This window comes from Brachycentrus maculatus, unplaced genomic scaffold, assembly GCF_059751285.1.
Source record: "Brachycentrus maculatus isolate JH-2025_06_01 unplaced genomic scaffold, ASM5975128v1 h1tg000597l, whole genome shotgun sequence".
NCBI classification, from domain to species: Eukaryota; Metazoa; Arthropoda; class Insecta; order Trichoptera; family Brachycentridae; genus Brachycentrus; species Brachycentrus maculatus.
Window position 1 is genome coordinate 596501 of NW_028281337.1, and position 72089 is coordinate 668589.

The 72089-nt window shown below is 32.0% G+C and overlaps 2 protein-coding genes across 2 annotated transcripts; one reads left to right on the top strand and one right to left on the bottom strand.

The window, feature by feature from the left end:
- Window positions 1-23237: 23237 nt before the first annotated feature.
- Window positions 23238-29278, bottom strand: LOC148301178 (uncharacterized). Its single transcript, XM_088273694.1, has 3 exons — window positions 29090-29278; window positions 27792-27893; window positions 23238-26459 (listed from the first exon to the last, which is right to left on the bottom strand). The coding sequence occupies exons 1-3, from the start codon at window positions 29225-29227 to the stop codon at window positions 26139-26141; spliced, it is 561 nt and encodes a 186-aa protein (XP_088129820.1). The 5' UTR covers window positions 29228-29278; the 3' UTR covers window positions 23238-26138.
- Window positions 29279-30161: 883 nt separating this feature from the next.
- LOC148301179 (bleomycin hydrolase-like) lies at window positions 30162-46633 on the top strand. The gene is made up of 11 exons (XM_088273695.1): window positions 30162-30485; window positions 32816-32973; window positions 34019-34149; window positions 38356-38470; window positions 39351-39488; window positions 39566-39686; window positions 40920-41047; window positions 41959-42185; window positions 43292-43412; window positions 44351-44461; window positions 45105-46633. Exons 1-11 carry the CDS (start codon window positions 30476-30478, stop codon window positions 45207-45209), a joined length of 1365 nt encoding a protein of 454 aa, XP_088129821.1. The 5' UTR covers window positions 30162-30475; the 3' UTR covers window positions 45210-46633.
- Window positions 46634-72089: the final 25456 nt, after the last annotated feature.

The window sequence follows — 72089 nt, forward strand, 5'->3', positions numbered from 1 at the left end:
TAGAAGCAGATGAAGATCGAGGAAAACTTAACATGATCAAGTTCTTCAAATATTTTAGGGTAATATATATATATATATATACTCAAAATTAAACAAGGTTATTGGATTGAATTCTACTTTTATTTACATTTATATGATAACATGTGACGCGTTTCGTTTTATTAAGATATAATCAAACACTGACTAAAAATATATATAAACTGTCCTAATATACTAACAATAATAATAATTGCTACTATTAAATATTATTAGGTCTAGGGGTACATACAATGGTGGGTATTTCAGTGGGAAACGTGAATTTCTATGAAAGTTAAGATTAGTAATGTAGTTAACTATCAATTATGGCATAATGAATACAATTTGTTGTGGTTTGGCTTTGAAATAAATACAATATTCAAACAATTATGTACCTATGTACAATAATTTATTTAAATTATATATATATATATATATATAATATATATATATATATATATATATATATATATATATATATATATATATATATATATATATATATAAATATATGTATATATTTAAATTTATATATATATATATATATATATATATATATATATATATATATATATATATATATATATATATTGAGAATACAAGATATTCTTCAAATGATTTAAACTGGGCAGGTCAGGCTAAACGTAGAATGTGGAAGAGACAATGACAGCGTTCTATTCTCTCTGCCTACCCCTGCGATGAACTCCCTCCTCAGAAGCGGCGTTATAGTAGGCTAGCTAGATATTAGAGCTGATATTGAACTGTGTAAATAATGCTCTTAGATTCTTGTATTCTCAACATTTGTATCACAAGATTCTCTAAAACTCTTGTATTCTCTACATTTGTACAACAAGATGCACTAAGACATTTGTTTTCTCAACATTTGTACCATAAGATGCCCTAAGTTTTTTTGTATTCTCAACATTTGTGCCACAATATGCTCTAAGACAGTATTTCTCCAAGTGGCCGTTCTAGAAGACTTTTACAGGACATAAGAAGCCCAAAGAGACGGATAGAAGTGGTAAAAAGTAAAATATATATACTTTCATTCCTTCCCTCTTTCTATGATGGGACATTCTGGCGATTTTATTTTTCCCTTTGAAATGTTTAAAATATTTTTAATAGAAATTTGACAGGGGAGCGCCAGACTAAAAAAGTTTGGGAACCTGTGCTCTAAGACTTTGGTATTCTCAACATTTGTACCATAAGATGGTCTAAGAGTATTCTAACATAAGTGTATAAACTAGATTCAGAAATATCAGGTATGATAAATCGTCAGCCGGTGCAACATTAGCATTGAATATCTCTGCTCCAGTTGACAAATCGGTCGCAGTCCGAACGCGAGTCATGAGAAAATACAGTATCGAACAGATTAATTGAAACGAAGTTTTTTTTTCGTATTTTCAACGACCTCTAAAAAAATGTTTTGGTGGTGTTCCTCGTATTATGGACCAGGGCTGCTTCTTTCAGTGATTGAGATGATGAATAGCAAGAAGTATCACCCAATTCTACTGGAAAACATACTACCAGAGATACAAATACGAAGGTGAGATGGTAATGGAATATTTCAGCAGGATTTAACCCCCTGCCACAAATCCAAAAAAAAATATGAAAATTTTCACACAAAAACAATGAACTGTGTTTGACTGGTCAAAAATTTTGTCAGACGTAAACCTTATTGAAAATCTATCGGCAATCTGTAAGAATCGGCTCTCCAAAATTGATTGCACTACGGTGAAAAAGCTCATTTTATCCATAACTCAGGTATGGTTTCGAGATGAAAAAATGGCATCCACGTGCCAAAACCTTAAATAGATGCCAAGACGAGTAAAAGCTTTGATTGAGCCCAAATGAGATCGTATTTAATATTAATTTGTGATATAACTAATAAACAAAAGATTTTACACTTTTCAACTTTTTACGAAAATACAACAAAAAGTTTTGTTTCAATTAATCTGTTCGATACTGTATCTATGGATTGTTGATATGACGTACGCACTAGTTGATGGCCACACTATTAGTACTTACCGGAGTGATTCACTTGCCACAAAGAACATTAATGCGGACACTTAACTCCGACTACGGAAGGTGCTGAGTACGCTCTTGGTCAGCGAATGGCAACACATCCATATGCAGTGTGGAAATTTCTTGAATACAAGTGTCGGTTTTTAGTCCCGTGGTTAGTGTGGCGGACTTTTGAGTCAGGGTTTCTGGGTTCGAGCCCACTCTACCAAAATTAGATACCTATCTTTCCAAATTTTTTAAAATTTGATATCTATAAGCCGCTCAGGCTCACAGAAATATTATGGAATTGAAGTATTTTTGTAAATAATAATAACACAAATATTTCTTATTTCATTTATTTAAAAAAATTAATAAAAGAACACTTTAAAGTAAATTTTTCACTACTATTTTATTTGACGTTACCGACGTTATCAAACTGCTGGGAGGCTAGACAAAATTATGTAATATACACAACAAGGTAGGTGTTGAAAACCATGATTTTATATACATTGTCTGATGACTGACCATTTTCTATAAATGTCTTTGCACTGTTCTTATATGTCTGCTGTGATGGTCGGGGTTGTGAAGTCGTCTGTGTACCGGCTAACGTCGGGTCGGAATCGGATCTAGCTGACTAACTGAACTGAACTGAACTAAGTAATTACTTATCCCTTTCACTGCCTACACCGGGGTACTTCTGGAAAATTTGGTGGTGGATTTACAAACTTGCATTTATTTAGATTGGCATTGACAGGGATATTGAAAGCTTCTAAACGTAAATTCACAGTAAAATCGGGATACAATTTTATTTCAGATTTTTAATAAATCTCGCTATTTAGTTAAAAAAAATGCTTTGCAAGAGAAGATCAGGAAGCCTATTTTCTTCTGTATCATATCTGGAAATGAGGTGGGACAGCTTTCAATATATATTTCTGATTAAATTAATTTAAGTGTGTTATGATAATAACCACATTTTTGATATGGTTAGACTTTAAAGCAGAATTTATGTTAATCAAATAATGGAAATAGTGATTTGCAGTTATAATTAAATAATATACGGACGAATCTGGAACCGTTGGTTGACAACTTCTTATACCGCATACTCGTATGGGAGAATTCGGTATTCTCTGTTCATTTTGTCAGAAAAATTATACAAAACCATGGTTTTCAACCCCTAAATTGTTGTTATGTTCCATCACGCCGCTTCTCCACAGGGGTAGGCAGAGAGAATAGAACGCCACACCACTCTGTCTTTGCAAACATTCTTCGTTTCTTCCACGTTCATGCATCTCCTCATACATACCCGCCGATTGTTTCGACTCCTGCCCCTAACCTGACCGTTTTCAAGTATTTGGCATATCTGATCGTGCCAAGTTTTTCTCGGTCTTCCACTGCTCTTTTTTCCAATTACATTCGCCTCATAAATTTCTTTTACCATTCTTTCCTCACTCATTCATTCTACATGTCCAAACCATCTCAACACACACCTTATATTTGTCCAAAATATTCTATTTGTCCGAAACTATTCGTAACAATATAATAAATACTCAAGTCGTAAAGTATTTTGTTTGTAATTTAATCATATCTCGCCACAGAGTGAATGCCGAAACAATAAATAACATATCCATACGCTATTTCGATGCGTTGACAGATTTTTTTTCATACTACGATTGCATTATCTCAAACCTTTCCAAATATTTCTCCTTGTGTGTAAAAATGTCACAAACAAACGGGTCCGTGTGTAAACACGCGTTGCCAAATCCGAGTGACCTTTTGTCGAGTATCCTTGACACTCCATAACTTTCACTGGCACCCACGTTTTGTGATCTCTGCCGTCTGAAATTGAGGACAGATTAAGGTTTTTCCTCGCCGATTCAATTAAACCGAGATCTTGTTTAGGCAGAGACGCCAAATCTGGTTTGATGGGAAAAATGCCTTAGAAGAATAGCCATTTTAGGATGAAATCGAGAACATGACACCGATTCACTCACAAGATCGGATGGCTGCATCAATACAACAGTAAACAGTAGTAGGTACAAAATTTTTTTTCTTGAATGTTTTTCGCGGATACTTTGTGACACATTTCATAAACGTTATAAAATAAAACAACTTTGTTTTAACCACTTTTTATTGGTACATTTTTTCCAACCAGTTTCAACAAGAAGCTTGTCATCATCAGGGTTTATGTACTAATTCTAAAACATTGAAATACTCATAGTTAGGTAATAGATAATTACCCTTCCCTTACGATACCAAAAACTTACACGCACTCCTTACACTATATGAAAATGTGATTTGAAAAACGGGAAAAAAACTATCAGTACATATGAGTTCAAAAAATTGATTTAAGTTGGATTAAGGAAAGTTTTATTTAGCAGATACCCTTTTATTTGTATACAAGATCCAAACTCTCGGATTATATATTCTTCTTCACCTATGTTGATATGTTAAAAAACTATCGGATTGGTGTTTTTACGTCTGCGAACTGCTGGCAACGGGATTCAATAATTATGTACATATATTTAAGAGCATAACAAAGGGATTGGTACATAAAATTCATATAAAAACATTAAATACGACCTTCTTCTCTGACTTTGAAATGAGGCCGGTGCAGAAGGTAAAAATACCCTTCCCGTCCTTAAGCATCAATCGACCGAACGTGTAGAAATACCTTTCCCGTCCTTAGTGTGTTAAAATATAAAGATATCTATCTCCCAAGTGGAGAAAATCCAGATTTGCGAACAAGTATTTAGACACACTTAAAAAGTAAAGAATTACATAGGTCAAATTATTGTAAAATTTAAATCGTAAATATGTATATTATTTTTTGACATCTCATCAAAGATGAAGAAGAATATGGAAGTCTGTGCATTTACGGGGCTTACGACCGTCATAGGCTGGTTTAAGTGATCACTTTACACACGTGTAACATTCACCAATTCTACCCATTATTGACAACCACACTACTCAAATTCTTGGAAGTTCTATATATATGAACCAATTTAGAAACCTTGTTGATGAATCACTAGAACTTCACTAGAGACATCTATTGGTGAGATGTAAAGAAGCTTTTTATTAAGCAGAAACTCTTATATTAGTATGTGAGATCCAAATCCTGGATTATAATCACACACATGAGAAACGCCAGAAAATACCATTTTCATTTTTATTATTAAGGACACACTCAAAATGTTGTACGTAAATATGTATATGATGAAATAAATCAATATATTAATCTTGACTTGTAAATTAGATAGTTTATAAGATGATTACGCATAAGAAACGCATATCAAGAATGAAAAAATCATGCATGGTAAGAAAACGTGTTTTTCATTACGAAAACAGACAAGACGACATAAATCAATGGTGATTTACCGTAAAATTAACGTTAGATCAATTTATAACGGTCTATTTTTTGTAGATCATAAATCCGACAGCCGCTGGAGCCCTGGATGTGACCTAGAACTAAATAAATATTATATTCGATGGCATTACTCTCATCTCGATGTGATTCATTCCGCAACTTAAATTTAACGGTCGGCCATATTTTTATTTCCCACCCTGACCTATTATAATACGTTTGTCGTGTTTTTTATTGCGAACTTGCGTTGATAAACTTGGGAATATTTTTAAAACTAGCCTAGTCCGTTTACGTTTCATTCGTGCAAACCCTCATTCGCACCCGATGGTGCATAGGGCACTGCATCGTATAAACGCAGTGTTATCTTGATCGTTAACACGTGAAGGAAAGGTGGTAAGCCCAGGGTAATATTTGAGCTTAGAGAGTTTTTTTTTTCATTCTAATATTTGTTTATAATTTGATCAGATTTCAAAGAATTTGAGTAGTGTGGCTGTCAATAATGGGTAGAATTGGTGAATGTTACACGTGTGTAAAGTGATCACTTAAACCAGCCTATGACGGTCGTCAGCCCCGTATGCCCAGACTTTCATATTCTTCTTCATCTTTGATGAGATGTCAAAAAAAAATTAATAACTAGCTAAATACTTTTATGTTTGATTCGTTTATTCTTTCAACCCCTCATTTGCACCCGATGGTGCATTGGGCACTGCATCGTATAAACGCAATGTTTTCTTGATCGTTTACACATGAAGGAAAGATGGTAAGCGCTGGGTGATATTTCGAGTTCAGGGAGTTCGATTCCCAGGGGGGTTTCCAATAAATATAAGTGTTTTTTTTTACTTTAATATTTGTGTTTAGATAAGAGTATCAATTCAATTCAAACCCTTATCCGCACCCCAATGGTGCATAGGGCACTGCATTATATAAACACCGTGTTATCTTGATCGTTAACACGAAGGAAATGTGATCAGCCCTCCGCTCAGGTACCAGTCCAGGGTAATATTGAATAAATATAAATCAATCAAATAAAATAAGTAAAAACTAACTAAACATCAAGCTACTTTCTACATAGGTAAGCAGAGAGAATAGGGTGCCACACCAATATGCATTTAGAAACAATCTTCGCCTATTCCACATTCATGCAACTCCTCATAATTCCAACTCCTGACCTAACCACGCCTAAGTATTAGAAATACTTGATCATACCAAGTTTTCCTCAATCTTCCTCTGCTTCTATTACTAACCACATTCGCCTGATAATTTTGTTTTTGCTGTTCTGTCTTCGCTCATTCGATTCATATTCGCAAACCATCTCAACACACCTTTCTTTATTTTTTAGATAATGCTTATCTCAGCCTTGCATTCTTTCCTGATACCACCATTCGAACATCTATCATAATAGATATGTTTTTTTTTAAATATGCAAGGAAAAATATTTTAATTTTTTAACTTTTCTTTTCAAAACCATATAATTATTACGAAGAAAATCTCATTTTTTTCAATACAAAAGCAGTGTTCTAACAAAAAATTCATTACGTAAAATGTCTGGATTTCGAGAAAATTAAGTTACGACTTAACGAATACCGGGTCTTTCATTTTAACACTTTTATTTTAATTTTACTTCTTATAATATGTATTGTATTCTTGCCCTTTCCTATGACCAATAATAAACATTACATTACATTAACAAAAATAGTTACATTAATAAAAATAAAGCCAAATAAACAATTCCACATTTATATTATAATAACTATTAAAAACATTCAGAGATACAAAAAGGGTATGGTATGAAAAAATAGATTTTGAAGGAGGGAGAAGGAAAGTAGAGGAATTAATGAGGGTGTTTTTTTTTCTAGGTAAGAAGATTAAAAATAATAATATATTTATAAATATACATACATACATATACATACACATACATACATATACATTATATAAACAGAAAAAAAATGTAAATATATTGTATAACCACACACAGGCCATGCCCTCGTGGCTCTTTTTTTGTATTTATATACAATTCTACCCATTATATATATATATATATATATATATATATATATATATATATATATATATATATATATATATATTTATATATATATATATATATATATATATATATATATATATATATATATATATATATATATATATATATATATATATATATATATATATATATATATATATGTATATATATATATATATATATATAAAATATATATATATATATATATATATATATATATATATATATATATATATATATATATATATATATATATATATATATATATAAATATATATATATATATATATATATATATATATATATATATAAAATATATATATATATATATATATATATATATATATATATATATATATATATATATATATATATATATTGTATTTGTGTATATATTATGTTGTTAAATGCAAAAGAAATAAAAAAAAATAAAAAAAGTAAAATGATAGAAACAAGTCTCACTGTATAAAATACATATTTTGTTGCTGTTGTTGAAAAATTGCATATAAACGTTATTTATCCTATTCTTAGGGGTATGTAACACGCTCACCTAGTCGCTAACATCTTGACTTACTCGACTAAATGCATTATTCAAAACAGGTTAGGTGAAGAAACTGATAAACGAAATTAATTTTCGTTCTTGCTTACGTCACCATTGTATGTAACTTGTGACGTAAGGTGAGGTGAACTCATAAACTACATAATATTTCAGCTAAGATGAAGATGAATCGTAAGTATAGTGGCTTATTATATATAATAATAGTGGCTTATTATCTTTTTGCCCGCATAAATAAATATATTTTTTTAATGAGGGCATAAAATGTGCCAATATTTCAAGCGGATGTTTGACCTTATTCGATTCTCACAGTCCTTATATTTTACTTTTTACAACATTTTGAGTGTGTCCAAATACTTGTTCACAAATCTGGATTCTCTCCAATTAGGAGTTATTTTATATTATTTTTAACATCTCAAAATTAATGAAGAATAATATTTTAGTATTATTTTTTGACATCTCATCAAAGATGAAGAAAAATATGGAAGGCTGGGCATTTACGGGGCTGACGACCATCATAGGCTGGTTTATGTGATCACTTTACACACGTGTATCATTCACCAATTCTACCCATTATTGACAACCACACTACTCAAATTCTTGGAAGTTCTATATGTATGAACCAATTTTGAATCATTGTTCTCGAATCACTAGAACTTCACTAGAGACGGTGAGATAAAAATAAGCTTTTTGTTGAGCAGAAACTCTTATATAAGCATGTTTTTTTTTATTATTTATAATAATATTAATAATATTTTTAGAATGGAAGTCTGGGCATTAGTCAATAGTATTAATCAGTCTTGAAAAAGAAGCGGTTAGCTTCCAAACTGGTTGACATTATAACTAAGTTATAATAAAATATTTACAGTGATTTTAAAACAAAGATATATTTGAATGATAAATGTTTCATTTCAAGTTAGGTCACCACTTATTTTATTTTATTTAAATTTAGAACAATTTAAATTTAGATTATAAAGAATAGAGAAAGATAAAAGATGGATTTAAAAACAATGTGGACAGTATGCGCTCTCATTACCGCGTCGGGGCGGGCGCCGACGCGACGTCCGGCGTCGAGTGTTCTGGTGCCAAAACCAAACATATTAGAGATCCTTATCGGATTTATTTGCAGCCGAATAGCATTTACACGTGTGTTATGTGTTATGTGTTCGTACTGTTTGGCATCGTATAAATAATAGGTACGAAATATCTTACTGCAGGTGTCTCGATTTGAGATGAAACATCTATCTTTATATAACTAACTAGCCATCACGCTGCTTCCCCGCAGGGGTAGGCAGAGAGAATCGAACGCCACACCACTCTGTCTTTGCAAACATTCTTTGCCTCTTCTACATTCATGCATCTCCTCATACATACCCGACGATTATTACAACTCCTGACCCGGCCGCTTTCAAGTATTTGACATACCTGAATGTGCCAAGTTTTCCTCGGTCGTCCTCTGCTTCTTTTTCCAACTGTATTCCCCAATTCGACGTAGAAAACCAAAATGGACGCCTTACAAATTCGACGTTAAATAAATCAAATTGGACGTGTTACAAAACAAATTGGACGCTATAATGTAACTGACTAACTTACCATCACGAAGATTGTCCTGACGAAGAGACGGGTACGTTTCGAAACCGGTAGACATAAAAATCTCGGTAAGTGGTTATATACTAATATTATTAACATTTTTTAAAAATAAATAAGTTAATATTATTAGATTACATTTAGTTTACATTTAGACCTGAAGATGGAAGCTTAGCATCCGAAACTAGTCGTCATAAAATAAACTTAAGTGGTAAAAAAAACAAGTGTCTTCTTTAATAATAACATATGATTACATATTTATTTATACGAGTTTATAATAGATTTGAATACAGGACGCGCGTAGGTATAGAAATTCTCGTGAATTTGCGTCATTTTCGGCACTATTTGGTTGTAATGGTCGCCTGTTTTACAAGAGACAATGAATATTATAATTATTCTTTTGACTATCACGAACCTAGAGATTCTAAGAAGATGCCGATGATTGGATCAGTGGTCCTCAACCTTTTTATCGCCGCAAACCGGTCAAGAATTGATTATTTTACCGTGTATTGTTCATATTTTAAATTGTTTCGATTTCGTTATTATAATTCATTAGTCCGCCGCCGTAGTGTAATGGTCTGCGTCCGTATTGGAGGTCCCAGGTTCGATTCCCAGTGTATCTTGAAGATTTTTTTCACTCTAATATTTATTTAATATTACCCTGGACTGGTACCTGAAGCGTAAAATAAATAAATAAAAATAATTATTTTAAAAGAATATAGTCATTGTATCAAACCGTCGATTGACTGCAAGAAGGCACTAAGTGGAAATACAGTCGTAGTTGAATTATTTGAAGGAGTCTAATAAATATGCCTCCGTAGTGTAATGGTTAGCACGTAGGCTACCGTTCAGAAGGTCCCGGATTTGATTCCCAGGAGGGTCAAATAAATATAAGTGATTTTTCAGTCTAATATTTCACTCAATATTACCATAGACATAACAATAATTACCCTGGACTGGTACCTGAAGCAGAGGGCTGATCACCTTTCTTTCATGTGTTAACGATCAAGATAACACATATGTGTTTATATGATGCGGTGCCGTATGCATCACTGGGGGCGGATGAGGGCTTAAAGAATTTTTAAAAGAATTTTAATTCAATTGGGATTCCACTTATGGGTTAGAGACCAGAGCAGACACAGAGAGAACCAAATCTCTTCTAAGAACTTCAGAAATGAGGACATTGAGGTGCATAACCGGAAACACGTTAAGAGACCGAATGAGGAACACGGAAATTGGGAAAATGTGAAATACGGAGGATATAGTCAGATGGGGAAGACAGCGAAGACGATTCTGTTTTTCATTTTTTATATTATACTTCCAAGATTAAAATCCTTCGGGATTTTTTTCAGGGCAATATTAAGCTAGTAAGATATCAAAAAGTCAATGATCACGTTTTTGGAAAAAAAATGCACTTGGTCACTTTCTCCTGTATGACTACAATATATATATATTGTATTTAAAAATAAATGATTGTCAGTTGGTATGCAGGACTAATGGTAAAGCAACAATGATTATCGCTGTTCTCTTGTTGGAAAATCAAATAAGACACTCGCATTTTCTTTTATTGATGTCTCGAAGGAAGTTTTTATGGCTTAATACCTGTCCACGACTCGCGCGTTGGGAATCGCTGATTTAGATATTAGAACCGGACGAAGGAAGACCTGTTACTCACCTGAAGACGTCATACTGTTGAATATTTTGAAGCGGTACCTACCTCCTTCAAAACGATAAATAATAAATTGTAAATTATTCACCACCTGTAACGGACATTGGTAGACTTAATTATATAATTCTACATAGTTTAAGTCTATCGTGTAAATTTTCTATTTTATTTTTATAAACTATAATAATCTTAATCTTAACACAAGTTCCTTAGATATATTAATTTTAAACTAAATATACCCATTGTTGAGTTAGATTATAATTGCATAATGAAGCGGCTTAAATTGATAAATCTAAGTGATAGAATGGAAATCACTGATCTGGTTCTGTTATATAAAATTATTAACAATTTTTTGGACAGCCCTGATCTCCTAAACCAAATAAAGCTTGGCGTGCGCCAAAGAGGTACTAGGCAAAAATCTGTATTCGCAGTATTTGTACATAATGCAAACTATCCATGTTCTCTCCGATTCCGCGGCTTCACATGTTAGCCAATGCTTTTGGAAGTATAGATTTATTTAATATATTGTTATCCTCCTTGAAATCTGTACTTTCTAAGCATTTCTTCTCCATGTTATAATGGATAAATTTAAACGTTGTGTTTCACTCTCTCTTACTGCTCGCCGATAGTGTTTGAAGGAGACGTGTATTTACTAGTGCTTACTACTTGTTATTTTACTTTTTTAATTATGATTTTATGTTATAAGACTATTTGTTACAAGACTTTTTGTTTCTCTATTAGTGTATTTTTTTGTATTAGATACTCTATATATGTATTATATGTATTACTTTAAAGGCTTCAGCCGTTCAATAAATAACTAAATAAATCTACATTTTCAATGAACTCCCAAAATGTCAATAGTGCGGTCATAAAGCACTTATACAAAAAGTATAGCTAAAACTTTTAATTAACTTGTAGTAATCATTATTATGTATCATTATTATGTAATGAAAGGTGGCATGTATCACTCAATTTTGGGTGCTTTGCCAATTAAAAAAAATAAATCTACAGTATGGAATTCGTGTATGTAATTAGACACGGAAACAAAATATTTTTTATAGCTATTTTTTTAGAATTTTAGAAAGGCTTCATAAGAGACTTATTTGTATTTGAGAGAGCATAATATAGGATTGAAATATTTTTATTATAATGTAACATGGCAATATTGATGTCAAGGAGTGGGGAACGATGTCAGCCAATTAATGCCCGCCAGGTTGCCTGGAGCACGTGTACTAGAAAACAACCGTTGGCAACCCGCACTTCTTCCCTGGATCGAGACCAATGAAGATCATGCATAAATTGTATTGCGCTGGTGTTGTGAAATAAACCTTGTGATACAAATCTTAAGTATTTTTACTAACAAACAGCGACGGCTGTTACAATAAAATATAAATTTTTTAAATGATAATAAATTACATGTACAGGTAAAATAAGATGTTTATCTTTGTTACAATGTAACGAAATATTGCAATAAAAAAAAAATTATAATCATATTAGAAATAAATATATTTTACATTCGTGAACGGAAATCTGGGTATAATGGTTATTCTTTACATCGTTTGCAAACGTAACAAAACATTTTTCTCCTACAACCGCTATGGTAGCATTTTGATCAAGAAAGTCTTGAAGTAATTTACTGTTAACAAATTTGTAAGATAAGTAGGTACTTTTTTTGATAATTTGGCAACACTTAACTTAGCTTTTTTTAAGACCTCATATTGCTCACTCGTTTCAACAACGTCAAATATCAAAAAACTTGATTTTTTAGCAGATCGTTTTTAAAGTTTAAAAATAAAATAAAATGTATTAAAAACAAATATCAAGCCACTTATTGAACTTTTTACTGTGCAACTGATCTTTTTAGGTAAAACTTGAATGTTTTTTCTCCATTTGAAAAATATTCAGTATATTTTAAAAAATACTTATTACAATTTTCTTCAAAATGCAAAAATAACACTTTCTGCCCAGTGGCGGGTAAATATTAAGTTTAAAATATGCCGCTTTTTCTGGGATATAGTACATTTTCTGGGCATTTCGAAAACATGCACAACTGAAAATGACGTTGTTGAAAGGAGTGAGCGATATGACGGCTTTATAAAAGAGGATTAACAATATCACTGCCACAACATCAATGGGATATTGAAAGCTTTGAAATGTAAATTCACAGTAAAATCGGGATACAATTTTGTTTCACATTTTCTCTAAATTTCGTTACTTAGTTCATAAAACGAAAACAAACAAAAAAAGGTTTGTTTTGCAAGAGAAGGTCTGTCGGGAAGCCTAGATGCTTCTGTACCAGATCTGGGAATGCGGTGGGACAGCTTTCAATGCCACAACATCAAGTTTGTGTCAAATAAAAATGGCAACTTGTGAAAGGGATCTGTAATAAAATGTCGATGAATAGTGATTGAGTGAGATATCTGAACATTTCTGCAAATGCCTTGGCACTATTCCGTGTCTATCTGTTGTGCTGGTCGGGGTAATGGAGGCGTCTGTGTACCGGCCAACGTCGGGTTGAAATCGGATCTAGCTGACTGACTAACTACTATTTCTTTCACCAGGGGCACTTCTAGAAACTTGGTGGTGGTTTTACAAACTTGTATTTATTTAGATTAGCAGTGACAGGGACATTGAAAGCTATTAATAGTAAATACACAGTAAAACGGGATACAATTTTGTTTCTTTCACAAATTCTCTATTATTTTCAACTAGTTCATAAAATAAAATTGCTTAGCAAGAGAGGTCTGTCAGGAAGTCAAGATGCTTCTAAATGTGAGAGCTTTCAATGCCACAACATCACTTCACGACGACACACTGTACATTGCTCTAAGCCAGACCTGACCAACTATTGCACCCCGGGCCGCATCGTGACCTAAAATTTTCCAAAGAACCGCATACAGACAGTAATAATTAAAAAAAAAATATCGCTCACTCCTTTCAACAACGACAAAAATAAAATAAAATGATTTTTCAGGAGAACGTTTTTAAAGTTTAAAAATATAATACAATGTATTAAAAATAAATATCAAGCCACTTTTTGAACTTTTTACTGTGCAACAGATCTTTTAAGGTAAAACCTGAATGTTTTTTCTCCATTTGAAAAATATTTAGTATTTTTGAAAAAATAATTAAACACTACCTTTTCTTCAAAATGCAATAACAACACTTTCTGCCCTGTAGCGGGTAAATATTAATTAAAAAATATGCCTCTTTTGCTGGGATACAGTACATTTTCTGGGCATTCCGAAAACATGCACAGCTGAAAATTGACGATTTTTTATTTATGACGTTCTTGAAAGGAGTGAGCGTTATATACTTTGATTTTTTTTAAAGTATTATGAATAATTTGAATGCAGAGGTAATCAGAAAGTACAATCAGGGTAATTGTGAAAAAGAAACATTATTACGACCAGATGTGCGAACAAAATACACATTGAACCAACAAAAAATGTATCTGTATAGTAATTAACTGATGGCACTTCGTAAGTAATAAAAACATTATAAGTAATAATAAAAAATAATGTATTTAATAAATAAGTAACATTTGTAATCAAAGCAAAAGAAAACATTTGTACAACATTTTGAGTGTTGGACACACCATGGCCATGTCGTCGGACCATATTTTCGGGGTATTTTATTATATTCTTAATATTTACAATATTTTGAGTGTGTCCAAATACTTGTTCACAAAATCTGGATTATCTCCAATTACAGGAGTTATTATCATAGGATTTTATTGACATCCATATTCTTCATCATCTTTGATGAGATGTCAAAAAAAAGTAATAAACAATGTTATCTTATTTATTGTTTCGGCATTAACTTTGTGGTAAGACATGTAACAATGATTAAAGAAAACACTTCGTTTTTTACCACTTGAGTTTTATTATAGACTACATGTTTCAGAAGTTTAACTTCCATCATTCAGGTCTGTATAAAACTATAGTTATTATACAGACCTGAATGATGGAAGTTTAACTTCTGAAACATGTAGTCTATAATTTTGATTATCACTCAAGTGGTAAAAAACGAAGTGTTTTCTTTAATCATTGTAACATTGTTATCAATTATCACAATCATATTATCAATAAGAACACATAAATCAAACAATATTACCAATTTTATTTTCAATATAACCAATTTATCAATGGCCACTCAGTGCGAGATTTGAGTACATTTTCATCAGAATATATGCATTTCATTTTACAGAGACTCCATTTGTTTTAAAAACTTAAATGTGATTTATAATTAATTCTGAAGGACTTGATATTTTTTTTTAATATTTGTCATACATGACCGTGGGCCGTACGTTAGGGAGCCGCGGGCCGCAGGTTGGCCACCCTTGCTATAAGTATAAATAATGTAACAACTCGTAAATAATGCATACAAAATGGCTTTATCAGAAAATGCAAAATCCTAATAAATCTCAATGGCTGACCTGAATGTCTGGGTATATCTAGAGCAGTCATTTAAATTCCATTCGGTATCACTTCAAACATTCCATAGATAAATTATTATTCCAACTGACATTTAGTCCTGGTGCATACCTACACACACAATTAAGCCATTTCCCACGTTTTTTTCAATTACAATTATGTATGTTTTATCTATGGATCTTTGTCAGGCGCGAGGAATATCTAATTTAACATACTCAACCTATAAAGGATTGTATTAGACTCGTTTTGTGTTTATAACAGCCGATATAATAAATATTTTCATTCATCATTTTCTTTTGGAAAATTCGCCTTAAAAAAAGGTAATTTCGTAAGTTGGCAATGAAAGACGTCACAGAAACGATGGAGTTATTTTAATGTTGGTGTCATTGCTAAATTATTGGCGGCTCTATTTGTTGATGTCTATGGTTTGGTTTGGCTATTAGTTTGGTATGGCCGTACATGTACGGCCCTACCAAACTTTCCTCAATGGAGTATGGCGGACATGTACGGCCGCGCTTGTAACTAAAGCCCGGTGAATTTTTTTAAATCCAAAATGGCACATGTACTGCCATCTGTGATTGAATTTAAACAACATAATCACTAATCAAATCATGTTCACTGCTATAAATATTTTTATTTTATTCAAGAAAACATGTTGCTTGTAGCACGGATTACGATATAAAATTATAAAAGTTTTTGAAAAATACCAAAGAAAACTCACTCCCAAAATACTGTTTTTTTCCGCAGAAAATCACTCCCGGACCGCTTAAGTGTGTCCAAATATATATTGCTGTAAACATTTTACATTGTGTATGTATTTATCCAGTCAGCCAATTACTACTGACGTGATATATTTGTATGTAGAGCAGTGGTTCTGAACCTTTTTGAAGTCAGGGAGCACTTTTCATCATAAGGGAAATTTGCAGAATGATTAAAAAAACCAAAACTTAAGATTCTAAAAACATACTAAGATAACTTTTATTAAAAATAAAACGATTATTTTACTACACAAGTTAAAAATTACATTCTCCAATGAAAGTACTCGAATGAAAGTTTTTGCAACAAAAATTATTTAATGTGACACCTGAGATTGTCAGCTTTTACAAATTTCAGCGATAGATCTAATATTTGATATTGCAACTCTCATTTCTTCAACTAAATTGCTAAGCCTTTCGCGTTTCTTCATTTTAATATTGGTTAATGACGAGAAACCTAGCTCACACATATTTAAGTTTGAAAACTGTAGTAAAATTATCAGTGCCCATGTGTAGAGAGCTGGGTATTAGAGAGTGTGTAATTCATCTAGAGTTATTTCTGAGAACTTTATTTTAAGAGTCTTCTTTTCCGTCTTATTCCTCATTGCTGAGGGTTGTGACTTTTGTGGAAGCAATGACTCTTCTCCAGTTATCCCTTGACTGCACTGCACGTAGCGCTTCAACCACTGAGGTGCCTGCTGCTGTAGTAATTTGATTGGTCCATCATGTGTGGGATCTTCCTCTCCCTCTCTTCTCTTCCAGGCTACCGATCACAACTAGTCATTCCAGGTTATCCTCGTTACCACGCGCAACGTGTCCAAAGAACTGGAGAATCCGTCGGGTATAAACATTGGCCAGAGTCAAGCCATCCAAGCGTAGTTCCTGGTGATTGGTGCCTCTAGCTGTCCATTTTTAGAGTAGAATCCGTTTATAGAGAATCCGTTTATATAGAATTGTTCTTCTTCTTGATATTTGCATCTCAAATTATAAATATTTGCACTTGCAACAAGCACCAGTGCTCCGTGGAGCGCCAGTTAAGAACCACTGATGTAGAGGGATCAATTGCAACTGTCTACTACAATCCTGTTAGTAGCGGATACAATAAAGCCACAACTTGATTACTTAATTGGGCCACTGAAGTTTGAACAGGGGACACAATTATTCTTCCTTTTGACGATGTCACTCAAAACAATTCAATTTGGTCCTGTAATTATTCTTGTTTAAGGCCTTACTCGCAAACATAGAACTCAGTAATCAGTCTGTTCATGCCCAATTATCTCCTTACATTTCAATAACTCTTTTCTTCTCAAAACCATATGTTTATTTCAAAGAATTTTTTATTTTTTATTACAAAAACGGTGTTTTAAGAATACATCAATTACGTAAAATGTTACCTGGATTTAGAGAAAATTATGTTCCGACTTAATGAATACCAGGCCTTAATCTAAACATTAATTGAACTATGCATTGTTTGCCTCCGTAGCGTAATGGTCAGCATGCTCGGCTACCGTTCTGGAGGTCCCGGGTTCGATTCCCAGAGGGGTCAAATAAATATAAGTGATTTTTTCACTCTAATATTTATTCAATATTACCCTGGACTGGTACCTGAAGCGGAGGGCTTTTCAACTTTCCTTCTTGTGTTAACGATCAAGATAACACTGCGTTTATATAATGCAGTGCCCTATGCACCATTGGGGTGCGGATAAGGGTTTGAATGAATGCATTGACTAAAAATTTTACGGGTCATGGAGCATTTGAAGAATACCTATTCCATTTAATCATTTCATTTCTAACTCCATACTTTTTAATAACTGTTTTCTCTTGAAAACCATATGTTTATTTTGAAGAATAACTTATTTTTTCAATACAAAAACGGTATCTAAACTAAAAAATTCAATTACCTACTTCAAATGTTACCTGGGTTTAAAGAAAATTAAGTTGCGATTTATCGTACGTCAGGCCTTAATATTTTACTATTGTTGGCATATAGCAGCAGTCGGTAAACGGATCTACTGATTAAACGATGCATATAAAAGGAAGGGGGTCGGGTTAGGAGTCAAAATAATCGGCGGGTATGTATGAGGAGATGCAAGACCGTTTGCAAAAATAGAGTAGTGTGGTGGTCTATTCTCTCTGTCTACCACTGAGGGTAAACGGCATGATGGTAAGTTGGTTAGTTAGTTATATAGGAAGAAGAAGAATCTTGAGATCGGATTTGTACTTGGTGAAGACCAAATACCACATATATAAGTGCCTGCATCTCTCTTATTGTCTTATACGGCTGTGAGACATGGCACCTCACAAGGGCCCAGAGTAGCCGTATATACTAAGCTTAGAGAATACACGTCTTGCATTTTAGACGTGCGGTGGTTTAACTTCAATGAGGAATGTGGAAATACGGCTTAGGATGCAGCAACCCATGGTCACAACTGTCGCCAAGAAAAGGCAATTCAGTTGGCTGGGCCATGTACAGTCTGTTCACAGTTATTTTACCTCTTCTGCCAAATAAATAATTAAAAAAAAAAGACTAGAGGTAAAATTACTGTGAACAGACTGTATCTACTTGCCTCCCGAGAGCAGCCATCAAGCTTGCTTCTCCTCAACAAGGCATCAAGATCCAGTCGCTAAAGAAATGAAACACTTTCTTACTTACTTCAGCCTTGTATCAAAAGAAAAACCAATATTGAAGAAAAACCACGCTCTTGGACTTCCACAGTTCTCTGTTGAACGCGACTCTCTTCCAGTGTAGGCCCGTCACTTTCCTAATGTCATCGGACCATCTTGTCTGGGGCCTACCCACGCTTCTGAGTCCTGTTCTAGGCCTCCAGTCAAGAACCTTCTTCGTCCATCTATTATCAAACACATTTCTTTGTGGTTGTTTTCATGACCTGCTCAGTTTCACTTTTGTTCCGTGGTTCTTTGAGCAACATCTTTTGCCTTGGTCTTTTCCCTTATCCAAACATTTATTTCTCAGTCCCTAAGTGATATGTTTAAAATCCTTCTCTCCATCGCTCTTTGTGTTACCCGGAGTTTATACAAATATGTTCTATGATATATATAACATATATTTATTTTTTGACATCTCATGAAAGATGAAGAAGAATATGGAGGAGAATATGGCTGACGACCGTCATGCTGGTTTAAGTGATCACTTTACACACATGTAACATTCACCAATTCTACCCATTATTGACAACCACACTACTCAAATTCTTGGAAGTTCTATATATATGAACCAATTTAGAAACATTGTTCTTAATTCACTAGAACTCCAATATTCTTCTTCATCTTTGATGAGATGTCAAAAAATAATATGAAAATTAACTCCTATAGTTGGAGATAATCCAAATTTGTGAACAAGTATTTGGATACACTCAAAATGTTGTTTATTTATGTCAATGAAACACACTTTATGGATAATTTAACACTTTATTGCTTTCATACATTTACTAACATTTTATAAAGAGGCAGATAAAATTGCAAGGAAGTATCACATACAATTTGTAAATATAAATATACTTATCAAATCTATACAGGGGAAACAAACAAAACCTTAAAATACCAATTAATTATTATTGCTTCTCGAATTTAAAAATATACTTATGTACTAATAAATAAATACATTATAATAAAAATAAATTAATGTATGTATTCGTTTCTTCAAAACCTAAAGTAATCCACCAATTACTTACAAATTTTGACATACCATTGCATTCGAATACTCGCATGTTTTTAACATACACTTGTGACTGCTAAAAAAGGCTTTTTTCAACGCAATGGCAGCGCCATTAGTTGAACGTAACAGCAACACATGCAAAACTAAACATTCCTCTTGGTAGACAGTGTGCCTCTTGACAGTTTCTGTCATTATCATATTCAATATTAAGTGACAAGAGAGAATTTCACAAAAGAGAACTTTGCAAGAACTCACAAGGGAGAACTTTGCAAGAACTCATAAGGGAAAACTTTGCAAACACTTACAAGAGAAAACTTTGCAAGAACTCACAAAAGAGATCTTTGCAAGAATTCACAAAAGAGAACTCACTTGTCAAGTCGGAAGGTTAAAAACATAAAAATCATATCAAACTTATTGGATAAAATAAAGATATTGAATCACATCACATATATATTTAGATACATATAAATTATTAAAAAGATTGTTTCACATGTAAATACATATTTAAAAGCTGAGAGAGATATATGTATTTGGGAAATACAATTATTGTCAATATAATCAAGCACCCACAACTACTTCTAATACAGGGATATAAAAAGCTAGACTAAATATCATTATTAATATTATAAAGTCTCTAATTATAACACGGAACAATAAAATATAAATAAATGCTTATGCTCAAATTACATAGTATATTATTAAATATTTTAATTTATGTTTGATTTTTTTAAATACATATATTTTTTAAAAATAAGAGCTTTGATTTGTCTTTGGCGTTATAATATAAATGTTACAAAGTGCTGTTGAAATGAATAAAAAAGGAGTGTACATAGCAAATGCGTCCAGTCTAGCAGATTGGCGTTAATATGAACACTGCAGACGGGTATTTTTTACACCTGCGGACCACTGGCGACAGGAATTTGATAGTTATGTACGTATAGTTAAGACCTTAACAAAGAGATTAGTATATAATATTAATCTAAAAACATTGGAAAATTCCTTCTTTTTTTCTGCGTTTGAAATGAGGCCGGCGCAGAAGGTAAAAATACCCTTCCCGTCTTTAAGCATCAATCAACCGAACGGATAGAAATACCTTTCCTGTGTATATACTCTAAAATTTTTGGTAAATTTGGTCATTGACTGAATTCAAATTGTGAAATGTCAACTCGATTTAACAAAAAATAGTTGTGGGATATTAATTATTGGTCTCTAATGCAGTGACAATAGATTCAGACAAAATGCAACACTTTCATTTTTAGTCATTTCAAATTCTCTTTGTATACATTATATACAGTGATGTGCTGCTAAAATTTTGGCGACTGGCTGGCACTTTGGTGTATGCTACAGATGCATCAAATATTTAGTAATTATTTGTATTCGTAATAGTTTTATGTTTGGTATTCGGCATACCATTCGGTTGAAATACCAAATATCAAATTACGAGTAACATGATTCATAATCACAATAAACATATTCTACACTATTCCAGCACATGTCACTCGCATACCTATATCCATTATAGTTATGGGAACAAAATAGTACACTAAACTGCCACAAGGTTTTATTTTATCGTATTAAATCAAGTAATTATTGTGACCGTGTAAAAATACCATACTACAAATAAGATGGTAAAAAACAATCCATATTTTAACATACTAAGGACAGGAAAGGTATTTCTAACCGTTCGGTCGATTGATGCTTAAGGACGGGAAGGGTATTTTTACCTCCTGCGCCAGCCTCATTTCGACGTTTGAAAAGAAGGTATTATTTAATGTTTTCATATGAATATTATGTATATATCTCTTACAATGATTAAAGAAAACACTTGTTTTTTACCACTTGAGTTTTATTATAGACTACATGTTTCAGAAGTTAAACTTCCATCATTCAGGTCTGTATAATAACTAAAATATAAAATATAAAATTGTTCTATAAATAAGGAGGGGAAAGTAAGGGGAAGGGGTTAGTCAAGGGGCGAAGTTTGAAAACAAAGGAAAAATGGAAAGCAAAGGTGAAGAATTTTGGAACAATATATTATTTAATAAATTATTATTAGAATTTAGGTTTTTTTGGATTTCCTTATTTATAGAACAATTTTATATTTTAGTTATTATACAGACCTGAATGATGGAAGTTTAACTTCTGAAACATGTAGTCTATAATAAAACTCAAGTGGTAAAAAACAAGTGTTATCTTTAATCATTGTACCATCTTACCACAAAGTTAATGCCGAAACAATAAATAAAATATCAATCTCTTTGTTAAGGTCTTAACTATATGTACACAATTATCAAATTCAGTAGCCAGCGCTCCGCAGGCGCAAAAAATACACGTCCTTAGTGTGTTTTAACAATCACCTCTCCGAACCCAAATTATTTTAGCAACCAATAGCAGCACATCACTGATTATACATTATGAGAACCTATCACGGAAACTATTTATAATATATATCGTCAATTATTGCTTTTTTTATTGATTGTAACATTACATCCGCCTCCGTAGTGTAATGGTCAGCACGCTCGGCTACCGTTCTGGAGGTCCCGGGTTCGATTCCAAGGGGGGTAAAATAAATATTAGTGATTTTTTCACTGTAATATTTATTCTATATTACCCTGGACTGGTACCTGAAGCGGAGGGCTGATCACCTTTCCTTCATGTGTAAACGATCAAGATAACACTGCGTTAATATGACACAGTGCCCTATGCACCATTGGGGTGCGGATAAGGGCTTTATTATTATTATTAACATTACAATGATTAAAGAAAACACTTGTTTTTTACCACTTGAGTTTTATTATAGACTACATGTTTCAGAAGTTAAACTTCCATCATTCAGGTCTGTATAATAACTAAAATATAAAATTTAAAATTGTTCTATTAATAAGGAGAGGGGAAAGTAAGGGGAAGGGGTTAGTCAAGGGGCGGAGTTTGAAAACAAAGGAAAAATGGAAAGCAAAGGTGAAGAATTTTGAAAAATAGTATTTCAAAAAAATATTATTTTATTGTTTCAAAATTCTGTAAAATAGTATTTCAAAAAAATATTAATTTATTGTTTCAAAATTCTTCACCTTTGCTTTCCATTTTTCTTTTGTTTTCAAACTCCGCCCCTTGACCAACCCCTTCCCCTTACTTTCCCTTCTCCTTATTTATAGAACAATTTTATATTTTATATTTTAGTTATTATACAGACCTGAATGATGGAAGTTTAACTTCTGAAACATGTAGTCTATAATAAAACTCAAGTGGTAAAAAACAAGTGTTTTCTTTAATCATTGTAACATGTCTTACCACTAAGTTAATGCCGAAACAATAAATAAAGATTGTAACATTCATATCTATGCTTGAAAGCTTGGGATATGACCCAACACTTAGACATAAATGAGTGTAAAATTACAAGATAATTAGAATGCATCTAATACAAATCTACTGCATGAATCTGATGACTGGTGATATCCATCCAAAATGTATCAACCATTCGCATGAATTTGGACAAGCAAATATATTTTTTTAAATAACAGTGAAAAAATTTAATTTTAATTTGTAAACGTGTTATTGTAACTATATAAATTTTATATAAAAACAGCCGTCAGTAATTTGCACTTTTAAATAAATAAAAGACTATGTTATCCTCGTAAATGTGAGAACTGGACAATTATTGGTGCATTTAATTACTACTTTTTGTTTAAAGTCAGGTTTCCATGTAACTTCTCATCCTCATTCTCTCTTGGATTCTAAATTCCTCCCTGTTATGTTAGTGATAAGGTCGCCATATTGCAGGATATGTCCTTAAATCTTCCCTCTACTATTTTTGTTTTCTTTTATTCTACCACTCCATGCTAAAGATTAGGAATTACTTGTTCTTAAGCCAGGATTCTTCTAATTTTTCTTCTTTAGCTAGGACTGTGTCCTGTTGTTCTCAGAGTCCGTTCCCGGGAGGTGGATGACCAGCTGTTTTTCCACCATTTACGTGGTCTTCCTGGGGGTCTGGCTCTTATGTATTCATTTGCTTTTCTCTGACATATTTGTCCGCCTCCGTAGTGTAATGGTCAGCACGCTCGGCTACCGTACTGGAGGTCCCGAGTTTGATTCCCAAGGAGGGTCAAATAAATATAAGTGATTTTTTCACTCTAATATTTATTCAATATTACCCTGGACTGGTATCTGAAGCGGAGGGCTTTGAACCTTTCCTTCATGTTAATGATCAAGATAACACTGCGTTTATATGATGCAGTGCCCTATGCACCATTGAGGTGCGGATAAGGGTTTGAATGAAAAATGAAATGACATATAGCTGGAAACAACTCCTCAATCATTCTCCTGTCCACTCGTGTATATTATGCCAGGAGATTCGATTTCTTCCGACACCACTTCTTGCAATGGAGGCATCACTCTATTACTACATTGCATTTCTCTCCCATCATAAAATATCAAAGTATATTTTCCAGTCTCCAATAAAACTAAACACCATAGATTCATTTTCTCAAACACAGACTATGCACATATCACTACTAAACAAAGTACAAAAATGCAATTGTTACATATACAATTATAAACATTTCTAATTTCACTACATAAATGTATATTTTTATTTATTAAAAGGAGAACTCTATATTTTTATGAATATAAAATTCCTTACCACTTTGAACTTTCAGCATATATGGATTTCAACGTGGTAAGGGACTTTGTTACGCAGCAGTATATCATTATGAATAATTTAATATTTAATTTAGGAAGTCACAACACTCACATAAGAAAATTGCAAATTTAAAATAAAATAGATTATTTAATTTTTGAAATATAACTTTGTTCTAAAATCATTATAGTGATTTTAAAACAAAGGTAAATTTTAATTATAAAAGGGAAAATCACAAAGTTATTGCTTCATATATAAATTATAGATAATTTAAAATTATAATGTAATAATTAAATCATATCGCTCACTCCTTTCAAGAACGTCATAAATAAAAAAACTTGATTTTTCAGGAGAGCGCTTTTAAAGTAAAATATAATACAATGTATTAAAAATAAATATCAAGCCACTTATTGAACTTTTTACTGCGTAACAGATCTTTTTAGGTAAAACCTGAAGGTTTTTTCTCCATTGGAAAAATATTTAGTATGTTTAAAAAAATAATTAAACAATACCTTTTCTTCAAAATGCAAAAACAACACTTTCTGCCCTGTAGCGGGTAAATGTTAAGTAAAAAATATGCCACTTTTGCTGGGATATAGTACATTTTCTGGGCATTCCAAAAACATGCACAACTGAAAATTGACAATTTTTGATTTATGACGTTCTTGAAAGGAGTGAGCGATATATAATACATAGCTACAATTTGGTTTATCTTTGATACAATAGAATACAGAAATGTCGTTATCTGGGTTGTGAGATTTAGGAAAAAAGAGTGGCATTTTTATTTCATGACTCATTTTCACATTATTATTTGTTAGTCCGACAATATTTATTGGATCTGTTCAAATCAAGTCAAATAAGGATAAAAGACAATCAAAATAAAAATACATTTTTGGCATCTCAATATAGATAATGGTTGTAAGCCCTGTCATTACCCAGAACTCCATATTCTTCCTCATCTATGTTGAGATATCAGTGATATCTTAACACATTGTTTGCGAGAAACGCTTACAAGCGTCTACTACATACTGTTGGTAGAAAGCGGGAGACACTTATAAGCGTTCTATTTTACATGATAGAGCGTGAGAGATGCCATAAATCATTGTACATATTGGAATTGGGTTTGCTGTTACTTGTGATTAGTATACTGAGGGTCGGGCGGCAGACTGTCCGAGTATAATTAGGGGTTGTTGAAAAACTGCCCGATGACGATGTGTTAATTGTTAACAGCATGAAGGTATTTACATCCTTCCAAACGATGTTATAACATACAATGTTGAATGCATGTCACAGTAGATTTTTAATAAAAAGTAGTATGTACCTAGTAAAACTGAGATGTTATATATATTTTTTGATTTAATAATATAACCCAGAAAAATTCTATCAGCAAAATCAGACATTTAACCTTATGTATACAAGTTTACTTATCGAGATATCTCTTCATCTGCTTATTTTGGTGCTGCATGGAGTACTGGGCATTGTCGGCCTTCATCAGTAAAGAATCCAGTTTATCGACCTGCGAGGCGACATGCTGATTGATGTCCTTACTAAGCGCGGTCCTCTGGTTCTCTCTCATGGTATCTAGATCATCAAGAGCGTGGTTGATGGAGCTCTGCGCCTTAGATGGAGTCGAATGTGGACTGTCGGTGGGGATGTAGCTCGGATCCGTGGAGTAGGACATATTGTCCTTAGAGCCCCCGAGCTTGTTGCGGAGAAGGTCCGTCAGGCTGCCGCAGACACCCTGGAAACCCGGAAATAGTTTATTTTTAACTGCAACAGCTAAAGGCGCGTTGCAGGAGCCTAGGTGAGAACCTATCCGACATCGGATCCGTGATAGTTCATAAGGAACTGTCACGAGAGGTGGTATCATACATGATAAAAATAGTGAAGGACATTGATAAAATAAAACAAGCTAGGATGCAAAATGCCGAACCCTCTTCTAGCGGAACGGAAGATCTGCTTATGACAGTTAACAGTCCGCCTTCTCCTAAGGAGTTTTACGTGGTTTCCTCCCAGCAATGAGCAAATGCTGAGAAGTTCCCGATTAGCCCACACTAGATTATCCCTAATGTTCCCAACACAGATTCAAATAAAACATATTGAATTAGTTAGAAGAAACAAAAATCCACTAAATGATCTATACACCTTGTTCATAATAAACAAGGTAAATAATATATGCATTTACCTTTTTTTTTTTTAAACTGCAACATTTTGAGTGTTCAAATACTTCACAAATCTGGGTTGTCTCCGCTATCAACCACTATCATAAATAAAACCCAAGGACCCAACATTCATCAAACGGATCATAACTGGAGATGAAACATGGATTTATGAGTATGACACGCAATCCAGACACCAAGCGAGTGAATAACGTGCATCGAATGAGCCGCAACCAAAAAAAAACACGTCGTTTTCAGTTGAAAAAAAAGGTGATGCTCACAGTTTTCATGGATTACAAAGGTGTTGTGTATCATGAATTCCTTCTACAAATCCAGACCGTCAACAAGGAGTATTATTTGGGTGTTATGAGACATTTGCGTGAAGAAATTTGCCAAAAAAGACCGATTTTTTGGGCAAACAACTCGTGGATCTTGCACCATGATAACGCACTGTCGGACAATACCTACGTTATCCGTGACCATTTGGCTAAAAACGGAAGGAATACCATCCAACAACCACCAAATTCACCTGATTTGGCTCCCTGCGCCTTTTTCTATTCGGTCGACTCAAGAAATCGCTCCGCAAAATGCGTTACATACAGCACCCGAGATGAGATCATGGAAAAATCGAAGATGGCTCTGATGGCCATACCGCAAACTGATTAAAAAAATGTTTCGAGGATTGGATCAAGCGCTGGCATAAGTGCGTTGCAGTCGATGGGGAGTACTTTGAAGGGGACAATATGGATTTTGATGAATAATCTTGTATTTTTAATTTTTTAACAAATTCTGGGAATTTTTTTATAAATCATTTATAAACAAAGATTTGGACCAAAAAAAAATTGTGGTAATTTTATAATTACCAAACAAGTTTTGGAAAAAATAAATATGCAATCTAAAAAATGAGAGATTACCTTTAGTCTATTCAGCCTTCTTTGAGTTCCAGACAAAATAGTATTTAACTCAGTTAGGCCCCCTGACACCTTATTTAAATCATCATTTTGTAATGAGATATCCTAGAACAAAGAAAAAAAACAATAAAATTATTACTGTAAATTGGTTTTATTTTATTTATTTATTTAATTTTTTTGTACAGAAAATAATATGTACATTGGGGGACTTATTGCTAAAAAGCAATATCTTCCAACCCACCAAAAACAGACTAGTGATATTGGTCAAAACGTTTGATACCTAAAATAGCTGTTTGCAATCAGAGGGTAGATAGTACTTGAACATTTAAAAAAAACATAAATTACAAAATTAATACTGTATTAGTTATGTAACTACTTTATATTTTATTAAATATTTAAGTAAATTACAAATTGATGATAATAAGGAAGGCATTGAACAACAAACTAGACAAAAATATCGAAATCTTTTAGTACATAACCATGATACACGATTTACACATAACAAAGGTTTGATAGTCCCAGGAATTAACAATTAATATGGGAATCGAACACTGCAATATATCGTTCCGAATATTTTTAATTTGTTGCCGACGGATGTTAGAGGTCAAAATAAAATATGGAAAAAGAAAAAATAAAGGAATGGGTCAAGAGTTAATTCTATGAAAATTGTAAAAAAGTTTATATGCTAAATTTTTTCTCTTTTTTGTGTGTATATTAGGTTAAAATGGTTAAAAACAATGAAAAATGTATTCAAAAAGAGCTCCACCAAGGTGGCTTGGTGTGTCTGCATTTTTTTAAAGAATATGTTTAAAATTGTGATTTAAATAAATGTATACAATTTATGTTTTAAAAAAAAGGAAAAAGGGAGATTAGGTTTTATTAATCATCATTGAATTTTTGAAAGCCTCCTTTGTTTAAGAGTGATTTTGGCTCTAACAAACAAAATACATTGTAATTACAATAAATAAATGATATAAGAGGAGATAGAGACAGGAGAAAAAAAAACTGCAAATTAGGACAATATAAAATAAACTATTCAATCTGCATTGATTAAATCATATTAAAATGTGGACAGTAAAAATTATAAATTGTGCTGTAAATTGTTATTTGTTATGAAGTGTGTGATGAAAAATAAATAAACAAAATAAAAAAAATAATTAATTTACTTAAAATTTTAATTTTAAAATGTCAATTTACGTAAAAATCACGGTGCGTTATTTATCAAAAAAATTCTGTACTGTAAATACATTATATTAATAAATTATAAAACTGCTTTTAATGTAAGAAATAAAATACTGTACCTCGAATTGTGCGGCCTCAATTTTCTCTTGTTCTATCAAAGCAGCGGGTTGGATCCTCACAAAGTCATCTTTGTTCGGTTTTTCTAATCCCAGCAACTCAGCCCGCATGCAAGCATGCTCGTAAGTCCCTTCAGCCATTTTATATTGCTAATTATTAAAATAAGACACAACTCTTATTTGAACTATCAACTTGGAAAGACGATCCGTCCCCGAATGTCAACGATCCCCCGCCTCGAATGTCAACGAATGTCTTGTCAGAAATATTGATTACATTCAAATTGGTGATAATGTTCCCGGAAATCGTTATTTAGAACGTGATATCCAGCTGAAACAAAAATCTTAGATATCGATTTGATCAATTTCATCTCCGTGATATCCAATAAGTCCGCTAAAAGTGTTTAAAGTAGATTTTAATTAATAATACATTCCATTCATTTCAAAGTACGCGGGTTTCTTTTCTGTCAGTAGGAATTCGTTAAGTATGTATGGATGTTGCCAGATGTTCAATTTAGAGCCAAGCAATCTGATACCCTCTTTGAAAATATATAACCCTTTTAAAAATAGGTACACATTTTATTTTCTCATCCAAAATATCTAAGCGTTAGCTATTTTACTAGATAATCGTAAATTTTCGGTTTCCACAGTTCGAATACATAAACTTTTATTTCAAATTCTCATTCTGCATTCGATATAGATATAAATGCTATGTAAACTTTTCCTGACATAAAGCGAATACACCCTCTTCAAAAATCGTTTCCCAATAAAAATTACTCAACGCTATAGTTATTCACAAATATTATCGTTTTGATTTTGAGGCCATTTTAATGGCACCTTTTAAATCATTTTAGGACTGACATAATATTATTGTTAGAACTTTCCTGGTGTAAAGGCCCTAAAGTTCATAAAAACTCTCCACTTACAGCCATAGTCACATGAATAAGCACACTCTTGTAGTATAATCTTTGCTGTAAATCCTGTAAACGACGAGTGGCTACAATAAATAAATTTTGAAATCAGTACCTATCTAGTTTTGATCGCTTATTTGTTGGCAATCAGTGATGTAGCCGCTCATTTTTTGTGATGACAAATGAAATTTGATTTCATCCGATTTTATTTTATATTAGTATTTCAGTTTTCATTTGAATTGGATTTCGTGCGATTGATTTTGCTTCGTAAAATCTAACGTGTGATTGCGTTTGCTTTTCAATTTATCGCTTTATAAAACATTACACTGTGATGTTTATTTATGCTGCCTGATATTCTCGATCTTTGAATGTTTGTTTGAGCTGGGTGAGCGCGCAAGTTTTGCTCTCTTTGACTGTGTTTGTGTGGCGCTCGTAATCGAAATTTTTAATTTATCTCGGTTTTTGCTGATCGCTACCTGCCATGGCTGCAGGTAAGAATGTACAAAAATCTTTATTTTACATGTATACAAGCAAAGGTATTTTAATTTGCTATAAATAAATCCGTTCGAATGTTTAAAATCAGCTTGTCATTCTTATCGTAACCTATTTTTGTTCTGTCAACGGCATATCATCTGTTTTCGTAACGGGATTTTATCGCAGTTTGCCGTTATTTAAAAAAACTTAAATTAGGTCACAAGACCTGGTTTTGTTTTATTTAATGTTTAATATAAACAAACCTTAAGCCATCATTAATCAAACTAATCAAAAGACAATTTCGGTTATCAAATTTTATTGTTGCTTATTTTCAAAAAAATTGTCTAGAAAAAAAACTACCTACATTAACGTTTTAGAAAAATATCATAATTAACATATAATTAATTTCAATATAACTTGCCATTTGTTTTTATGAACTGAAATTTTATTATTTTTATTTTTTAAAAATTGCTCTATCAAAAATGATTACCTGCAAAAATTCTTATGAGTATCACGTTATCTATGAAAAAAATCATCGTATTTTATAACATAACGCTCACTCCTTTCAAGAACGTCATAAATCAAAAATCGTCAATTATCAGTTGTGCGTGTTTTCGGAATGCCCAAAAAATGTACTATATCCCAGCAAAAGCGGCATATTTTTAACATAATATTTACCCGCTGCAGGGCAGATAGTGTTGTTTTTGTATTTTGAAGAAAAGGTATTGTTTTATTATTTATATTAATGTACTAAATATTTTTCTAATGGAGAAAAAACCTTCAGGTTATACCTTAAAAGATCTGTTGCACAGTAAAAAGTTCAATAAGTGGCTTGATATTTATTTTTAATACATTGTATTATATTTTTAAACTTTAAAAACGTTCTCCTGAAAAATCAAGTTTTTTGATTTATGACGTTCTTGAAAGGAGTGAGCGATAAGCCAAAGTAAACTATCATCTGAGTTTATTTCACTTTTTATTTTTTAATAATGAACCAATATAAATTATGAGAGTATTTTGAAAAATATATTTCTGACTTGTAAATTTTCGAGATATGTCAGTTTGCGATGATTGTGCAAATTTAAAGCCCTTCCTTCATGTTTTTAATTTACAATAATATAGTATCCTAGTGTTTAAAATTAATAATGATACTAGCCTGACACCTCCTGCAGATACTGTACTCCTGATCAGAGATCAAAAATTGTAAATTCATTGGTCATCTTAATCTATGCATAATACACTCATTCTACCGGTTTACATATCCATATGTGTTTTGTCCATCTCCGTAGTGCAATGGTCAGCTCGGCTACCGTTCTGGAGGTCCCGGGTTCGATTCCCAGGGGGGGTCAAATGAATATAAGTGATTTTTCACTCTAATATTTATTCAATATTACCCTGGACTGGTACCTGAAGCGAAGGGCTGATCAAGATAATGTGTTTGTATAATGCAGTGCCCTATGCACCATTGGGGTGCGGAAAAGGGTTTGAAAAGTTATGTGTTTATTGGTTAGATCCCAAAAGGAAGGTTAAATTATTATGATTAACTAACCATAACGTTGCTTCCACAAGGGAAGGCAGAGAGAATGGAATGCAACACCAATCTGTCTAAGCAAACAATCTTCGCCTTTTCCACATTCATGCATCTTCTCATACATTCCTGCTGATTATTCCGACTCCTAACCTGACCGCTTTCAATTATTTGAGATCATGCCAAGTTTTCCTCGGTCTTCCTCTAATAAAAAATTTATAAAAATAATTTTAAAAATCATAATTTTTTTAAATATTATTATTTTCAGTTGGTCTCTTTATTTGTAATGTATTTTTCACTTCTACCTTCCTTTTCCTTACTATCCTACCTGCAGACAAACCTTTAAAATAAAGAATTTGCAGGTTTTTAAAAAAAAAAGATAAATGTATGACAAGTCATGAGCCCTCGAAATACCTTGACCTCCATTTTCTTCTTCATCTATGTTGAGAAAAAAATTACTTATATTTATTTATTTATGTGATTATTTTGACCCCGCTAGTGATCGAATCTGGGAATTCAAATGTCCTAACTGCTGCACTACAGAGACAGACAAAATGGTCTTTTATGAATTACCCAAAATTATTTTAAACTTACAACATTTTGAGTGTGTCCAAATACTTGTTCACGAAATCTGGATTATCTCCAATTACAGGAGTTATTTTCATATCATTTTTTGACATCTCATCAAAGATGAAGAAGAATATGGAAGTCAGCCCCGTAAATGCCCAGACTTCCATATTCTTCTTCATCTTTGATGAGATGTCAAAATATGAAATATTTTAAATTTATTTTATTATTGACATTTAACTTTTTTTTTAGTTCCGCTATCACTAGAGAAGCTCTCGCAGCTGAAGAAGGAGTTTGAACAGGATCCGAAGAACATCCTCGCGCAAAATATCTGCTCCCGCGTAGATCCTTTCGAAGTCTGTCTCAACAGGAAAACTGTTGAGAACATCCAACATGTCTACACACATAAGGTAACTTTACTTTACTTTGTACTCTCACCCGTTTGGCTTTTGACCAACACATTTGTGCCAATGAGATATGTACTGCTCCGATAAACCATTTCATGAACTAGTTTAGGGTAGACTTTACTTATCTTTGTACTCTCACCTGTTTGGCTTTTGACCAACACATTTGTGCGGGTGCTAACGAGATGTGTACTGCTCCGATAAACCATTTCATGAACTAGCTTAGGGTAGACTTTACTTATCTTTGTACTCTCACCTGTTTGGCTTTTGACCAACACATTTGTGCGGGTGCTAACGAGATGTGTACTGCTCCGATAAACCATTTCATGAACTAGCTTAGGGTATGTTAAAATATATATGGTTGTTGACATTTCTTGCTACATTCAATATTTTAAAATGTATTCATATGTAATGTGATATTTTTTTATTTATTTTAAATTCTTTTGCATTATACAAACATGACAAATTCAAATATGAAAAAATATGAATAAAATATAAATAAAAAAAAGATCCCACTAATATATAAATATATATAAAATAAAACCCATTCGGGGATCCAAAATAAATGATCTGAGAGGGTACTTTATGGAAAGATATATATGTAGTGTTTAGTCATATTTTCTTATTTTGTTTTTACCTTATGTTATATTTTCTCATTTGTTTATTTTAAATATGTTTCTTACCTTGTGTTTTCTCATTTATTTCTTTTAAATATGCTTCTTGTGCCTATTTATTTTACCTGTTTATTGTTTTTATATTTTGCCATGTATTAGTATTAGTTTTGGTTGTTTAAAAAAAATCTTTTTTGTTGCTTTATTATTTGTGTTCCAGTCTTGTTAACCTTAATCCCATGTCCCAAAATGAGAAATAGAAATTACCCATCGGGAATATTATATGTATATATGATTTATGTATGTAATATGTTTTGAAATAAAAAAAATAAAAAACTTGAGTAGGCATTATAGTTATATTAGGAAATCCCAATAAAACTTTTTCATTCTTGCCGAGATATCTTTCAAAAGTTGATTTGATCTCCCGAATCGTTTTGTAGGTGGAAACTGAAGGAAAGCCGACTACGAATCAGAAAAGCAGCGGCAGGTGTTGGATCTTCTCGGCCCTCAATGTCATCAGACTGCCCTTCATGAAGCAGCTCAACATCGAGGAGTTTGAATTCTCGCAGGGGTATGTATGCCCTATTCATTCATCCTATTTCGCTTTATTATTATTTTATTTTATTTACGGCTAATGCCTTTCTTCTTCTTCTTTCTGTGCCACTTCTAACGAAGATCGGCGATCATCATGGCTATCTTCAATTTTGATGCTGCAGCTCGGAACAGAGATTTGGTGCTTCTGCCAAACCATTGCCGTAGGTTTTTCAGCCATGATGTCCTTGGGCGTCCTTGAGTTCTTCGCCCCTCAATCTTTCCTTGTATGATTATGTGGAGAAGAGGATATTTTTAATTTCTCATGACGTGTCCGAAGTACATCAGCTTTCTCTGCTTGATGGTTGGTTGGGCCTGTGCCTTTAACAATATTAATAAAAATACTTACAATAACAATAAAGAATACATTTTTAATTAACGTTTTACTTAGTAAATACCATTATTTTTTAAAATCTACTGTGACACGTGTTTCGATGCATTTTGCATCCTTTTGTGTCATACGGTGTTTGAAAATGATGCTGAATGCATTGAAACACGTCGGCTGTCCAAACTTAAAACACAGTGAGGGATAATTTTTTTGTAGTACGTTTTTTTGCATTTTTGGACTAAGTAGAATCTACTCAGTCCAAAAATGCAAAAGAAAGCCTACTACAAAAAAATGTCCCTTACTGTGTTTTGAGTTTGGACAGCCGACGTGTCACAGTAGATTTTAAGAAATATTGGTATTTACTAAGTAAAACTTGGTATTTACTAATTAAAAATGGATAGATTTTACCACCACAAAGTGACTGCCGAATCAATTAATGAAAATGAAGCATACACTGATAAAAATTATCACTATCAGCGAGCAGCGAGAGAGAGAAACACAACATTTAAATTTATCCATTATAACATGGAGAAGAAATGCTGAGAAAAAACAGACTTCTAGGTGGATAACGATATATGGCTATGCTAATATAAATATTCAAGTCAAATAACATTTTACCACACCCGATGGTGCTTAAGGCACTGCAGCAAATTGATGCAATGTTGATTTGATAATTTTTTATATATGAAGCCAAGGTGATGAGTTCTGCGCTTCAGGTACTAGTCCAGGGTAATACAGTATCTACTCAATGAATTAGGGCCACCCATTATTTTTTTGAATACTCTGAAATCTTTTGGATTATTACATTTATTTTACATAAATACTTTAAGTTTTTTATTGACATCTAATATCATGTATATTACCTTCAATAATATGTAAAATATACCTGGATTATTTAAGCGTTTACAAAATTTTAAACCCTTTTTCTGAGAAAGGTCCCTAATTAGCACAGGTAGACAGATAGTTGAAAGTTCAAAAAAAAGCCCTATCTCATTTATTAGTGAAGTTTCTTGAGTTCTGATTGTTGTTTTGTTCAGAGAGGTTATATAGTTATCGTGTCTTGTGAAAAAAACTTAATTTTTAATTTTAGTTCATAAAGTATAATTTTTTTTTGTAAACACAAGTGTTTTTTTTGAAAAGGACAAAATGGGAAAAAGTAAAGACATTTCTGAGGAAAAAAAGTCTAGCGTTATAGTGCTACTGAAATTAGGAATACTATCTAATAGAGAAATTTCAAAAAAAGAAAACGTTTCTCGTCAAACAGTGGACAAAATTTCAAAATCAATAAAAAATCAGTCACCCGCCACCAGCAATCAGCGAAAGAACTGTCGTAAGATTAGAAAAACAACACCGAGGACTGATCAAAAAATCGTTCAAAGTGCCTTAGAAAACCGAAGTGCATCAGCAAAAACATTAAAAATAAAATTGGAAGAAGAGGGTATAAATATATCGGTATCAACACTGAGGCGACGTCTTTACGAAGTAAATCTGAAATGCAGGCGCCCTGTAAAAGTACCAAAATTGACACCACGAATGAAAGCGGATCGATTAAAATGGGCCAGGCTACATCGAAATTACTCGGTAGATGATTGGAAAAAGGTATTTATTTAAATTGAATTTTCAACATATCATTTTAGTCAATAAACTTATATATTTGAATTAAACTTAAATTTTCATTATTTTTCAGGTCATCTTTAGTGATGAGTGCCGGTTAGAAGCCGTGACAGAGAGCCGTCGATTCGTCAGGAGAACACCAATGGAACGTTACAATGAGGCCTGTGTGGTTAAAGTTATCAAACACCCCCCTGCAACAATGATATGGTCATGTATTATTAACAATTTACCTGGGCCGTTGTTTTTCGTGGAAGGAACAATGAACCAAAATTCCTATAAGCAGGTCCTCGAACGAATTTTATTGCCCTTCTACCATACACTCGACCCAACAGAAGGTCCATACACCTTCATGCAGGATGGGGCACCTTGCCACCGGGCTAAATCAATAATAAAAATTTTGTCTAACAAAAATCTGCCTTTGCTCCCCTGGCCTGGAAATTCTCCGGACCTTAATCCTATAGAAAACGTATGGAGCATGTTAAAAAATAAGGTATACTCATTCCCAAATCCGACAGTAGACTGTCTAAAAAAAAAATTCAAAAAATTAGGTCAGAAGACGAAGAAATAAAAAACACGATAAAACAGTGCATTTTAAGTATGCCAAAAAGAATTGAGGCAGTTATTTCTGCCAAAGGTGGAAATAATAAATACTAACTATATTTATATGAAAATATATGCATAATTTAAGCGTAATAAAGTGTTCTTGTGTAAATAAAATTCAATGTTGTTTTATTCAAGGTTTTCTCTGAGTTATTCCTGTTTGAATTGAGAAATTGCGCGAAATTCTGCGTGGCCCTAATTCATTGAGTAGATACTGTACAGTAAAGCACCCTATAACGTTGAGATAAGTACCGCGTTATCATAGAGAACATTATAGAGGAGAGTACCGCGTTATCATAGAGAACATTATAGAGGATATTTTAAATTGTATTAATATAATAATGACTCATTTCAATCATTTTTGCTGGTTGAAATGTAAAAACCAATTTAAAACTTTAATCCCTTATAACGTTCCCTCTAATAATGCAGTACCTATATCAACATTATGGGGGAGTTACTATATTAGTCCACCTCCATAGTGTAGTGGTTAGCGCGCTAGGCCACCATGCCCAATCCGCACCCAATGGTGCATAGGGCACTGCATCATATAGAAGCAGTGATATCTTGATCATTAAATACACGAAGGAAAGGTGATCAGCCTTCCGCTTCAGGTACCATTATATTAAATAAATAAATAAAGCAGGGTCATATTAAATAAATAAATAAACCAGGGTCATATTAAATAAATATTAGACTGAAAAATTACTAATATTTATTTTGACTCTCTTAGGAATCGAACCTGGGACCTCCAGCATGGTAGCCTAGCGCGCTAACCACTACACTATGGAGGCGGACAAGGAATAGTTATCCATTTTACTTATCTTTCTATTATATATTATCATACTTATATAGTACTCTTATCTTAATCATAGTAATGTTGAAAAACATCCACCGTGTAAAGAATAATACCTTGCATTTTATCAGATAACTATTGTAAATGGCATTTGAAGGTGATTTGAAAATGCATACATCGTATAGTGTTATATTCTATTTCTGTCTAGTTAATTAATTAAACCATATCCGCTCCCTAGGTGGAGCATATGGAGTCCACAAACTGTTTCCAGGCTGTTCTGTCGGCTGCCAGCTCCCTTGCATCCTCCCAAGTCAGATCCGCATCCCTAAGTTCTGAGGAGAACTGCCGACGAATTGTCAGCAGTGGTCGTCCCGGGCGGCGCGAACCTGATGCCTTGTAAAAGAGGCAAGCTTGATTAAGACTCTCAGGAGGCATGCGGAGTACATGGCCAAGCCAACTGAATCGCCTTTTCTTGACGACAGTTGTGACCAAGATTTGCTGCGTCCTACGCCTTATCTCTTCATTCCTCACAAAGTCAAACCACCGCACGTCTAAAATTCTACGCAAACACCTATTCTCAAAGCTTAGTACACGGTTTCTGTCTAGTTTAGTCTATCCATATTATTTTTACAGAAATAGTATGAAATTGAAGTATTTTTGTAAAAAATAAGAACACAAATAATTCGGTTTTTAAAAAAAAATAATACTTAGAACTTGCTCATGTCACTATATACAAAAACATCCTCGCTTTCATATCAGTTTATGCTACTCCATAAATCCCTTCTTGCAAGTTGCTTGTAAAATTGTTCGACAACATTCTTGATAAAACATGTGTTGAAATTGGTTTACAGATATCTGTTCTTCTGGGATAAAATAGAGAGGTGCCACTATTGGCTGAACAGCATTGTGGAAACGGCGCGGAGAGGGGAAGAAGTTGACGGAAGATTAGTCACATTTCTTTTACACGTGAGTTTCATCTTATTTAACCCCGTGATACACTTCCCTTAATGCATGGTAGTGATGCACGGAGTTGGCAAAAGAAGGTTGAAACGTGAAAGTAGACTGAATTTGGTCAAAATGTGACGAATTAAGACTAATGCTTTTGAACAAACAATGTTCGCAGACGGCGTATGAGTCGTATCGCGCCAACCGTATCGTTATATAATATTAACAACCCAACTGAACTCGCCAGTTGCCACTTGATACTTTTTTATTGGAATTTATTAAAAACTCTTCGATAACTGCCTAATTTTTTATTTATTTATATAAGGTTTAGTTTTTTAACTTAACCTGTCCGCCTCTGTGGTGTAATGGTTAGCGCAGGAGTTCCCAAAGTGTGCGCCGCGGCGCCCTGGCGCGCCGTAGAAAGTAAAGAGGGGCGCCGTGAGTTGATCCTCTATCATTATCCGAAACCACAAATATTTTGTTTTTTTTGTTCTCTGTTTCAATTCTGAATTCTTATAAATATAATAAAACTTAATTTCATATTGTGGATAGGCAGAGAGAATAGAACGCCACACCACTCTGTCTTTGCAAACATTCTTCGCCTCTTCTACATTCATGCATCTCCTCATACATACCCGACGATTATTACGACCCCTGACCCGGCCGCTTTCAAGTATTTGACCTACCTGATTGTGCCAAGTTTTCCTCGGTCTTCCTCTGCTTCTATTTCCAACTACATTTGCCTCATAAATTTGTTTAACCGTTCTTTCTTCACTCATACGTTCCACATGTCCAAACCATCTCATCACACCTTTCTTAATTTTATCGATAATGCTTATCTCAGCCTTACATTGACCTATTATTGTGTAAATAAAACCCAAACATATGGTTAATTTTTTAGGATCCCACATGCGATGGCGGTCAGTGGGACATGCTGGTAAACCTGATCAACAAGCACGGATTAATTCCCAAGAAATGTTTCCCCGAGTCATTCAGCTGCGAAGACAGCCACCACATGAATGCCATACTTAAATCCAAGGTATATTGATCGTCAATATTTCCAAACGCCCGCTTATAAAATGCAAAACAACGCTTACAGAAAGTATCTCATTGCAGTTGCGTCATTTTGCCAGGGATCTCAGGGATTTAGTTGCGGGCGGCGCCTCTGAATCCGACACCCAAGCTGTTATCGAAACGCAAATGACGGCCATCTTTAAAATTGTAGCCATTTGTCTCAGTAAGTTTTTTTTTCACTTTATAATTAAAATATAGCTTTATTAGTCTTCCCCATTGCTCTCTATGGAATGGAGGGATGGACACTCACACAGGCACTAGAAAACCGAATAGACGCATATGAAATGGATCTCTATCGCAAGATCCTGCGAGTTTCATGGCGTGATCGGGTCACCGACCTAGAGGTTCTCCGACGGATCATCACCAATAAAGAACTCCTACCAACCATCAAGCAGAGAAAGCTGATGTACTCGGATACGTCATGAGAAATGAAAAATATCGTCTTCTCCACCTAATCATATAAAGAAAGATTGAGGGGCGAAGAACTCAAGGACGCCGAAGGACATCATGGCTGAAAAACCTACGGCAATGGTTTGGCAGAAGCACCAAATCTCTGTTCCGAGCTGCAGCATCAAAATTGAAGATAGCCATGATGATCGCCGATCTTCGTTAGAAGTGGCACAGAAAGAAGAAGATAGCTTTCTTTTTAAAATCACTACAAATATTTTATTATAACTTAATTATAATGTCTACTCGAAGCTAACCGCTTCATTTTTCAGACTGATTTTACTCCTTAAATTACCATCAATTGAATTATTCACATCATTTATTGGGTGTGTTCAGATCCTTGTTCATAATTCTCTACTTAGGAGTACATTTTTACATTTCAACGGGGATGAAGAAGAATATGGAAGTCAGGGTAAAAAAAATTGAGTAGTGTCAATCTTGGGTAGAATGGTGAATGTTACACCACGTGTGTAACGTATGTAACAGAATGTTCACTTAACCAGTCTATGACAGTTTGTAAGCCCTGTAAATACTAAGATTTCTATATTCTTCTTCATCTGTGTTGAGATGTTAAAATCATATTTTTTATTGATTTGGCATTTACTTTGCGGAATAACATGATAATTTTAATATAAAAAATAAAACACTTATATGAGACCACTTTTTTTGAGTTTATTCAATGGACAAAGTGGCTAGTTTCAAGAAATACAGATATACGAGTATTCTCCTACCTTTATTAGTCGATTGAATCCTGCATTTTATTAATAGACTAAAGGCTGTCAAAATGCAATCTCTCAGACGAATGCTTGTCAAAACGATGTATGATAGTCTGTGATTTCTGATTTGTGATGATCTGTGATTTTTTTTAAATTAATTTATTTTATGAAAAAATTGTCAAATATGGTAAAAATTCATAATGTACTCTTATTTTTTTATTTCTTTCTCGTAGGCACTCCACCAGAAACCTTCACTTGGGAATACTATAATAAGAGCAAGGCGTACAACTCTATCGGACCAATCACTCCTCAGGAATTCTACGAAAAGCATGTCAAACCTCTGTTTAATGTTGATGATAAGGTTAGTTCATTTCAAATGTGTCGAGTGTGGCTGTTAAAATATTAAATTTTTCACGGTCATTTTGTGGTAAAATCTATCCATTTTTTATTTAAGTTTTACTTAGTAAATATTATTTATTTAAAAGATATATTTTTCGTATTAATTATACGAAATTAATTTTAATGCATTGAATTAAAACATGTGGCACAATGGATTTTAAGAAATAGTAGTATTTATTAAGTAAAGCTCAAATTAAAAATTAAATTTATCATTAATTTATTTTGTCTGCCTCCGTACTGTGATGCTCAGCGTGTAAAGTTACCATGCCAATATGAAATATAACTTTTTAACTCCCGTTTTAGCACATTACTTACAGTGCTATTAAATCCAAATACATATTAAATAAAAAAAATGTGCTGTGTTTGATAAATATTTGATTTGTTATTTAATTGATTTGACAACATCCACTTATTTTCACCTCCCTTTAAGCATTAATTCTTCTTCAAACCCCTATCCACACCCCAATGGTGCACAGGGCACTGCATCATATAAACACAGTGTTTCATGATCGTTAACACATGAAGGAAGGGTGATTAGCCCTCCGCTTCAGGTACCAGTCCAGGGTAATATTGAATAAATATTAGAGTAAAAAAAACACTTTAATTACTTAAGAAATGTGTATTTTGGTCATATAATAAAACTAATTGTATCTGATTAACTGGGCATTTGGATTACGCGTTTTCAGATTAGCGGGACTCTACTGTACTATTATATTTTATTCAAAAGTTGACAAGGCAAACTAATAATAGCTCTGTGCACACTTCTGTGGGTACACGGTTGGGAACCACTGATGTAGATCATGAAGATCCTTCCTCTCATGGCAGTTGGCAAAGGAGGTGTGGATAGATAGTGAGGGTTGTGTTGTTGCGCAGATCTGCCTGGTGACGGACCCGCGGGCGGCGCACCCATTCGGGCGGCTGTACACGGTGGACTGCCTGGGCAACGTGGTGGGCGGGCGGCGCACGCTGTACAACAACCAGGCGGTGGCGCGCCTGCGCGAGGCCGCCGCGCGCTCCATCCAGGCCGGCGAGGCCGTCTGGTTCGGCTGCGACGTCAACAAGCGCTTCGTGCCCAAGATGGGCGTCGAGGACATACGCATGTGAGTCATATCGCTTACTCCTTTCAAGAATGTCATAAATAAAAAATCGTCAATTTTCAGTTGTGCATGTTTTCGGAATGCCTAAAAAATGTACTACCCAGCAAACGAGGCATATTTTTTACGTAATATTTACCCGCTACAGGGCAGAAAGTGTTGTTTTTGCATTTTGAAAAAAAGGCATTGTTTATTTAATTTTTTTAAATATACTAAATATTTTCCAAATGGAGAAAGAACCTTCAGGTTTTACGTAAAAAGATCTGTTGCACAGTAAAAAGTTCAATAAGTGGCTAGATATTTATTTTTAATACATTGTGTTATATTTTTAAACTTTAAAAACGTTCTCCTGGAAAGTCAAGTTTTTTGATTTATGACGTTCTTGAAAGGAGTGAGCGATATCAGTGTCCTCTTCATACTATCTTGACAAGTCTATTAGCAACGTCATCTTGTGTATACAGTGGAACCTCTCCTCAATCTATCGTTTCTCGAATAATCGTTTTACCGGATGTGCCGTTTATTTTTTCTACCCTGAATTTGTTTCACACATTAATGCAGAGGTTCCCAAACCCCGTTTGAACGATTCATATATGCCCACCACTATTCGACAGAGACAGAAAATTTTCATAAACATTAATTAAAAATGTGAATTATTTTTATTTATTTTTCCGAGTGTCTAGCTTTATTAAATACTTTGGTATGTTTGCGATATTGTATGTGTGAGTGGCTCCTTTGCTGACAGTACTAAAAAATAAAATGATTAAAAATAGGTGGCGCCCGCCACCCTACCGATATTTTAGAATGTGCTCTGGAGTACAAAAAATATATTTAAACTCATTATGTGAATTATGAGAGGTTCCTTCTTCTTCTTCTTCTTCTTTCCATGTTCGCTCCCTAAGTGGAGGATATGGCCAACACGAGACGTCTCCAAGTCACTCTGTCACGCGCCATCTCCTTGGCTTCCTCCCAGGTCAGTCCGGCGTCTCGAAGTTCCGCTGAGTATAGTCGGTGAATGGTCGTCAGCGGCCTTCCGGGGCGCCGGAATCCTCGGGAGGTTGAATTGCATGAATGAGAGGTTCCACTGTATTATTATTTTATTTTTTCTTCTACAGGCATGACTACTCGCTTGTATTCGGAACCGACGTACAAACCTCACTAAACAAAGCCGACAGAGTTATCTATGGAGAGTCTGCCATGACGCACGCAATGGCGCTCACAGCTGTTTCGATTGATGTAAGTATACATATTCTTCAAATTTATGTCTTCTTCTTCTTTTTGTAGATCCTAGGGATCTGTTTGTGCCTCCGCGTGTAGCTCTTGGGATGTTGACTGTTTTTCCATCTTTTCGGAAGTCTGCTTTAAATTTATATGATTTCAATAATTCTTCACAATTTTTCTTTATTATCATACTCATAATGTTTACGATTTAAAATAATGTCTTTACTGAATTTTTTTCTTGTGGAGGATACATTTTAAAATACTTTTTTTTTTTTATCTTTTATTATTTGATTAGTAATGTGTCTATCATCCATTCTGTCCATGTCTATCCAATCAAATATGACATGGCCGAATGATACCATCTATTTCAAATCTACTCACCTCCATTATCCAATTATGAATAGTCTTTTATACATAGTTTCGTTATTTAATGACTTAATGGTAATACGATGGAAGCAGTGTTATACAACTTTGCTGCGTAAAATTCCTTTGACCATGTGAGGTATGAGTTTGTTTGATGTTTCTGTGATTTTGATCTTTTGCGGCTCTATTTTATAGTATGATAGTGATTTGTGTATTTCGCTGGGAGGTTCTTGTAATTTTTGTGAGTAATTTTTTAACATACGTAAAGGAAATATATTCCTTTATTTTAATTTAATAGTCTTCTGCCGATAAAGCAGTATGCGACAGAAACGACTCTTTCGTCGCACACTGCTTTATCGGCGGAACACTTTATCTTGGTTTTTCTCTGTTGCACACTGCTTTATCGGCGGAACACTCCGTCTTGATTTTACTCTATCGCACACTACTGTATCGGCGGGACACTCCATCTTGGTTTTTCTCTTTCGCACACTGCTTTATCGGGCGGAACACTATTAAATTGAAAAATAAAAAAATACATTTTATTCACGTGTGTATGTAAGGATGTCCTAATAATAAATGATTTATTGCAGAAAGATGGAAATGCCACCAAGTTCCGTGTAGAGAATTCTTGGGGAGAAGAGAGGGGAGAGAAAGGGTACTTGCTCTTAACGGCCGAGTGGTTTGACGAATTTGTTTATGAGGTAATATTGTATGAACATTTAGTAAAAATTCTATATAATTATTTATGTTTTATCATCACCTTTTTAAACACACTCCTCATTTTCATTAACTCAAATTAAAGATTTTTCGGAAGTACATTTGAAATGCTATAATTTCAATCAAAATTTGATTTATAACACTCATTTTGTAAGTTATAAAATGGAAAATCACAAAGTTATCACCTCAAATATTGATTAAATTTATGTTTTAGTTTTGTAAAATTTTATAAAATAGAATTCTTCATCTAAAAAAGTCTTTATTCTTCGTGTACAATTACAATTTCATTCGAATTAACGCATATCGTAGTCATACAGGAGAAAGTGACCAAGTGCATTTTTTTACAAAAACGTGATCATTGACTATTTGACATCTTACTAGCTTAATATTGCCCTGAAAAAAAACCCAATGGATTTTAAACTTGGAAGTACAGTATAATGACTTGTTAAAAATGACTAATTGTGTTAATGTTTATTTTCTTGCCGAGCAAAAGTGATTTAAATGGCCCTCCTGAACATTTTACGTTTTGGTAGTTGGTCACTTTCTCCTGTACGACTACGATATATAAAAAGATTTAAAATGCCATTTAATTCCTGTCCTGTATTTACATTTTTGATCATTCAACAGGTGGTGTGTGATAAAAAATATTTATCAGCTGAAATCCTAGATGTCTTCAATCAAGAGCCCATCACTCTCCCTGCCTGGGACCCCATGGGAACGCTCGCTCAGTAATCAGGATAACGCATTTATCCCCTACAGGTTTTATTCCCGATCGGGTTTATTTGATAACAAAATCACTTCTCAAAAAAACAAATTGTCGTTCTTTGTTTTTAACCACTTTTTTATTGGTACCCTTCTCTAGCCAGTTTCGACAAGAACCTTGTCATCATCAGGGTTTAACGTGTACATGTTTATCCCTGATGATGACAAGGTTCTTGTCGAAAAGCACCAATAAAAAGTGGTTAAAAACAAAGTTCTAAGTTAATAAAATGTGCCACAAAGTATTTGCGAAAAACATCCTTCTTTATCTATGTTGAGATGTCAAAAAAATATTGGTGTTTACAAGTTTAAATTGGCACAAATGAAGAGGGAACTGTGTTTTTTTTACATAAAAAAATACATTCTGTACCTCTTTTGATTGTGATTTTGTTTTCAAATGTTACCTCTGTCGTCATGAATATTATTTGAATGAAACTGAATAGTTAGCTATGGAAATTTAGCTTTTTTAATTCTATATTAAGTAATATGTAGTACCTCCGGTAAAGTGCCACAGCATGTTTATCCATTTGGAATACACATTTATTGGACTGTTACGTAATGTATAATCCACATTTATTGTCGTTTCAAGCAGGTCGGTTCGGTCAACATTATATTTTGTATTTTAAAAGGATTGTTAACTTGTGGTATGGTAATACAATACCACTCTCCTTATCATTCATCATCACTCACTTTGTGTCATACCTCTTAAAAATTATTTACTTACTTTTAAGTGGTATTGCACATAGTGAATGATTAATGATGAGGAGAGTGTTCAGTCTATATTTATTTAAACATTAATGTAATTGATTTCTTTTTGTTTTATATACAATGCTCAGTTAATTTTAATCTATTTCTTTATTTTAAAAGGTTTACTTATTAGCTTTTTAAGTTGAAATCATTGCAAATATTTATATCAGTTATAATCTTTGATATATGTACTTGAATTTATATGTTTTTATCGGCTAGACATGGTATGTTGACCTTTTTACAACGTGGTTAAGTATAATAATACCCCGCCGAACACACGAGGATATATTCCAATAAGTTCTAACACTTAACAAAAGAGTGTAAAATGAGGTCATGTTCTTTTTTATATTCTTATATCTCAATATGTATCGTAATGTGCCAAATGTGTCGCAAAATTGCATTCAAGTATCAGAGCAATATAACATTATTGTTATTAAATTTTAAGGAATACCACACCGCGTGCAATTTTAAGGAATTCCAATACTATCGTATATAATACTGAAACAGTACTAAGAAGAGCAGGGTTTAGTGCAGTCTTTATTAACACATTGTTTGCGGGAAACGCTTAAAAGCGTCTTTTACATACTGTTGGTAGAGAGCGGGAGATGCTTGTAAGCGTTCTATTTGGCTACTTTTGGTAGAGCACAAAATTAGCCAAAAAACATGTACAGATGGGAATTGGGTGTGCGGTTACTTGTGATTAGTATACTGAAGGTTGGGCGGCAGACTGTCTAAATATAGTTAGTGTCAGGGTTGATGAAAAAACCGCCCGCAAATAATGTATTAATCGATGTTGATATTCTTCAGAACTGGACTTTTTCTTTCGCATAGTAACAATTTAAATTGAAGAGTGTGACATGTTTTGCAGAATTTTATTATCCTTGTGTCTGCTTATTACACAAAATGTTATAGTTATTTATTTTTTCATCGTTTTAATAAATTTTTGCATAAACCTGTGTGCTATTTCCTTTTAATATTCGAAGAAATCATGTATGTACAAATATTTTTTTTATTATTTTGTATTTTTCTGTCAATATAATCAAAACAGATAGCCTTGAATAATTTTTATATTCTTTGGAATGTTTACATTTTACAGTAGTATGTGTGTATTAAAAGCATCAATGGGTTTATTTATTTAATATTTTCACACATAAATTTGTTTACATGTGTTTCGCAATAACTGTATAAAATATGATGTTTTTACAAAAAAATCCCAAGTTCATCTTGATGTCACATTGATCTTTTCAATTTCAACGACTTTTAGCCAGATTTAACTTTTTTTTATATAAAATTCCACAAACGATTGTATTCTTTCAAATTATAAAAACTTATCTTCTTGCCATACTGATATTAAGATTTTTATATTCAAGTACTCATTATTTTCTAAAGTTACCATTTTTATATTCAATCTTTAAACTCTTGCTTTATTTTAACATGAATTTATACATTTCCTAAATATTGTAATGCATTTAAAAACAAAGTTGTAAAAATATCTAGACGCATGTACAAAAAATTACAAAAATAACTGGATCAAACCGAGCGAGTGTTTTTGCCTAGAATTTTCACTCATGAATTACATATGAAATTATAATAATAATAATAATAAAACCCTTATCCGCACCCCAATGGTGCATAGGGCACTGCATCATATAAACGCAGTGTTATCTTGATCATTTTACACATGAAAGAAAGGTGATCAGCCCTCCGCTTCAGGTACCAGTCTAGGGTAATATTAAAGTGACAAAATCACTTTTATTTATTTTACCCCCCTTGGGAATCGAACCCGGGACCTCCAGAACGGTAGCCGAAAATGAAATTATAGTAACTTTAAACATAAAGAGTAAATCCACTCACGAGTAGGCATAGGCTATAAAACTTGAAGTTTGAAGCCTGAGTAGGGTCATGATGAGCGGTGTTGTATAAGCCGTAGCTAGATTTCAGAGTCACTTGGAAGTAAGGTAATTCAAAAAATGGATCAAACCGATTTAAAAACATCAAAAAAAAATTTACTTGTCTAAAAAAAATGCATAACTTAAATAAATAATTTGTTTTAAACCACAAATTGAAATCAACTACTTGTACTTATTGAATTTTTTTTATTATTTTTAAGGCAAAACATATATTTGATCATTTCATTAATTGATTTGACAGTAATTTTGTGGTAATATCTACCCATTTTTAACCGCCACTATTTTTTAAATTATTAACTTATTTGAATTTATTAAACTTACTTTTTTCTTATTGGGACACGTGTTTCGATGCATTCCGCATCACTATCGGTTATGTAACACATATTTGGTGTTTGATAATGATGCGGAATGTATTGAAACACGTGTCCCGATAGGTTTTAAGAAAGAGTTTTAAATCAATATAAATTTAGGTAAAAAATATGTTTTATGATTTTCTACTCCAGTTATTATTTTTTTACCAAATTTGGATGTTTTTCAATTTGTTCTTCTAAATTTATGTATGTATTATTTCTAGTCTTGTTCTCGTGTTAATGATTTATCAAGAATTGGTTCAATGTCTATTTTCAATACTTCCATTTGGGTATCATTTAAATTTTTATAAAAAAATAAAAATATAAGAACCCAATTGAAAATAAACCACAAAATTAATTACCTCTTTTTCAATACAAGATATTACATATCAAAGGTGGATTATTTGTTCTTCTTTACTTAAAATAATTTTTAAAAAAAATTAAATAAAATAAATTTATTTATAGTCTTCTATTTTATTATTTCAACTAGCTATACCCGGCCACGCTTTGCTGTGGCACAGTCTGGTCAAATGGAAATAGAAAGCACACATTTCTAATGTTTCCTTTCAAAATACTTGTGAATTAATTAAAATACTAAAATCTATGAAACAACAATGCAATCCTAAGGGACTGCAAATGTCAAGAAGCACGCTGTCCGCCATGAGCAATATTTTAGTATTACGTGTGATGAAGTTATATTCAACAGATAGCGCTGCAATTGCGGTAAAAAAAACTGTTAAAAAAAGCAGATTTTTACCTGTCATAGGTGTCGAATCAAACCACGCGCGTATTCGAATGCAAAATTGTGTAAATTTTTTCAAGCAATTTGCGATTTAAGATTTTAAACAAACGAAAATTTACATTTTTATTTATTTAGATTAATTTATGGTAATGTAGAATATCCCCCTTGAAGTTTACATTTTTAATGATATTTAGGTGTATTTTTTTATAAATGAATTAAACATGATGTTTTTATCCTATAATAATTTAACCATATATCCATGTGTTCATCAAACTTTTTTAATTTATATGTGTGGGCATGTTATTTTAAGGAGTGTCGCAAATACAACATGTTATTTCATCCCAAAATATGTGTTTTATTTTACTCAAGCCTATTCTAAGCGAAATCTAAACTTCTGTGCTGCCTTAACTTGATGTGGTTAACGGTCCATCGTGTAGGGATCTTCCTCTCCCTTTCTTCCCCTCCAGGCTACCGATCACACCCAGTCGTTCCAGGCTATCCTCTTTGCTAGCGCAACATGTCCAAAGAACTAGAGAATCTGTCGTGTACAGAGATTGGCCAGAGTCAAGCCATCCAAGTGTAGTTCCTGGCGTAGTTCCTCAAACTACGGAGAAGCTGCGTGATTAGTTATATAACTAAATATTGTAAAAATAAAAAAGGAAATAAGAGGAGAAAAAAGCAAGAACAATAATTAACTAACCAACTAACTAACTAACCATCACACCGCTTCTCCGCAGGGGTAGGCAGAGAGAATAGAACGCCACACCACTCTGTCTTTGCAAACATTCTTCGCCCCTTCCACGTTCATGCATCGACTCCTAACTTGACCTCTTTCAAGTATTTGGCATACCTGATCGTGCCATAATTAACTAAAATTTAGGAAATTATTAAACAAACTAATCGACCTTAATTAATAATTATTGTTACCTTAAATGTAAATATGAAATGTGGAATATAAAAACTTCTTCTTCTAACCCTTATCCACATCTAATGGTGCATAGGGTATTGCATCGTATTGACGCAGTGTTATCATCAGCGTTACTTACGTGAAGGCAAGTTGATCACTCCTGAGCCCCAGGGTAATATTAAAACAAATGTTACAGTGTAGAATCACCTATATTTATTTTCACCCCCCCCCCCCCCTGGGAATCGAACCTGGGACCTCCAGCATGATAGCTAAACAACGCTAAACATTACACCATGGAGGCAGAATATATATATATATATATATATATATATATATATATATATATATATATATATATATATATATATATATATATATATATATATATATATGTATATGTATATATATATATTTGTATACACGTGTGTGTGTAAAACTTAAATGTTTGCAAGTACCTACACAAATTACTAATAAGTAATTTATAATGATTAAAGAAAACACTTCGTTTTTTACCACTTGAGTTTTATTATAGACTACATGTTTCAGAAGTTAAACTTCCATCATTCAGGTCTGTATAATAACATATACATATAGTTATTATACAGACCTGAATGATGGAAGTTTAACTTCTGAAACATGTAGTCTATAATAAAACTCAAGTGGTAAAAAACGAAGTGTTTTCTTTAATCATTGTAACATGTCTTACCACAAAGTTTATGCCGAAACAGTAAATAAAAGTAATTTATACATATACCATAAACAGTTTTTTTTTCTTTCTTATTTCACAATAACCCGCAACCATTTGTGATATTTGGTTTTATTTATTTACGCGTGATGGTCACAACTTTTAAACAATATTTATTTATTTATTTAATTATTGAACGGCTAATGCATTTAACATAATACATATATAGTGTTTATGCTATAAAAACACACTAATAGAGAAACAAAAAGTCTTAAACATAAAATAATTATAAAATAGCAAATAGTAAGCACTGGTAAATACACGTCTCCTTCACACACTATCAGCGAGCAGCGAGAGAGTGAAACACGACGTTTAAATTTATCCATCCATAACATGGAGAAGAAATGCTGAGAAAGTACAGACTTCAAGGTGGATAACAATATATTAAATAAATCTACTATCAAAAGCATTGGCTAACATGTGAATCTTTAACTGTGACAACCGCCATTTTTTATAATTCGCCGCTTGCGAGATTACGAGATCGACCCCGGTCGCTGTTCTTCGCAGAGAATTCACAAACCTTACATCACGGAATTAAGTTTACCGCATTCTAAAGTGAAGGGAGGTAATTTATTTAACTATTGATATATTTTAAATCGTGATACAGTTAAGCGAGGGTTTTGACCCCAGCGGGACGAGGTGTACACACATGTAGGTATATTCACACGAACTTTTGCCCCAGATTATTGTAATTCACAAAACTGGTTATTGGCGATTTTAAACCCTACAGTGACTGTGAATGAAACGTGACGATCAATTGCATCTTAATGACTTTTTAAAATAATTAAATCCGTTACTTAATTCGGTTTTTTTATTCGATTATTTCAAATTAAACGCGCCAATCATGTAAAAATTTGGTTGGGTATTACGTATTCCTATGTATTTATAGTGGAACTTCTTACAACGAGAAATTCGCATAATGAGCAAATAAAATATGAAAATGTTACTCCCTTAAGGGGCTTTATTTCGCATAATGAGTTACTTTATTTCGCATAGAAAGGTCAAGTCCCTTTTTCACGACATTAACTTGTGAATCGCGCCAGAAAACAAAAAATATTTAGCTTAACGTGTAAAATTCCGGAACGAATTATGCTCGTTATGAGAGGTTCCACTGTATTAAACAATTTGACATCAAATACTAAAGCTGAAAAGAAATTTAAAATGAGAAAAAGAAACAAATAAGGTAAACCTCGTTTTACGCTGTGGTTCCGTTCCGAGAGACATAGCGTTAAAGAATCGGCGTTAAATGAACACAATATAATTGACGATATAAGGTTAGGTTCCGAGTCATAATTTAAAGAAAAATCCAACTTTATTTATTACATAGCCTCTATATAAAATTAATTTTAATTGTATGTAACAAATTAAAAAATTCGTTTACAAAATTAATAATATCTTGATATAATTACTGATTTTAAAAAAACGATGGTAATATCGCTCACTCCTTTCAAGAACGTCATAAATAAAAAAACTTGATTTTTCAGGAGGACGTTTTTAAAGTTTAAAAATATAACACAATGTATTAAAAATAAATATCAAGCCACTTATTGACCTTTTTACTGTGCAACAGATCTTTTTAGGTAAAACCTGAAGGTTTATTTTTCCATTTGAACAATATTTAGTATGTTTAAAAAAAAATTAAACAATACCTTTTATTCAAAATGCAAAAACAACATTTTCTGCCCTGTAGCGGGTAAATATTACGTTAAAAATATCCATCTTTTGCTGGGATATAGTACATTTTCTGGTCATTCCGAAAACATGCACAACTGAAAATTGACGATTTTTGATTTATGACGTTCTTGAAAGGAGTGAGCGATATGTACTTTATCTACTCTACATAAAATAACTTCTAATACTTTTATCTTTAAATAAATATCCATATTTCCACCAATTGAGATATCAATCAAAATCTCTATATCATAAACCGGCTTTAAAATATTCGTATAATTATTTTTGTATTATTCTTATAATCATCTTTGCCGTGCAATTGAAGAAAAAATACTTAGGATTCCACCGTCTATTGTGGCGGTTTGTATAAAATTCTCTTACACAGTCAGTGATTATCTAACGTGCGTGGGAAATTTTGCGAAAAATCGAGGTCACAGAATTTGTTACGGACAGAAATTTTACTATTTCTTCGCAATAAATAATAACAGTTATTTTTCTGAAAAGTGACATTAAAAACACGCGTTTTCCTTACTTAATTATATAGACATGAATATAATAAATATTAAAATGTCTCAACTTGATATGAAACCTCTATCGTACCTCTTTATATGAAAAAACACGTAAGCCCAGGGCTTACGACCTGGCTTGTTTAAGCGATCACTTTATACACTTGTGTAACGTTCACCATTCTGCCCATTATTAAACATCCATATTGCATTAATTCTTGAAACCATATCGCTCACTCCTTTCAAGAACGTCATAAATCAAAAAACTTGATTTTTCATGAGAATGTTTTTAAAGATTAAAAACATAACACAATGTATTAAAAATAAATATCAAGCCACTTTTTGAACTTTTTACTGTGCAACAGATCTTTTTAGGCAAAACCTGAAGGTTTTTTCTCCATTTGAAAAATATTTAGTTTTTAAAAAAATAATAATTAAACAATACCTTTTCTTCAAAATACAAAAACAACATTTTCTGCCCTGTAGCGGGTAAATATTAAGTTAAAAATATGCCTCTTTTGCTGGGATATAGTACATTTTCTGGGCATTCTGAAAACATGCATAACTGAATATTGTCGATTTTTGATTTATGACGTTCTTGAAAGGAGTGAGCGATATATGCAAGAGGTCCCAGGTTCGAGTCCCGGGAGATCAAAAGAAGTGGTATTTTTTTCTCACATTTATTTAATATTACCCTGGACTGGTACCTGAAGCGCAGGGACTGAAACGATCAAGATGCAGTGCCCTATGCATAACTGGGTACCGATAAGGTGAAAAGAAAAATATATTAGATATTTCGACATAAAAAATGAATGTTTTGAATATTGAAAGCATTAACTTTGTGGATCATATTAATATATTATTTCGAGAAATAAAATTACTTTGTGTTCTGATCCACTCACATTTTTATTAACCAACTAGTTTCGGCCGAAACTAGTTGGTTAATAAAAATGTGAGTGGATCAGAACACAAAGTAATTTTATTTCTCGAAATAATATAAAAAAATGAAAGCTGAAAAGAAATGTAATTCGTGAAAAAGTAACAAATACTGTCCCACGAGCGTAATGTAACAGTTACACATTAGTTCATACCTCTAATGCATAATGATATATAATGCATAAGGATAAGGATACATGATGACACATATTCCCAGTCCGTAATATAATTCCCAATGAGTAACATAAATATATTACTTTTATATTATGAAACAGTGTTATATGAGGTAACCAAAGACATAACTTAACAGTACAGGAAAAAATATAACCAAAACATCAAAATTAATATTTTGATTAATGTTTTACTTAGTAAATACGACTATTTCTTAAAATCTACTGTGACACGTGTTTCGATGCATTCCGCAGCATTTTCAAACACCGCACGGTGTTTGAAAATTATGCGGAATGTCTCAAAACACGTGTCACAGTAGATTTTAAGAAATAGTGGTATTTACTAAGCCAAACATGAATTAAAAATGGATAGATTTTACCACAAAGTGACTGCCGAATCAATTAATGAAATAAACATTTTGTTTTGAAGTCTTTATCCAGTTAATTTATTTTGCATTTAATTTTTTTATTCAAACTTCAGACAGTTCGTTATTTTATGGTATTTTTAATCTGGCAAAAGCCATTTAGGGTTACTGTGAATGTACTAAATCCAATGTCAATAGTGTTTCTTAAAGTCCGCCATTTTCAGGGATATAAAACAAAAAAAAATATTTCATAATAAATTGTGAATTTTCTAGTTATTGTAAAAACAAAATATTTACCTTTATAAGCGTCGAGTGTTAAATTCCCAAATATTGCAAAAAAATTAAATAATATTTTAAAATTGGTTTGAATGATGAATTTGCTGCAAAGTAATTAAAGATGAGATGAGATCAACGTAGTACAAGATCCAATTATTTCACGTAGTTATAAAACGCAGAAAGTTTATTCCCTTTCGATTTTTCTGCTTAATTTTGACCCTTTTTTGTGTGTCCGAATTCCGGTATATAAATACTAGATATCGATTCATTTTCTTCTCAATAATTATTTGTCACTGTTGGAAATCTCTAATTTTCTTCATGATAGCCTTCAAAGTGTGTGCATAGTAAAATTATTTTTTAAAGATTTTAAAAACAGGAAGGAATCCAATATAAAAAAATACTAGGTGTAAATGTAGATGTAAAGGTAAGAGTGTATGTCAGGACTGAAGATTGTGGCGTTCCATCCTATCTGCCTACCTCTGCGGGGAAATGGCGTGATATTAGTAATAGTAGTAGTTTATTTTAGATGGGAGTTGCATTTATTATTAACCTTGCTTATTATGTACAAGGTTTGTAGATCATTAAGTGGATTTTTGTTTCTTCTAGCCAAGAACATATTTGATTTTATTCTGTGTTGGGAACAGGAAGGATAAACTAATGTGGGCTAATCAAAAACTTCTCTGCATTTCCTCATTGCTGGGGAAAACCATGTAAAACTCCTCAGGAGAAGCCGGACTGTTGACTGTCGTCAGCAGACCTTCCGTTCTACTAGAAGAGGGTAAGACATTTATTCTTAGATTAACATGTATATAACCGCTTATTTCCCTCCCTTCAGGTATCCTTCTCATCCTGGCGAGCAGGAACCCAATTATCTACAAACTTTGAGTATTTTTTTTTATAAGTCTATCATATTTTATAATTAAGTAATATTATTTAATTACTTTGAAATTGGCAAAAGCAATATATTTTTTATGCAAAGCCATTACATATTTAAAAAAAAAACAGGTATACAACTCATTTAATTTATTTTTTAGCATTTTAATGTCTTAAATTTTTTATATGTGTAGGATTTATGTATGATACCATAGTAGTAATCGTAGTATTAAATCCAGCGTTTGGTGATACAATACTAGTGGTAAACAAAATGTTTTCTAGCCCTGATGTTGATAAGAGGTCGTGGTAGATCGTGGTGAGTGTTGGGACGGTACAGCGCGGAACTCGAGACGGTAGTGCCCTCCTCAGTCACATCTTAGTTGCCGTCGCGGCGTTACTGCCTTCAGCCTTGACTTTGCGAACGACGATCGGCTGGATCTGCATTTCACTAAGGTAAGACATAACGCTCACTCCTTTCAAGAACGTTATAAAAAAAAACTTGATTTTTCAGGAGAACGTTTTTAAAGTTTTAAAATATATTGCAATGTATTAAAAATAAATATCAAGCCACTTTTTGAACTTTTTACTGTGCAACAAATCTTTTAAGGTAAAACCTGAAGGTTTTTTCTCCATTTGAAAAATATTTTGTGTATTAAAAAAAAATATTAAACAATACCTTTTCTTCAAAATGCAAAAACAATACTTTCTGCCCTATAGCGGATAAATATTAAGTTAAAAATATGCCTCTTTTGCTGGGATATAGTGTACATTTTTTGGGCATTCTGAAAACAACGCGCAACTAAAAATTGTCGATTTTTGATTTATGACGTTCTTGAAAGGAGTGAGCGATAATTGATTTATTCATGGTTCACAAACAATAAAAAAACATAACATTAAATAAAATACAGTGAAACACAATGGATTATTCTCATGATGTGTTATTATTGGCTAATAAATTAATATGAAAAATCACAAGACTATCGGTAACATTTTTATTGTAATCGGTAGAGAGGTGAGGTTTAAACTTTAGACATTTTAATATACGTCATCGGGTGTGTTGTGTATATGCTTTAAAGAGCTGTAATAGTAGTAGTATGGATTCGTTTCTGTGACGTCATTCGTTACCAACTTACGAAAACAACGTTTTTACGAAGAAAAACGATGAATGAAAATATTGATTATATCGGTTGGTATAAACTCAAAACGAGTATTACACAATCATTTATAGGTCGCATATGTTAAATTTGATATTCCTCCCGAGTGATAATACCCTATTCATTCAAGTGTTTTTCATCAATTAAATGTAAACACAACAAACTAAAAGAAACAAGTAAAAGCACAGGTTAAATACATACATAAACAAGGAAAGAATATTCCAAAATAACTATATGTTAGACATTTATTACCTAAGTTTGTTTCGATTAAAAATTTTGCTTAAATTATTTATTTAAAAAAAAACAGATCTAAGTACCTTCTTCTTTTAAACGTATAACTCATATAGTACATATTTGCACTGTAATTTTTTTTCATCTTTTTGTTTTTTTTGTTTTCTGGAGTATTTGTAGTTTATATTAGCAATTTTAATCTTATTTTATTTCTGAAAATATCTATTGTATTCTTGCTAGTGCCCTTTACAATAACCTAAAATATGTTTACCCACACACAAAATTAAAAAAATAAATAAAAAGAAAAAGCATACACAACATTTTTTAGTGTGTTCAAATCCTTGTTCACAAATCAGGGTTTCTGTACTTAAGTGTCATGCCAAAACGTAAAAGAAAAAAATCAGAAGTGGAGAAACCCAGTTATGTGAACAAGGATTTAGAATCACCCAAAAATATTATGAATAATCTATAATTTATATTTGAAGCACTAACTTTGTGATGTAAATTTAAAATGTAACTTTGTTTTAAAATCACTTTAAATAAATTATTATATCTAACTTAATTATAATGTTAACCGGTTTCGAAGCTAACCGCTTCTTTATCAAGACTGATTAATACTAAAACACTATCTACTAAACAATATTCAAAATATTTTGACGGTTAGGGAAAGAAACTTAGGAAGCTTCTCAAGTGGCTTTATTTTTTTTGTGTTGATTGGCAGTCACAGTCAAAAGGGATCAGGGATGGTGAGTGATTGGAAACATATTGAATAACAGACTTTTAGAAAAATCATTTACTTGTGTATTTATTAATTGTAAATTATTATTAATTGCCATTTTATTTCTAATATTTCGAAGTTATCTAATTTAAGTCCTCTATTACATGTCGCTCACTCCTTTCAAGAACGTCATAAATCAAAAAACTTGATTTTTCAGGAGAACGTTTTTAAAGTTTAAAAATATAACACAATGTATTAAAAATAAATATCAAGCCACTTGTTAAACTTTTTACTGTGCAATAGATCTTTTTAGGTAAAACCTGAAGGTTTTTTCTCCATTTGAAAAATATTTAATTTATTTAAAAAAATAATCAAACAACACCTTTTCTTCAAAATGCAAAAACTACACTTTTTGCCCTGTAGCGGGTAAATATTAAGTTAAAAATATGCCTCTTTTGCTGGGATGTAGTACATTTTCTGGGCATTCCGAAAACATGCACAACTGAAAATAGATGATTTTTGATTTATGACGTTCTTGAAAGGAATGAGCGATGTGTGTAATGTATTTAGATCTTTATTTTTATCAAATGAGTAATTATTTTCTATTAGGTGATTGGGAAATTCAGAGTAATTATTATTATTTAGACATCATGTATGCTCTTTATATTAAAATTTCTAGAATATAATTTATATGAATAATCTATATTTAGAGATATCAGGAATAATATATATATTTTTTAAAACCCTTATCCGCACTCCAATGGTGCATAGGGCACTGTGTCATATTAACGCAGTGTTATCTTAATCGTTTACACATGAAGGAAAGGTGATCAGCCCTCCGCCTCAGGTACCAGTCCAGGGTGATATTGAATAAATATGACAGTGAAAAAATCACTTATATTTATTTTACCCCCCTTGGGAATCGAACCCGGGACCTCCAGAACCGTAGCCGAAAATGAAATTATAGTAACTTTAAACATAAAAAGTAAATCCACTCATGAGTAGCTATAAAACTTAAAAAGTTGAAGCCTGAGTTTGAGAACGATTTTTCTACTCCAAAATGCAACACCGAGCAATTTCAGCAAACCTTCAAATATTTGGCAATCAAACATTTTAATAAACTCCCTAAAGAAATAAAAAAATAGATGATATAAAAATCCTTAAGAAAAAAATTAAAGCTCCATACATTTAAATCTTAAAAAATATATAAAAAAACTATTATATCTTTTATTATATAACATTAAACCACGAGTTTAAGTCCCTTTCCAAGCACAAAAGCACAGACTCTTTTATGGAGAGGCACAGCGAATCGAAATATAAAAGTTCTCCATATGTATAAATGATTCAAATGTTATTATGTTATAAATAAAATGTAAATATTTTAAATGAATAAAAAATAATAATAATAATAATAATAATACATGTTTAATAATAATCCTTTTTTTTTCTCTACTTTACGCATGTTTGAGTTATCGCACCGAAATATCACTGATTGTTAACTTGGCGTGATGGATCATGGTGTGATGGTGTAATTATGGAAATAATTCATCATTAGAATCCAATGTTACGTGTCACTGGGCGGCCTAATTGCCACTCTAACTAGTCCATTGCTATCACGACATTGAAATAATAATACACTTAATTTTGTTGAGGTAGATCCAAAATTCTAAATGACGCACCATTTGCTATTATTATTCCAAGAGAATTGTGAAGTGAAGTTCTAGTGATTCAAGAACAACGTTTCAAAAATGTTTCAAATATATATATATATATATATATATATATATATATATATATATATATATATATATATATATATATATATATATATATATATATATATATATATATATATATATATATATATATATATATATATATATATATATATATATATATATATATATATATATATATATTTATGCATAGAAATTCCAAGAATTCGAGTAGTGTGGTTTTCAATAATGGGTGGAATTGGTGAATTTTACACGTGTGTAAAGTGATCACTTAAACCAGCCTTTGACGGTCGTCAGCCCCGTAAATGCCCAGACTTCTTACCATATTCTTCTTCATCTTTGATAAGATGTAAAAAAATTCCAAGAGAATATATTTTCATTATCTTAAATAACTAACTAAAGATGTTAGGATTATATCATGCGTTCTATTGTTTCTGCCTACCTCTGCTGGGAAGTAGCGTGATGGTTAGTTAGTTATTAAGAATCCCATTAGGTGATCAGTATTAAAAGGTCATGATTTTTACTTTGAACGTTTTTCATGCCGTGTATTAATAACTCACAGAGTAGTGTGGCGTTCAATTTTCTCTGCATACCCCTGCGGGGAAGCGACGTGATGGCTATTTAGATTTTATAAATAACTCCTAAGTGGACAAACCCAGATTTGTGAACAAAGATTTGAATGTACTTAAAATAGTGTGAATATTGTGTGTGAGTACTATCTACCCTCTGATTGCAAACAGCTATATCAGGTATCAAACGTTTTGACCAATATCACTAGTCTGTTTTGGTTGGTTGGAAGATAATTCTTTTTAGCAAAAAGCCCGCCAATATACTGGTTTCTTTTCTGTACATGAAGCTTAAATAAATAAATAATGAATAATATATTGAATTTGAAATATTGAATTTAAAAAAAAACTGTCGAAAATAACAAAAAGACAAACAAATAAATCTGATAGATCTATTGATATCAAAGTTCAATCGTTTTCAATTTAGATTAAGTTAAAAACATAAACTAATAGCACATAATTATGTTTTTAAATTACAAAAAAATAAAACTATGAAAACATGCAATTATTTCGTCAATATTATGGACGGAAAAAACTCGCGTTTAATCTTCACTATAAAAACGTTTGATATTTGGTAAAAACCGGTGAAATATATATATTTTTTTTTACATGATAAAATATTAACATACATTTTGAAATTAAATTTTATACTTACATATTTTGTTGTAATTTTTTTTATAATAAAATAACAACGATATGTTTTTTTCCATATTTATTTTATTTTACCAGTTATTTACAATACCGGGTATTGTAGATACTTGATATTACCAAGTTTTCTTCGGCTTTTCTCTGCTTTTATTACCAACCACATTAGCTTCATTATTCTTCAGTCGTTTGATTCACAGGCCCAAACCATCTCAACACACCTTTTTTTTTAATTCACTGATAGTGCTTATCTCAGCCTTGAATTATTTCCCTATACACTATCAAGTATTTTGTAAATTTTAATTTACGTTATTATTTTTAATACGAAGAGACTACAACGCGCGGGTATTAAGGAAACTTTTTCATTCACGAAACGTTTGGTAATGTCGCGGGAAAATTATAGAACTAGGTAATACTTAAATAACATATTTTGAAATATTACATTTTTAAAATAAGATTAAAAGCAGTTTTTTTATTTGTTTTATTTTTTATAATATTAAAAATAAAATAGAAACACAAAAATCTTGACGATTCCAATGCGTTATAATATATATTCGACGTATAAATAGATCAGAAAATAAAGTCGTGTTTTTAGTGGTTAACTCAAAAACAATGTTAATTTGATCGTTGACTATATGAAAATAAGGTGATCAGTTCTGCGCTTCAGATACCAGTCCAGAGTAATATATGGATTAAATATTGGAGTGAAATAATACTTACTTTGCCCTCCTGTGAATTGAAACCGATATCTCTGGCATGCTAGCCAAATGTGTTTACCATTACACTATAGAGGCGGATAAGTTACCTAGATTTTAGTAATTACCCAACTTAATTGTTCTTCATCTTCATTCTTCAAACCCTAATTGGTACCCAATGGTGTATAGAGCACTGCATCATATAAAAACAGTGTTATCTTGATCGTTTACATATGAAGGAAAGGTGATGATTATTAGCCCTGCCTTTGAAGTACCAGTCCGGGGTAATATTGAAGAAATTAGTCAAATTTAGATGAAATCCGAAAATTTCGTATACAGAACCAGGGATTAATGTCAAAATATGACCTGCACCCAATCAAATACGTCACAAAGTATTTTTAAACAATTGTTATACTGCACCACTGGGGTCGATTGGAAAAAAAAGTTAGGACGGTTGACACTGTCAACTTGACTGTTTTTGGTATACCATATTTCGTAATGAAATGAAATAAAAGTGGATTAAAACATTAAGTACAGTAGAGTCTCAGTTATCCGACATTCGATTATCCGACCTTCCGAGTTATCCGACCTACAGACAGGTAAGACAATCACAGACTTTTTACCCAAGCTTAAGTTTAGTTTCGTAGTTCACTGCATTGTATGTGAGTATGTTACCTACTGTAAAACATGTTTTATTACTTTGCCGTAAGTGCAATTTGATGTTTTAGTTCGTTACATTCAGTTATATTACATGTACATATTCGAAAGGCTTTCAATGTGCAGATAATTTTAACACATTTTCAATGTCGTTTTATCATTTTCCGTGTTATCCGACCTTTACATTATCCGACCTTGCCGCGGCCGGTTTAGGTCGAGTAATCGAGACTCTACTGTAATTTTAAATTATAAACTTTATAAAATAAAACAACTTTGTTTTAACCACCTTTTATTGGTACACTTTATCCAACCGGTTTCGACAAGAACCTTGTCATCATCAGGGTTTATGTACTAAATTCTAAAACATTAAAATACTCATAGTTAATTATCCTTTCCTTACTTTGGTAAGGAAAGGTATTGAACTTCCACAAAAGTTGTCATTCGGAGTTGAAGTATTCGCTACGCAATGCACAATAAAAACAACATTTAGGAGTTTTTTAAATCATATTTTTTAAATCATATTTTTAAATCACATTTTCATATGGTGTACGGAGCGCGTGGAAGTTTTTGGTAAGGGAAGGGTAATTAACTATGAGTATTTCCATGTTTTAGAATTTAGTACATAAACCCTGATGATGACAAGGTTCTTGTTGAAACCGGTTGGATAAAGAGTACCAATAAAAAGTGGTTAAAACAAAGTTGTTTTATTTTATAAAGTTTATAAAATGTGCCACAAAATATCTGCGAAAAACATTCAAGGTTTTTTTAAGTTAGTTCGTCTGACGCACTGTAATAAATTTTATCCATTTTACTCGATCAAATTAAAAGTTATTTTATACCTGTTCGAGATGGCATTTAATTTTATTTAAAGCTCCCTGAATGTCAGCGAAGCCGGTTATGCTTTAAACCATTATTTAGAAATTTCTTAATGTCACCTCACTCCGATACCGATCTCCATTACCGGCCAAAATCGTTCGGTTTTATTATTATAACTATTATATTCTACTTAATAATCGTGTTGTATGATGTTATCAAACGGACAATGAACTATCTCTCACTCGGTATTAATAACCTATTTTGATAGTACATCAGTTGTACTTGTAAAGTATCGAAATATTACCGAGGTATTCACGAACTAACTTTCCAAACAAAATACATACTTCAAATATTTTCTGTTGATTTCTCAAATATCCACGAAAATGTCGCTGTCGACATCCTTTAGCTGTAAAAACAAGACACATAAGTCGACAGGTATTATCAAATAAATAATAACCTTTTAGGTGCGGGAATTGATTTTCAAATTTGTATGAAAAGTATCAATTATCTGGTTTTTTTTTTAACAAAAATGTCTTGGAACTCACTTAATGTCAGACTTTTTACTAAAATAATCATCAAATATCATTTAAATATTCATTACAGTACCATATTTGATCATTTTGACGAATTACATAAATATATATTGTAATTGCATAAGCGCGAACATTGTTTCGTCTGATTGATTTGGTATATGAAAAAAAAATCATGCAAAAAGGTGCCGGAACGCCGTTCCACCGCGTTACATAGAAAAAAGGCCCTGTCAATATAAAAAAAAATATTGTATAATTTGTATAACTGTGTCATATTACGTTTGCATAAAATCACGAAAAAAATATTATAATCGTTTTTAATTATTAAAAATATATTAGTGATAAAGACAAGTCGGCTGTCCAAATTTAAAACACAGTAAGGGACATTTTTTTGTAATAGGTTTTTTTTGCATTTTTGGACTAAGTAGAGTCTACTTAGTCCATAAATGCAAAAAAAAACTACTACACAAAAACATCCCTTACTGTGTTTTAAATTTGGACAGCCGAAGTGCTCCCTACATAATAACGATTTAAATTTATATGTTTATAGCACACGAGCAGTTTTTTATGGCCGTGCCCATATGTCTATATACTTTATGTCATAGATTTATGTGTGAGACATAGTGTGGTTCCGATAAAGTAGCACGCAGCATCTTAGGGGTTAAAAACAGATATATTGTCAAATAAAATAAAAAAAAAACGTTTAAAATAATTAAGATGTTTTAACTGAGACAAAATATAATAATAATAATAATTAAACCCTTATCCGCACCCCAATGGTGCATAGGGCACTGCGTCATATAAACGCAGTGTTATCTTGATCGTTTACACATGAAGGAAAGGTGATCACCCCTCCGCTTCAGGTACCCAGTCCAGGTTAATATTGAATAAATATGACAGTGAAAAAATCACTAATATTTATTTTACCCCCCTTGAGAATCGAACCCGGGACCTCCAGAACGGTAGCCGAGCGTGCTGACCATTACACTACGGAGGCGGACGACATTACACTACGGAGGCGGAGGCGGAGACAAAATATATATTGTTATTATACTCCGAAAACTCTTCAAATTTATGGTTTGTATTGATCACTATTTGTGAGAATAATATCAATGAAATGGTAATAATAATACAAAATGCTTATTATAAAAATAAAATAAATATATTTCACCTATTCCCAACTCATGATAACACCGTCATCCAAAATCCCACAACTATCAAAATGACAATCCGGTGTGTGATAGAATAAATATTTTAAAGTGTCATATTAATTAATACTTTTTTTTACAGGGATTGATTATTTTCAACCAGTTTTCATTAGTCAAATATCGCATTTAGTGGCGCTGCCATTTCGCTAGCTTTCGATAACAAAATTTGTCAACAAATAAATTCATTGCACGCTAACCACTCTTCCAGTGCCCTGGAGTACTCAGACTTTTATCTTCTTTAAAATAAAAACAACAGATAATTTGTCTCAAATTGAGATACCCTATTATATATTGATATATCTTCCGCAGGGTGAATAATCCAGTATCTGAGAATAAATAATAAAAAAATTAACATAATATAATAATAATAATTATGTTTTTGCATAACAATTTCCTAAGTACGATATAACAACTATGTATGTTCTCTAAACTTCATAGTTGGCTTGTTTATTAGTCTGCCTTTTTGCAGTTTTTTTTTAACCACAGAAACACAAAATTAAATTGATCGGGCCATAATAAGGAGGTAGTAGCGTTACAATTAATATAATAAAAGAAAAATAACAAAGGTATATAATAAGCTTATCGAACAACCATATAATAGGGGGTTCCCAAGATACAATCGTGTACTGGTGATTCGTAATTCCAATAACTCCATATTTATTATAAGAGCTGTTCAGCAAAAAATTAAACACGTTTGAGAATGAAGGATCGTGAACTGAGTTGGCAAAAAGTGGTTTGGTTTAAAGGCACTGGTGTACAAAGTGAGAAAATAATAATTTATATATATATATATATATATATATATATATATATATATATATATATATATATATATATATATATATATATATATATATATATATATATATATATATATATATATATATATATATATATATATATATATATATAACGTGGTAATATTTTCCTTTTGAAAATTAAGTGTAAATAATATGTAAAGTGGGTGTATAATAATAAAATAAACAATGTGTTGCTTTGTAATTAAAGTTTATTCTTAATTTATCTTTATAATAATTTTTATATCTATCTATCTATCTATCTATCTGATTCTGACAGTTAATAATATTATCGCAAGTCTTTTGTTTTCTACTGAGCGACGCATGCGACATCTGGTGGTAGAACTGTTTTATGTAGGTACTAATTGTAGGTACTTAATAAAATGTATAGGTAGGTACCTAGTTATTTTATTACATCTCCCCCCTTGGGGATGAAAATTCATAGTAAAATTTTCACTCGTCCTCCGGATCATCTTCTTGTAGTGAAGGGACTGGTATAAGTTTAGTGATATGATAAAGGTTTGATTTTATTTTTTTGTGACCTGTATCAATTCTGTATATTGAGTTAGAAATTTTTTCAATAATTTTATAAGGTCCAATTTTTAGTTCATCCAATTTTTTTCTGTTTAGCTTGTTTCCATTTTCCACATACACCATGTCTCCTACGTTGAATTCGCAGCCTATTCTATTTTTGTCAAATAATGTTTTATTGTAATTATGTGATTTTATTGTATTTTCAAGCGCTATTTGCCTGTCTCTAATCCAGTCATTATTAGATTTTCCTTGTTTTAATTCGTTGGGTAAAATATTTACATCTGTACCATATAAAAGATAACTTGGGGAAAAGTCAGTGACTGAGTGATTAGTATTATTATATTTATTAACACATTCTTGAGCTATTGTGGTCCATGCTCTTCTTTTCCCTTTTTCATTTATTTTGCATCTGATTTTGTTCACCAATGTTTGATTCAGCCTTTCATTTAGGCCATTTGAGAATGGTGCATTTACTGCAGTGAAGATTATTGGGATCTGCTTGTCATTTAAGAATTCCTTGAATTCTTTCGAGTTTATTCCTGGGTATTGGTCGGTGAGAAGCATACCAATATCCTCGGTTTCTGTTATTTTCATGACTAGTTTTATAAAATCATTTGCATTCTGAGTTTTCGAGGTTAAAATAAATGCGTATCTTGTAAAGTGATCCACTAAGAGATGTAGATATTTTTTCGTTGATCTTGAACCTCCTAAACCTCCAATTGTGTCTAAAGATATTATTTCAAAAGGCTTTGTGGCCGGGCCTAGATGAGACATAAATCCAAATTTCTTTTGTCCTCTTGATTTATTTTTAATACAAATTTCACAATTTCTACAAATTGTTTTTATATTTTTCGTCAAATTTTTGGCTGTGTAATGTGGACTAATAGTCTTTTGCATTTGTCCAATTCCAATATGGCATAGGTTTTCATGTATGTCTTTTATTTTTATTCTGATCTTTTAAAATATCTTCTAATTTAACCAAATTTACAACTTTTAATTGTTCATTTGCATTTTCCTTCGATTCTATTACTGGATTCCTGCTCATACAATCTGCTTCGAAATTCTTCTTTTCTGGAGTATATTTTATTTTATATTTTGTAGAAATTTTTTTCATATGATTTTTATTTTTAATTTTATCACTAGTTCTTAAATTTCCACGTCTTCTTTGATTATCTTCTAATCGTTTTCTTTGATCATCTTCTAATTTTTCTCTCTCACTCCGAACATATTGTAGTAATTGTTTTAATACATCTAATGTTTCATCATCCATTTCCAATTAACAAAATTGTCGTTTTATAACGTGGTAATATTTTCCTTTTGAAAATTAAGTGTAAATAATATGTAAAGTGGGTGTATAATAATAAAATAAACAATGTGTTGCTTTGTAATTAAAGTTTATTCTTAATTTATCTTTATAATAATTTTTATATCTATCTATCTATCTATCTATCTGATTCTGACAGTTAATAATATTATCGGAAGTCTTTTGTTTTCTACTGAGCGCCGCATGCGACATCTGGTGGTAGAACTGTTTTATGTAGGTACTAATTGTAGGTACTTAATAAAATGTATAGGTAGGTACCTAGTTATTTTATTACATATATATATATATATATATATATATATATATATATATATATATATATATATATATATATATATATATACATATAAATATATATATATATATATATATATATATATATATATATATATATATATATATATTTATATATATATATAAATATATATATATATATATATATATATATATATATGTATATATATATATATATATATATATATGTATATATATATATATATATATATATATATATATATATATATATATATATATATATATATATATATATATATATATATATATATATATATATATATATATATATATATATATATATATATATATATATATATATATATATATATATATATATATATATATATGAAGACTTAGCTTCGCATACGGTTTTTGAAAATGATGCGGAATGCATCGAAACACGCGTCACAATAGATTTTAAGGCATAGTGGCATTAACCAAGTAAGAATTAAAAACGACTAAATCTTTTTATAAATGTATTTAAGCAAGGCTAATTATTTTTATTAATTGATTCGGCAGTCACTTTGTAGTAATATCAATATCTATCTATTTTGAATTTAAGTTTTACTTGGTAAATATTATTTTTTCTTATAATATATTGCGCCACGTGTTTCGATACATTCCTCATTATTTTTGAACACCTTATGTGAAGCAAAGTATAAATTTTAGAGTTATGTTCTTGGGACGTTGAAGGATGAAATTATTGAAATATATAAAGAAATAATAAATAAATCACGTCAGTTTGTAGTTAGTTATTGGAAATATGTTTTTTTAGATATTTTATAATAATAGATACAACCTTAAAAATTAAGTTAACATCCTTACCATACTATACTAAATTAAAAGTTTTTTTTAACTTTTCTTTAAAGTGCCTTTTTATCACTGAGTATTATTTATGCGTCTGGACAGCTACCATATAATCTGGTTTAAAAAAAATAAATAACTATTTTAGTTCGTGACATCTTACAATCCTGTTGAGACGTTGCTGTCAGATATCTTGGAGGAGATATCACGGAAGACGAGATTTTTCCACGATGTAATTACAAATTATAATTTGTTTTTCCATAGTAATTATAACAGACTAGGACATTCTTTGTCGGAATTTAGTTCGCAGAATTGCCCGTATAAGTAACCACCACGTATTATCGTGATTCGATCGATTTTTCCCGCTGAAATCGAATCGTGTAACTTTCTAGGAACCCACATACAGATAATATAAAATTTAACCATTTTCTACCTCTATATCTGTTGAATTTCAAATTACAAAAGTCGTGATACACATTGAAGAAAAAAATATAAATACTTTTTAACGAATATGAGGAATTGTGGAACAAAATTTGGTTAGGTATTCATTAAATGGTGCTAAAAAATGACATAAAAATGTTTTTTTACTCTTAAAATGTTACACGTATTTAATGTAAAATTCATTAAAAAAGCAAAGCCTTTTAGTACCTACGTATGAATATTTAAAAAAATGTATATACTTAAATAGAATTTTTCAAATAATTACAACCTTTTAACAATTCAAGTGTTAAATTAAGTGTTTAATTTTTTTTCAAATATAGACATAACATGCTACCACAAAGTTAATGTCGAATCAAAAAATTATTTTACGAGAAATCATATATGATATTTCATAAAATATCATATCATATAACAACTGTAATTTTCACTATCATATTTTTCAATATCACACTGATAATATCACTGTCATATTTTCAATATCACTGTCATATTTTCAATACCACTGCCATATTTTCAATGTCACTGTCATATTTTTCAATATAGCTTGGCGCATACAGCGCAATCTAGGGTGATCACCTTTTCTTCATGCAATTAACGACAACAGTGCGTCGAAATGATTCAGTGTCCTATGCACCATTGGGTGAGGATAAGGGTCAGCTGCGGTAGTAGTAAATATTTAAAGCATTAATTTTATCGACTCTTCGTAGATCGTATCTGGCCATTAAACGAAACGTAACATTGAAATTTAATTACTGATTATATACAATATTAAAATGAAACCATCACGAGTACGACCAACCGGCATTTAATAGTTTTTTTTAGATCATTAAACTAAAATAATAAAAAAAATAAATGGATTCTGTTGTTCAGGGGCCATCAAAAGTAATAGAATAATAATTGTATATTTTATGGTTAGCAATCACATTTTTAATGCTACATTTAATCGTGACAGTCATTAGTTTGTAGGCAAAAGGAAATGTCTGCAGTGGAACCTCGGGTTACGAACAAAAACCCTGACGGAAAAATTACTCGATTTCCGAACAAAATTTCAGATTACGAACGAAAATTCGGACTACGAATGCAATTTCAAATAAACAAAATTTGAACAACGTCATATATTAAAAATCGTTAATTTTCATTTGTGCATGTTTTCAAAATGCCTAGAAAATGTACTATATCCCAGCGAAAGCGGCATATTTTTAACTTAATATTTCCCCTCTACAGGGCAGAAAGTGTTGTTTTTGCATTTTGAAGAAAAGATATTATTCAATTATTTTTTTAAATGTACTAAATATTTTTCAAATGGAGAAAAAACCTTCAGGTTTCACCTAAAATGATCTGTAGCACAGTAAAAAGTTCAATGAGTGGCTTGATATTTATTTTTGATACATTTCATTATATTCTTAAACTTTAAAACGATCTCCTGAAAAATAAGTTTTTTTATATATGACGTTATTGAAAGCAGTGAGCAAAATGTCAAATATGATTGACGTACGACGCCATTTGCAAAAATTATAGCACATTCTGATAGGGTGATTCATTGTGTGCCATCCTGTATATAAACATCGTTATATTCTTATAATTACATCAATATACCACTAACAATGTCAATTTATGGACATTGAACGATTTTCGTCTGTTAATCATATGATTACGTTAAAAATTAATCGCTTTTTTCGACGGATATGCATCAAACGAAATAGATTATAAGGCGCATATTTGGAATCTCATTCAATATTAATGTGCTATGTCTTTTGTATTAAAATATGAACACACACAATAAAAATGAAATTTTAAATAGGTACCTACAGTGGAACCTCGAGTTACGAATTTAATTCCAAAACAATCATGTAATTACCATAACAATCTAACTGACAAACTAATTAACCATCAAGTAGCTTCCCGAAGAGGTAGGCAGAGAGAATAGAACGCCACACCAATCTATCTTCGCAAACAATCTTCGCCTCTTTCACATTTCTTCATAAATACCCGCCGATCATTCTTGACTACCTGACCACTGCCAATTTTACATACTTGATCATTTTCCAAGTCTTTCTCTGCATCTATTTTATCCATGTAAACCCTCATCCGCACCCGGTGGTGCATAGGGCACTTTATCATGTAAACACAGTATTATCTTGATCGTTAACACATAAAGGAAAGGTGATCAGCCCTCCGCTTCAGGTACCAGTCCAGGGTTATATTGAATAAATATTAGAGTGAAAAATCACATTGACCTCCCCTCTGGGAATCGAACACGGGACCTCCAGTACGGTAGCCGAGCGTGCTGACCATTACACTACGGAGGCAGACTAAAATCTATTACCAAGTACATATTTATGTTATAGATAATACACTATTGTATATATGTTATTCCATCAATATTTGAGTGTGGTTGTCAATAATGGGTAGAATTGGTGAATGTTACACGTGTGTAAAGTGATCACTTAAACCAGCCTATGACGGTCGTCAGCCCCGTAAATGCCCAGACTTCCATATTCTTCTTCATCTTTGATGAGATGTTAAAAAATAATAGTTGAGTTAGCACACTGACTCATGTTCCTGTCTTCAGTATCTGCAAAGATAAGCCATTCTGCGGATTTCCCCACCATTAACCACCTAAAAAATCGATATGTTTACTTTTTATCGTTAGTTTTTTTTGTTGTATTTTAAAGAGTAGAAAAAATAGTTTTTGTGAGTTCAAGGTTACAAATTAGTGAATTATCAACGATACACGATGGTCCGAAATGATGAATCGTTCTAGCGGATATCCCCGTAACGAAATGGCCATCAATACATTGATCACGCTAATGTTTCCACCATTTTGTTGGAAAATTCTTGACAGTTCTATTGTTTTCTGATTGCTAAATACACGATGAGCATATATGAATATCTACGAATATGACTGTGTCGTCCTTATCAGTAAAACAAATTCCGGTGTGTTTTAAGCAATATTTTCTCAATTTTATATGTTTTCATCTTGCGACTGGGAAATTTACAGTGCCAATATTAGAAACATAACCTTAACTTAATCCAAGTTTTACCGTAAACGCTTGCTTATGTCCACCATTTTCTCACAAATAATCGTTTTACAAGGGTTTTTATGTAGTAAATCTATTAAAAATAAATACCCGAAATTAGGCAAATATTATATACTTAGAGTCAAGGAGCGCTCTAAAGCGCTCGATTTTTTCAAAATGCAATAGGTACCTACCTACCTAACTGTATTTTAAATGAAGGCGATTTTATTCGGAATTTGGAATTCGGAATGCACGTAATCCATAGAAAAAAAAAACAGTACACATTTTGACGAACGATAAATAAGTATTTCAAAGTAGGAATTTCAAGGTATTCCATTGTTTTTTTTTCTTCTTTTTTTCGTTTTATTTTTTTTATTTTTTGCATTTTAATATTTATTTTAATTACAAGTACAATAATATTCTATTTTATTGACACAAAAAATATTTCATTTTATTCATTCTTCTACTTTTTAATGGCTTTT

Coding starts and splice junctions, on each gene's coding strand:
- LOC148301179 (XM_088273695.1), top strand. Junction 42,186..43,291: donor GGCGTCGAGGACATACGCAT/GTGAGTCATATC, acceptor TTTCTTCTACAG/GCATGACTACTCGCTTGTAT. Junction 44,462..45,104: donor TTGACGAATTTGTTTATGAG/GTAATATTGTAT, acceptor ATCATTCAACAG/GTGGTGTGTGATAAAAAATA.
- LOC148301178 (XM_088273694.1), bottom strand. CDS start 29,227: ATGGCTGAAGGGACTTACGAGCATGCTTGCATGCGGGCTGAGTTGCTG. Junction 27,894..29,089: donor TTGAGGCCGCACAATTCGAG/GTACAGTATTTT, acceptor TCTTTGTTCTAG/GATATCTCATTACAAAATGA. Junction 26,460..27,791: donor GAAGGCTGAATAGACTAAAG/GTAATCTCTCAT, acceptor CCGGGTTTCCAG/GGTGTCTGCGGCAGCCTGAC.